Source organism: Ascaphus truei, chromosome 5 (genome assembly GCF_040206685.1).
Source record: "Ascaphus truei isolate aAscTru1 chromosome 5, aAscTru1.hap1, whole genome shotgun sequence".
NCBI lineage: Eukaryota > Metazoa > Chordata > Amphibia > Anura > Ascaphidae > Ascaphus > Ascaphus truei.
The window spans coordinates 131,077,178-131,149,266 of record NC_134487.1 but is presented as its reverse complement, the minus strand read 5'-3'; the positions used below and the strand labels follow the sequence as shown (position 1 = coordinate 131,149,266).

General features: G+C 46.0%; 1 protein-coding gene across 2 annotated transcripts; it reads right to left on the bottom strand.

Annotated features, from left to right (window-relative positions):
• Positions 1–37,939: 37,939 nt before the first annotated feature.
• ZNF346 (zinc finger protein 346) lies at positions 37,940–64,692 on the bottom strand. 2 transcript variants are annotated; one of them, XM_075600810.1, is made up of 7 exons: positions 64,534–64,692; positions 60,990–61,093; positions 60,590–60,685; positions 46,406–46,553; positions 45,525–45,812; positions 42,667–42,760; positions 37,940–41,239 (listed from the first exon to the last, which is right to left on the bottom strand). In XM_075600810.1, exons 1-7 carry the CDS (start codon positions 64,589–64,591, stop codon positions 40,732–40,734), a joined length of 1,296 nt encoding a protein of 431 aa, XP_075456925.1. In that variant the 5' UTR covers positions 64,592–64,692; the 3' UTR covers positions 37,940–40,731. The 2 variants fall into 2 exon arrangements, with proteins under 2 accessions (XP_075456925.1, XP_075456927.1); XM_075600812.1 differs by lacking the exons at positions 60,590–60,685; positions 60,990–61,093; positions 64,534–64,692 and adding an exon at positions 47,990–48,088.
• Positions 64,693–72,089: the final 7,397 nt, after the last annotated feature.

Below are 72,089 nucleotides of genomic sequence, written 5' to 3'. Positions count from 1 at the left end.
GTTCTCCATCCTAAAATAATGAAAAAATATTCAGTCCCATAGATAAGGACTCTTGGATTTTTCTCGTTTTTCTTGATTCCGATCATCCATCATCCAATAGTATCCATCAAACATCATCCAATTACATTTGATTTGTAAAATAAAGCAGTATCATTATATTGGTACATTTAATTTACCTTGCTTTATGTGGACCCAACAACTTTGCTGTCTACGTTTAGTATGTACAGAATCAGGTTACCTTTGTACGATTCTTGCACTCCACAATTCTAGATGATTGTGGACAATAAGGTACATCAAATCTTTGTTCAATCCCCCAAAATGTACTTGTATTAACTGTCATCACCTGACCTTTGAAATGAGTACCTGTAGAGGGAGAGAGGGGTGGCCCGGTATTAAAGGGGTTGCACCTCATATGGCCACCCCCTGACCTCCCCAGGGAGGCAAGGGTTTAACTGGACTGCGGTCCAGTAATGTGGTTTTAACCTTGCCATTACATGTAAATGTGTGTTCCCCTGTTCCAATGTAATATCATCATGTCAGTGTCTGCACCACACAAACACTGGGATCCATCTGGGAGGGCAAGGGTTAATAGTTGATTAGTGATTATAGCCCTTTGTGTAATTTTCCCGCCTTTTCAGGCACCATTTTGCAGAGTCCCATAGGCCGCCATTAGAGCTCCATGCGTTTCAATGGCGGATCTAGCTGTTTTGGACCTGTTTCCCTCGAAGACCAGCAGGTGGCGTCCGAGAGGAGGAGCGGCGGTTTCCCATTGTAAGTCAATGAGCTCATTGACTTCAATGGAGATTCCTCGACGGCGCTTTCCAGGAACGAGTTGGCAGCCGTCCAAACCGCAAAACCGCAAAGCGGATACTTTTTCTAAAAAAGAGCTTTCATCACTGATTAGTCAAGTTCAACGACAAGTGGCATGGGAATCTTAGGTTCTAGGGCACCCAGAAATAAAATTATTATTTGCACCTAGCTCCTAGGCCTCCCCTCACTTGACCACCACCGGGTCCAAGAGTCCAGGACCCCCAGAAAGGGTCGTGCTGACGGAGCGGTGTCACGCCATAGGTTTCAATTGCGGCGGCAGAAGCAGCACGAGAAAACGGCTAAGTCCGAAACCCTGCAAATCATAAGTCCATATCTCCGGTTCTGGAGGGTCCAGAGGGCCGTGGTTTGGGATGCCTGTAGTCACTGTTCCGGCATGACCACAGAACCATTCCCGACCCTCTCTGACCAACCCGACGGAGTATGGACCACCATAAAGGTTTGTGAGTTTTTCCCATAGGCTTCAATGGCGGCCGTCCCCCCATTGACCGGCTATGGCGGAGAAGCCCCATAGACTCCAACGGCGGCGGATTCCCCGCTGTAAGTCTATGGCGGCAGACTCTCATAGCCGCCAATGGCGGAGATTCCCCGTTGAAAGCCTATGGCGGCGGAGCCCGTTGTTTTCAATGGGGATTTAGTGAAAAACTGAGATTTCTTTTTAGCAGAGATTTTTATAATAAAATATGAAACGGTTTATGTGATATTTCTATATCTCCGGTTCTGAAGGTCGCAGTGGACTGAAACTTGGACCCTGTAGTGTACCACTTCCGGCATTAAGGTCTCGAAAGTTTGGACCCACTGGACCTAACGGAACCGGTTCTTTTAATATGTGTGTATATTCAGAACCATACTATATTTCAAAGCGGGGGCAAATGCCCGCGAAGATTCCTGCCTACTAAGGAATGCAAATGGCCAGGGGAAAGACCAAATGTCTAAGAAACAGGCCCCTGATCAAAGACTCAGCCACTCCAACTGTTTACAGGAGGGCGGAAAGGCGTGAAGCTGGAGTGGTTTGTGAGTGTCATAACTCACACTTACAAACAAAGAAAATCCTGCCAGATATTCCATTTGGTAGACTGGGAAAAAGGAGACCAAAAAGCGCACCAGCACAAGCGGAGCAGGAAGAACCCAAGACAAAAAAATGATTAAAGATATACCTGCATTTGAGCGCTTCAGCTATTTTCCATTTGGTAGACTGGCCGGCGCCCCTGATTTAGATGTGGGGCTACAGAAATGAGACCCTCAGGGCCCCAGGACGCATGTGCCAACTAGCTGGAGGGCATGGGTTAAACTGTGTTCCCACGTTAGAGATTGGGTACAGTTAATTGATCTCCAATAGCCTGTACTCAATGTTAAGAATAGGGTTACAAAGATATATAAACTGTTGTCAACCCTACAGTACTTGTCTTCTATTACATCTTGATTGTTACCTGATCGCTGGAGAATTCCTATCTGATACTTCTTCATTTCCCAACCCCAAAGTAAGTGTTACATTCTTGTCTGTTAAATTGTACTATATTGCTGTGTTCACCTTTTTCAAGGAATAAACTACATTTTATTTATATCTAAGCCTTGTTCCGTTCAACCCAGTTATTTTTGGTGTATTATTATAGCCTGTCACAAAGTTACCGTCACAGGCTTATAATAAAACTGGTGGCAGCGGCGGGACTGAACTGAACCTATATTACAGTGTTCTGCGGGACTGTCATATAGTGGGAACTCGAGAGTAGTTGCGAGTTCCTGGGACTAAAGATATTGAACACACAGTAGTGCAACAGTTAATGCAAGTTGTAACACCACCTCACTGCTACGACTTAACCTGTACCAGCCGTGAACCATGAGCGAGGCTGAAGGTTCATCCGTTATCCGGACCCGAGCTCAGCTACGGGACAAGTGCCGGGAATATGGACTTGACTGGGAGGACCAAGAGGTCGCACAGATTAAAGAGGCGATCAGAGATCACGAAGCCCGGCTTGCAGAGCCTCAGGATACAGCTTAGCTTGCCCTTATACCGCCGCCCGGAGATCAGGGAAGGAACCCAGTGCCGAGGCGGCAGAATCCCGGGGAGGGGACAAGCGCACCTCCCGGGGGAAGTGCAGCAGGAGGGGTACTGGTTGCTGCGGCTACCAGTCCGTTCACCCCTGAAATGCTGGCACTGATTACTGCGTGGGGTGACAGAGGGACACCGGAAGAGCAGCTGCAGTTTATCACTATGGCAGTGAACAGACCCGCTTATTGACCCCCTGACCAGCGCAACAAGGATACTCTCAAACTGGACCATCACAGTCTCGCCAAGTACGTGGAAGGCACTGATCAGATTGACAGTTTCTTGAAGAACTTTGAAACACAGTGCCGGCGATACAAAGTACGGAGGAGGAGGAGGACGGCCGGAGCAGACATCTCACCCCAGTCACAGTCGGTGACCGGCAAGCAGTCGGCTTGCTGGATTCAGGGGCTGCAGTGACCCTGGTCCGACCTGATATGGTCCGGCCAGAAGAATTGCTCCCAGGACCTGGGATACAGATCACTGTGGCCGATGGAGAACCACGTTTCCTGCAAATTGCCAGGATCTTTTTGGATTGGGGGGAGGGACAGGGTGTGCGGGAGGTGGGGGTTTTACACGGTTTGGATGCTGAGGTCCTTCTTGGCAACGATCTGGGACCGATGACCTGCACCTACGACCGGGTGCCCAGACCCGCTGTGGTGGCGGCGGTCACCCAGAGCCAGACAGCGGCAATGGCGGCGGCGCCAGTCCCCCTGCCTTTGGGACCAACGATAGCGGAGGGCCCTGAGGAGCCCGGGGAGGTAAGCCAGGATCAGTTGCAAGCACAGACTGACTTACTGTTCCCCCTCACCCTTCCCCATTCTCCAGACAATGACATGACTGGGGGGTGGCCAGAATTAGGAGCCCAGTTTAGGGAGGCAGTGAAGGCAGACCCTACCCTGGCCGGTGTGAGACTTCGGGCGTCAGAGTCTCAGGCAGGGGAGGGCACTGAGCGCTGCCTATGGCATAAGGGACTCCTGTACAGCGAAGAAGGGAACCCCGGGATAGAGGAGAGATTGACCGGTAAGCGACAGCTAGTAGTGCCCCAGGGGTACCAACAGCAACTGTTACGGGTAGCTCACTCTATTCCGTTAGCGGGACATCAGGGGGTCAACAGAACGCGAGCCCGGTTATTACAGCGTTACTACTGGCCGGGGGCATCTCGAGATGTGGGCACTTTCTGCCGCTCTTGTGATGCCTGCCAGCGAGTGGGTAAGGCGGACGACCGTGTGAAGGCACCCCTGAAACCCCTACCGGTAGTAGGGGAACCCTTCCACAAAGTAGCGATGGACCTTGTAGGACCCCTTATGATTCCTAGCAGGTCAGGGAAGCGCTACATCCTCACGGTGGTGGATTTTGCCACCCGGTACCCTGAGGCGGTAGCGCTTGGCACCATAGAGGCGAAGACGGTGGCAGCCGCTTTGCTGAACATTTTTTCTAGGGTAGGTTTCCCTAGTGAGATCCTAACCGATCAGGGGTCGCAGTTCATGAGTGAACTGTTACATTGTCTCTGGGATGCATGCGGTGTACAGCACCGGCGCACTACCCCTTACTGTCATGGTAGAGGGGTTTTGGCCCGGGAATAAAGGGGTTACACCCCATTTGGCCACCCCCTACTCTCACCTGGGAAGCAAGGGGTTAACTGGACTGTGGTCCAGTAATGTGTTTTTACCTTGCTTCAGCATCCTTATGTATATTCCCCTGTAAAAATGTATTGTTTCTGTTTCAGTATTTGCCCCAACACATACACTGGGATTGATGCGGGAGGCTTAAGTGGTTAATGAGCTGCAGTTTAGGAAAATACCAATATGTGTGGTGTCTTTTCAGAAATATCTGGGCTTCAACAGGCTTAATTGAAGTTGGGTGTGAAAAGTACAGAGGGGGTTTAGTGTACAGTATGTTAATACCTAATTGGCAGGCCAAGGGTATATTGCTGGTAGAGACAGCTAGGACCCAGGTCCAGGGCATTGGGTGTGAAATATAGCACCTGTGACAAATGTTCGCTACACACAGGCCCAGCTTCAAAGGATTTCTTGACAAGGGGTTATGGGGGCCGGGGTGCGGTTACACCAGGGGATATCAGAATGAGTGACCTTATTAAATATAAGAATATTATGAGATGTCCTCGGCTGAATGTGCTAAAAATTACATATGTGTAACCGGGGGACCGAGCCGCAAATAACGATTACAGACACATGATGTCTAGCAGGTCCTAAGAGACAGATATTAATATCTCTCTTAATTTCAGTATTACACGGTAATATTTAGTCTTATGGGAGCGTCATGCGTGCCGGAATGTATTAATATGTCTCGCGTGCCAGTAAGTATTACTAAACTGAAGTTATGAAGTTATTTAGATAGGAAAAGCCGTTTTTAAACGTCCTTGGGTGGGAGGAGTTTTACTCTGGGGAAAACTGTCAACCTCACCACTGATTTATGAGAGGGGCTGGGTTTAGGTTGTGTTCAATGGGAAATAATTGTATAAGAACCAGGCTCAGCCTATGGCTATTGTCTTTCGTGTCTTTAGTGATTTTCAAGATTGCTGTATGAACTGCTAGTCATGATTTCTGACTATTTCATCATTCCATCTTAAGTAAGTGTATATATTTTGTCTGTTATTTGTATAATCTCGTGTGTTCACCTTTTTCAAGGAATAAATTATATTTTATCCTATCTAAGCCTCGTTCAGTTCAACCCAGGTATTTTTGGTGTATTATTATAGCCTGTCATAAAGTTACCGTCACACTTACCATCCTCAGACAAACGGATTATGTGAGAGGTTTAACGGTACCCTGAAGCAGATGCTTCGGACCTTTATAGAGGCGGAGGGGAAAGACTGGGAGATTCATTTACAGCACTTGCTGTTTGCCTACCGAGAGGTACCGCAGGAATCTACCGGCTTCTCCCCCTTCGAACTACTATATGGCCGCAGGGTACGTGTAACTCTGGACCTATTCCGTGAAGGATGGGAAGGGGAGGCTACTGCTACTGATGCTTCAGTGATCCAGTATGTAGTAGATCTCCGAGACCGGTTAGAGATGCTCATGGGGGTGGCCCAAGACCACCTCAGGGCCGCTCAGACCAAGCAAAAGCGATGGTATGACCGGAATGCCCGTAGCAGAGAATTCATCCCAGGACAGCAGGTGCTTGTTCTCAAACCCACTCGGGAGAACAAGCTATGGCTGCCTGGTCGGGACCATACCTGGTCATCCGAAAGGTGAATGAGTACAACTACGTTGTACAGGTAGAGCCTGAGAGGCATAAGACATATCACGTTAATATGCTGAAGGAATACAGAGCACCGAGTATGGGAGCAGTAATGGCCATTTGTAGCCCACTGCTGGAGGATCCGGCGAGCAATACTCTGCCTGATCTTCTAGGGGAGGCTAGGCAGGGAAACACTGTGGAACAGGTGGAGATAGGGGCACAGTTAAGTGCTAGGCAGAAGGAAGAAGCCAGGGACCTGCTAGCTAAGTTTAGGGCCTCTTCACTGACATGCCAGGGACCACACATCTCACAAAACAGCCAGTGCACACAGGGGGCCTGCAGCCTCTGCATAAGCACGCTTATAGAGTGTCAGCAGAGGTCAAGACCAGTATGGAGAGGGAGATAGAGGAGATGCTGACCCTAGGGGTAATTACTCCGTCCCAAAGTCCTTGGGCAAGCCCGGTAGTTCTAGTCCCTAAGAAGGACAAGACCACCCGGTTTTGTGTGGACTACCGCTTGCTCAACGCTGGGACGGTGTCAGATGCCTATCCCATGCCCCGCATGGATGAATTACTAGATGAACTCGCGGGGGCAAAGTATCTGACAACCATGGATTTGAGCAAAGGCTATTGGCAAATCCCATTGACCCTGGAGGCTAGGGAGAAGTCAGCATTCATCACTCCAAGTGGCCTCTATGAGTTTTTAGTGATGCCATTTGGGATGAAGAATGCCCTGGCTACCTTCCAACGCCTGGTCAATAGGTTACTGGAAGGGATGCAGAGCTATGCCAGGGCTTACTTAGATGACATTGCTGTCTTTAGTAATTCCTGGGAATCCCACTTAGGACACGTAGCTGCGGTGCTGGATAGGATTAGGGAGGCTGGGCTGACCTTGAAACCCACAAAGTGTATGGTAGGGATGGCAGAGGTCCTGTACTTAGGGCACAGGGTGGGTGGAGGGCACCTCAAACCAGAGCCAGCCAAGATAGAAGCCATAGTTCAGTGGCCTGTCTCTAAAACTAAGAAACAGGTCATGGCATTTGTGGGCACCGCAGGGTACTATAGGAAATTTGTCCCACAGTACAGCGCCGTGGCCAAACCCCTGACTGACTTGACCAGAAAGCAACTGCCTGTGCTTATTACCTGGACTCCTGCCTGCAAGACTGAATTCAAGGCACTGAAAATTGCGCTTGCTGGGGCCCCCATACTGGCTGCCCCAGACTATACCAAGCATTTTCTCATTCAGAATGATGCCTCAGAGTTTGGTATTGGGGCTGTGTTGAGCCAGGTGGGGGAAGACGGCAGGGAGCACCCCGTGGTGTACCTCAGTCGCAAACTACTCCCCAGGGAGGTGGCATTGAGAAGGAATGCTTGGCCATTGTGTGGGCACTCAAAAAGCTCCAGCCCGGCAAGCCCACATTCCCCCTTCCCTCCCTCTCCCCCCCCCCCATGTTTATCTCCCCCTTCCCCTCCTCTTCCCCTTACTCTTTTTCCCACTGAAAATGGAAAACTGTTATTGGTCCTTCTCTGAAAGTAACGAGCAGAAATGTTGTGGGCCCACGACACTATTGTATGTAAAATTATCCTTGACTGTGACCAATAAAAAAATTGTTACAAAAAAAAAAGCTCCAGCCCTATGTGTATGGAAGGGCTTTCACGGTCCTCACAGACCACAACCCCCTGAGCTGGCTGCAAAGGGCATCAGGGGAGAATGCCAAGTTGCTAAGGTGGAGCTTGGCCCTGCAAGAATTTGAGTTCACCATTCAGCATAAAAAGGGCAGTGAAAACAGCAATGCTGATGGACTTTCACGTCAGGACTATCCCTCTGAGACTGAATTCGTTAATGGTGCCAGCAGTGTCCCACTCCCCCTTAGGGCCAGTGGGCCACAGGTCACCCATTAAGAAGGGGAGGTGTAGAGGGAGAGAAGGGTGGCCCGGTATTAAAGGGGTTGCACCCCATATGGCCACCCCCTGATCTCCCCAGGGAGGCAATGGGTTAACTGGACTGCGGTCCAGGAATGTGGTTTTAACCTTGCCATTACATGTAAATGTGTGTTCCCCTGTTCCAATGTAATATCATCATGTCAGTGTCTACACCACACAAACACTGGGATCCATCCGGGAGGGCAAGGGTTAATAGTTGATTAGTGATTATAACCATTTCTGTAATTTTCCCGCCTTTTCAGGCACCATTTTGCAGAGTCCCATAGGCCGCCATTAGAGCTCCATGCGTTTCAATGGCGGATCTAGCTGTTTTGGACCTGTTTCCCTCGAAGACCAGCCGGTGGCGTCTGAGAGAAGGAGCGGCGGTTTCCCATTGTAAGTCAATGGGCTCATTGACTTAAATGGAGATTCCTCGACGGCGCTTTCCAGGAACGAGTTGGTAGCCGTCCAAACCGCAAAACCGCAAAGCGGATACTTTTTCTAAAAAAGAGCTTTCATCACTGATTAGTCAAGTTCAATGACAAGTGGCGTGGGAATCTTAGGTTCTAGGGCACCCAGAAATAAAATTCTTTTTGCCCCTAGCTCCTAGGCCTCCCCTCACTTGACCACCACCGGGTCCAAGAGTCCAGGACCCCAGAAAGGGTCGTGCTGACGGAGCGGGGTTTAAATGGCGGCGGCAGAAGCAGCACGAGAAAACGGCGAAGTCCGAAACCCTGCAAATCATAAGTCCATATCTCCGATTCTGGAGGGTCCAGAGGGCCGTGGTTTGGGATGCCTGTAGTCACTGTTCCGGCATGACCACAGAACCATTCCCGACCCTCTCTGACCAACCCGACGGAGTATGGACCACCATAAAGGTTCGTGAGTTTTTCCCATAGGCTTCAATGGCGGCTGTCCCCCCATTGACCGGCTATGGCGGAGAAGCCCCATAGACTCCAACGGCGGTGGGTTCCCCGTTGAAAGCCTATGGCGACGGAGCCCGTTGTTTTCAATGGGGATTTAATGAAAAACTGAGATTTCTTTTTAGCGGAGATTTTTATAATAAAATATGAAACGGTTTATGTGATATTTCTATATCTCCGGTTCCGAAGGTCGCAGCGGGCTGAAACTTGGACCCTGTAGTGTACCACTTCCGGCATTAAGGTCTGGAAAGTTTGGACCCACTGGACCTAAAGGAACCGGTTCTTTTAATATGTGTGTATATTCAGAACCATACTATATTTCAAAGCGGGGGCAAATGCCCGCGAAGATTCCTGCCTACTAAGGAATGCAAATGGTCAGGAGAAAGACCAAATGTCTAAGAAACAGGCCCCTGATCAAAGACTCAGCCACTCCAACTGTTTACAGGAGGGCGGAAAGGCGTGAAGCTGGAGTGGTTTGTGAGTGGCATAACTCACACTTACAAACAAAGCAAATCCTGCCAGATATTCCATTTGGTAGACTGGCCGGTGCCCCTGATTTAGATGTGGGGCTACAGAAATGAGACCCTCAGGGCCCCAGGGGCATGGGTTAAACTGTGTTCCCAAGTTAGAGATTGGGTACAGATAATTGATCTCCAATAGCCTGTACTCAATGTTAAGAATAGGGTTACAAAGATATATAAACTGTTGTCAACCCTACAGTACTTGTCTTCTATTACATCTTGATTGTTACCTGATCGCTGGAGAATTCCTATCTGATACTTCTTCATTTCCCAACCCCAAAGTAAGTGTTACATTCTTGTCTGTTAAATTGTACTATATTGCTGTGTTCACCTTTTTCAAGGAATAAACTACATTTTTTTATATCTAAGCCTCGTTCAGTTCAACCCAGTTATTTTTGGTGTATTATTATAGCCTGTCACAAAGTTACCGTCACAGTACCCCTATCTGACTCAAGAATACATGGGAAACCCCATCTATAAAAAAAAGCTTAGTCCCATAAAACCTTTGTATGTTAATTGCATCATCTTTCCTAACTGGAATTTCTTTTCACTTCTAAAAGTCTCTGTTGTCTTATGTGTCCACCAGTATATTCTCGTCGGCTATAAATTAAAAAGTGGGAGTCGCTATACTAATTAAAACCTTCCAGTAGAGGTCATTTCTTCCAGAAGGGATAAGGAGGGGGTCTAGTAACAGCTGAAATAAAATTGCTAGACTAGATACTGGCAAACATATATGGACCCAACGACCATAACCCACAAAACTTCAAGGAATTAACAACAAATACTAGGTTACAAAAGCAACAACTTAATTCTGGGAGAGGATTGGAACACCATCCAGGACACATATGGATAGATTGGGTAAAAAAAATAGATATCCCCTAAATCAATATTCAAACTAAAAACAGGAAGTTTATAAAAGAAACACTGGGCGTAGTGGACTCCTGGAGGACATTCAACCCGACGGAAAGGAATTACACTTTTTATTCCTATGTTCACTGCACCTTCCATGAGAATTGATAGCATTTTAGTAAATTAATATATGCTTAATAACATTTCAGACAAAAATAGGGGAAATCAACATATCATATCATGCTCAAGTATACATGGATATAGAACCGGGGTTATTCAGACAGGGACCAAACACATGGAGATTCCCAAATTACTTGGCCCAAAATAAAGAAAATTATAAAGTATTTGACATACGCCTGGAAATACTTTGAAATAAACAAGAAGAAACATAAAATAAATCCAATCTTATTCTAGGAAACCTCGAAGGTAGTGATGAGGGGTATATCATAGCTTATGTAAGTAGATACAAGAAGCAGGCAAATGAGGGATTCATTATAGCCAGCAAAGAACTAAACCAGGCATATAAAAAATTCAAAATACATAGTTCGAAAACCATTAAAGAAAGATACTGGAACTGAAAAAAGAATCAATAAAGGAGGCCCAATTATTTACGTATGGTAACAAGACGGGGAAATTACTAGGAAATCTAATGAAGAATTTCAACAATCTACTGTAAATGCCATTAGCCAAACTGGAGACAGAGAGGGTAAAATTAAATCAGATCCAGAACAAATAACCTCAATATTCAGGGAGTATGATAAAAAAAAAACTGTACAGTATAAAAAAGGAGATATCAACATAAAAGCCAGAGATCGTTTCTTTAAAAACTTGAAATTCCTAAAGATAAAAGAAGAAGAAATAGAGGCTATAAACTCCCCAATAACATTAAAGGAAATATTGAGCACTAGACAGAATTAAAAAAAAAAGATGTAAAGCCCCGGGCCCAGACAGAATGTCAGGAGATTATTACAAGATACTTAAAGGAGAATTGAATGTCCCACTACAAAAAGTTTTTCAGCAAGCATTAGAAGGAAATACATTTATGGAAACAAGTGAACTAGCCCATATCAAAATAATTCCCAAACCAAGTAAAGATACACTATGACAGGTGGGGGATTTGAAGGAATTAAAATGGGGAACACAAAGCTAAAATTACCAATGTTTGCAGACAACATCCTTTTCTTTATATCTAAACCTGACATATCCATAGTGAGAATACTAGATACTATAGTGACATTTGGTTAATTCACTGGTTTTAAAAATCAATGGATCAAAAACAGAACATTTATACATCTCAAAACCAGAAATAGCAATTGCTGAGAACAGGATCTCACACAGAATAGCAAAAGCACTGATAAGATACCTGGGAATAAAGTTAGAAGTGGACCTGACCAGGTTGTACGATAAAAATATTGAACCAATAGTAAAAAAATAAATATTGGAAGCACTGAGATCTTGGACGGCGTTCCCTTTAACATTTTTTGTAAGAGGGTGTGTAATCAAAATGATCTCATTCGCAAGATTACTGTACCCAATGCAAATATTACCACTACTTATAAAACACGAGGATATAAACGAGTTACGAAAGGGAATGCTTACATTTTTCTGGTTTAACAAAAAAAATAGGATTGCATTAAAAAAATTGCAAATTACCAAAAAATGAGGGCACTATATATACCCGATAGAAGAAACTATAATTGAGCTTGTTATAATTAAGACATGCAGGAGACTGGATAATAGGAAAGGACCATTACTCATCACTAGACCTATAGAGACATATCTCCAATGTTATCATTAAGAGAAATATTGCACATGTCCTGGGGGGAATTACTGCTCGATTTGAGATCCAATATCCTATTGTGAGATACCATAATATCGTGGAGGATAGGGAGAAAAAGTTAAAATGATCATATTCCATATCCAGATATTTACCAATCCAGGATAACTCGAAATCTCTTCCAGGCTCCCGTCAACTGTCCTTCTGCGCCTGGAAAAAGAAGGGATTAACTTGTCATGATCATATTATAAAAAAAGACACAGAAAAAGTTCATGACAATCCAGGAAATAGCCAGAGAATATAATTTGCCCAATATCCGAGCATTCTCCTATATCCAAATTTTAGATTACTGTCAAAAATTAAAAGACTACAAGATACACGTTCTGCCAAACAATAAACTAGACGACTACTTTAGCCTAAAAAAAGATAACAGATATTCTCTTTCTGAACTGTCTAATGTGGTCAGGGACTATGAGAGAGAGGACTATAAGAGGGAAAAAATAACATGAAAGACTTCCTGGCGATTTAGACCATGGAAGAGTTGATACAGGGATACATGAGAGTACGTAGGATTATTTCATCAGAGACATGGGGGGAAATGCAATTCAGGATAACACATAGAGCACACATAGCATTCACTAGACAGCAGAAACACATAGAGACAGATAGGATACTTTGTGCTAAGTGCGGGGCTCACAGGGCCGACTTAAAACATTGTTTATGAACATGCAGCTACATCTCTATATTTTGGGACGAAATATTGGAGTACATAAAATTAGGAGTCATGTGAGAAAAACACCCACTACCTATGTGTAGCCAGGTCCCCCAGGCTTACCCTTATTTCCGCTGCAATGGGAGAATAAGGGAAGGTTGCAGAGCGTGCAGGGAGCGTGCAGGGAGCGTTTCGGTACACCGGAGGCTCCGCAGCGGCCCGAGCGTCCAGGGCGCCGCCATTGGTACTTGCGCATGCGCAGAGAGTCTCGGAGGCAACGGCGTCAGATAAGAGGTCGCATATGAGCAGAAAGTGGGTGCGGCAGCAAGCGAAGCACGGGCCAATCGGAAGGGGCCTAGGCCCGGAGACTACAAGTCCCATGAGCCCCAGCCAGACCAGGTGACGCCAGGGAGCCAATATGGCGATAGGAGACTCTGCAGGAAGAGTTAGGAGGTTGTGCAGGGGAGCATGCAGGCAGAGAAGATCGGGAGGGGGACGAGGAAGGAGCTCAGCATGTAGAGAGGCAAGTTGCCTCTACACTAGGCCCGTATACCCCCAGGCCCAGATAGGCCCTGAGTCACAGTCAGTCAAAGTTAATGTAGGGACAGGCCCTAGAATAGGAACCTGTCACATTAGTGAGTGAAGCTGCGAAAGACACAGAGACTATCACAGCACCATCCCAGAGGTTTGGGACCAGACCTCTTCAGGCATATCATCAGCCATCCGGATGGGATCGCCCCGGAAGGTATCACAAGCAGCTCTGCGTCGTCGGATCCTTTGTGAAGTCTGTTTGCAGGCCCGAGCGCTGCAGGTAACATCCATTAAGTGCACCAACTATAATATTATTCATACTAGTGGCTGCGCAGTCACACACATACACTCACTTTGGGGTATTGGACACGGTGGGGGAACACGGTGAAGGGTTGCGTCCTGTGAGACGCAGTAGTATAGTGTCTCATTGAAGATTAACACCAATAGGGATATACAATGCGTGGTTATGGTTACTGCTAGTAAAGCTACAGTTTCATTTACATGCTGTGTGTGTAGTATTGCATTATTGTCCTGCGAGGAACATCTCCGCTCTGCTGGGAGCCATCGCAGGTGGAGGCGCTGCATCTGATAAGAGGTACTCTATATAAATATATTGCCCCAGGCTCTCCGTGGCAGAGGCTTAGGCCCTGTGAGCCAGCAGGTTATACAGCATTGGTAGTTGTACTGTATTCAGAAGGAAACAGGGCTACATATGATATTAGCTAACACAGAAACATGGTCTTTGAAAAACAGATATAACAAGAAATCTGTCGGACCAACAGAAACAATCCTACTGGCAGCAAGGAAAGCGATAATGATTCATTGGATCCCAACTGAATCCCCCTTGATAGAAATTGTACAGTCCTTAATCTACAAACCCCTTTCTCTAGAATTAGAACAAAAGCTAGTTTACATCCGGAAGCCATGGGGGGCAAATATCTGTCCAAATCGAGTTGGCTCCTGGAATCCTTGTCTACACAATAGCAGGAAGAGATGAGAAATGTACTAGCCAATCCCATTTGTAGCTAAGAGGCTAGTCCAAATCCCAACCAAAAGACTTGGACAAAATAGGCACCTAAAGATCACAAGCATAAACCCCAATGTTGTTATTGTTACTGTTATTTTCAGTATTCTGGAAGCCAGAGGGTCACGTGTAGGATGACTTAGCTCAGATAGTGTCAACTCGGCCCTCTTTTCCAAGCACGACAAGGTCTGTTTCTTTTCTTACTTTATTTTGGAGAAAGCAGGGAAAAACAGTATCTTGTGTAGAGGTGTAGGTCTAAATATCTCTGTGTGTGCTTAGTAGTAAAGGGAGGTGAAAAGATAATCCTGCAGCACCATTACAGGGGTTACAGCAAGGTACTCACTCGTCCAGTGGTGTGGTGGAAAGGAAATGGCAATGTATGCTGGGTAGTAAGATAGTCTGGGGACAGACCATCTGTGGGCAGAGCAGAGGGGGGGAAAGCAGACTAGCCCATTTGAGAGAAAGGCTGGGGCTGCTATGGCAACTCACAGGAGTGTCTGGGGGAGCTACAACATGTAGCAATAATGTTGCATCTCTAATACAGCAAGCTGCTGGGAGAGGGGAAATGGCACTGTATTTATCACACAAGCACTGTGTTTGTGTGCAGAACCAAACACATACAGCTGGCACTAATAAGCTGGCAAGCAGGGCTGCGAGGAAAGGGGGGGGGTGAAACAGAAGTGCAGACAGGAGTATTCCTGTTCCATGACACTCCCCGTCTAGTATCTGTAGATACCACTATATAACAGGCTATGTGGAACATATGTGCAATGCAAACATAACATAACAATGCAAAGGTCCATATTCCCATAGCAAGTTGATACCGGCCGCGACCACTGGCGTCAAAGTCCTTTGGCCAACCTTCCAGTAAGGGAAGTCAGGTGGATGCACAGCTCTTGGTTAGCTTGATGCACCACAATGTCTTTTGTAAGAGTCTCTGGCACTGTTTCCTTTTAGCCTTGTGAGAAAACAGTCCTTTTGTCTCTGTAGTTTTATCCACAGAGTACATCCCCTTGTAAGTGTGCCAGTCGTGGTAGCTTGTCGCCCTATCACCTGGCGTTCGGCAGAAGGAGATGGCTTTTGGTTCCTTGCGGAAGCGGATTAATGTCCCTGGAAGACTGATCGTCAAGTCTGGTCCAGTGAGGAGGGCGTCGTTCAGGGAGACTCCCTGGAGCTTCGCGCTAGGGTTGAACACTACCCAGATTTGATCGGGTTCCTGAGGGTGGTAGGCCCCCGATGATTGGAGGTACCGGCATTCTTCACCTTCCTTCATTAGAGGTGCTGGCTTTGCGTGGCTGGTAAGGAGTCTCTTCTGGATGGAGGCCACAAAGTTGCTTTTGGTCTCCGGCTCCCTTTGTGAGTTGCGGCGGAGAGAAGTGAGTCTAGAGATGGCAGGTTCTCTATTGTTCAGGAGGCGTCTTTTTGGTGAACGGAATGGTGGCGGGTTCACCCAGCTGCCCGGTCCGTCTTTAACGAGCTCCTTGACTGTTAACCTCGGGAATCCTCTATCTTCCCTCAATGGTGTTTGTTTGTCGTCCCTTGTTGTCTGGAACGCTGTGCACTGTAGGTCATCGGTGCGTTTCTCTTGCACGAGAACATCTCCACGTAGTTTGGTGAAACGCTTTTGTGTCTCTTTGTTGACTGCCATCGGGAGGTTATTGTCTCCCTGGACGTAACGAAAAACAGTCTCTTTTGCCCTAGTAAAACCCTTTATGAAATGTCTCTGTGGCTGTCTCTTTTTAGATGTGTGAGAGGACAGTCCTTTTGACACTGTGGCTTCACCTGTGGGGCGCAATCTTTTGCGGCTATGCCAGCCGTGGCAGTTGGTTGCTTTGTCGCTTGATACTCTGTGGAGAGGAACAACTGTACACATTAGTCGTGCCACTGCTCGCGAGAGGACTGTTTGATCGTTCATTGCCTTTTTGACGATCCCTTTGTCGGTCACCTTTGGGAGGTTACTTTCTTCCTTCGGTGGAATCGACTCACCATCCTTAGCTGTCTGTACTGCTGAGCATCCAGGCCATTGTCACATCCCCCTGATGTGAGGATGTTTTTGTTGGTCTCAAGGGTATGACCTTGTCTCTTCTCTTCACTTGGCCCTTCGGTCACTTGGAGATGGCCAAGACATGGTTCAGAGAGAGATGTGTGTCCACATTCTGTCACCACCATTCTGCGGGCATCAACGTAGTCTTGACCGTGCTTTTTGTTGGTGCACGAGTTGCCCACTATCACCCATCCTAGGTCAAGTCTTTGGGCGTATGGCGCGTTGTGGGGTCCGTTATGCTGTTTACGGACTTTATGTACCCTCATGATGTCCCTACCGAGCAGCAGCAGGATCTTGGCGCCTTGTTCTACCGGCCGGATGTGGTTGGCTATTCCTTTGAGGTGGGGGTAATGGAGTGCCACGTCTGGTGTGGGAATCTCATCCCTGTTTGTGGCCATATGGTTGCACTCAATGAGTGTGGGAAGGGGCATGTTCACTTTGCCGTCTATTGAGCATATGGTGTAGCCATTCACTCTTCTCCTTGTGGTCTCCATTCGCCCTGCGCACGTTCTGAGAGTGTAAGGAGAAGCACAGTCTTGTATGTTAAACATGTCGAAGAACTCTGACCTGACCAGCGATCGGTTGCTCTGGTCGTCGAGGATTGCGTACATCCGAATAGCCTTCTCAGGTTGTCCCTGGGGGTGCACTGCGACAAGGCATATTTTGGAGCAGGACATTTTGTCACCTTCTTTTCCACAAACCTCAGTTCGCTGAGATGTGACGGATGTTGACTCTCCTTCTTCTTTCTCCCCGCCATGCTCCGCTACGGAGGATGGGTTCTTGAGTTGGTGAAGTGTCAGCGCCTCTGGGTGTAACGCTGTCACATGCTTGTCACTTTCGCACACTGTGCATTTGATCTCTTCTTTACAGTCCCTGGCTAGGTGAGTCGTGGAACCGCAGCACTTGAAGCAAACTCCGAATTCTCCAAGTAACCTCTTGCGCTCCTCTAGGGACTTCATCCTGAACCCAAAGCACTTGTTGAGTGGGTGTGGCTTCTTGTGTATGGGACATTGCCTGTTTGGGTCCCTTGGTTCCTTGTCTCCGGCGACCGACTGATCGGGAGTAGTTTGGGTCGTGGGAGGCACGTGGGTGTTTGGGGGGTTACCATATCTCGTCGCTGGTCTCTCGTTCCTCAGGCTGCTTGCACTGTATGTGGTTTGCGCACCTAAGAAGAAGCTGGGGTCGTTCCTCGTCCTTGCTGCTTCGCGAATGAAGCTCAAGAAAACTGAGAATGGGGGGTAGACGACTTGCTTCTCCCTTTTGTATTTGGAGCCTTGTGAGATCCATTTTTCTTGGAGGTTGAAGGGTAGCTTCTCCAGGATGTGTCTCACTCCACGAGCTGAGTCTAGGACGTTGAGACCTATAAAGGAATGGTCTTTCCTTGCGAACTCCAGTTCTTGCAGCAGGTCCCCAAGCTCTCGTAACTTCGAGTAGTCTTTAGTTGTGATCTTGGGGAAGCTGTCGACTCTTTTGAAGAGCGAATCCTCGACTGCTTCGGGGCTGCCGTAGGACTCTTCTAGCCTTTCCCACACTAGGTCAAGACCTACTTGGGGTTTGTGCGCGTTTGCCGCCCGCAGTCTATTCGCGTACTCTCTGGATTCGTTCCCCAGAAACTTGAATAGCAGGTTGAGCTCTTCCCTCGCTGAGAAGTCCAAGCTGTTGATTGCGTCTTTGAACGTGAACTTCCACGTCCGGTAGTTCTCAGGGCGGTCGTCGAAGCAGATGAGCCCTGCTTGCACCAGGTCGCGCCGGACCATATACTTGGCTATGTCTGTCAGGCCTGAGGCGTCGGCGTGTTTGTCCCGTTCTGAGGTAGTTGCTGGGAGGGTCCGTGCGGTCGCCTCTTCCTTGGCGTGGACGCGTGATGGCTGCTGGCTAGTGTGAGGGCCTGTTTTCTCCCGCGTGGGTGTACCTGGATTGCGAGCCTGTTGTGGTGCATCCGTGTGCGCGCTGGCGTGTGGATCACTATTGTGGCTGTGGCTATCCCAGGCAGCATGTACCATTGCAGGAACAGCATCTTCTCCTCGTGGGCCTAGCAAGTCTTCTGTGTCTATGGAGTCACTCCATCCGTATTGAGATGGTGCGCTGGTGTTTACACTGGAGAGGCTCCTGACGTAGTCTTCAGTGCGTTGGATTGGATCCTCTGAGGCTATCCGTTTGTACGGTAGCTCCCCGCCGTCCTGTCTCGCAGCTGCTTCTAAGACTTCGGCAAGGCTATGGCGGCGGCGGCTTCCTTCTCTTGATTTAGGGCCTCTAGGTTGACGTCCACCTCTGCCTTTTTCCGTGCAGCGGTGGCAGCGGCTGCAGCTGCGGTGGCAGTGGCGGTGGCAGTGGCTGCAGCGGCGGTGGCCGCGGCTGTGGCAATGGCTGTCTGCTCCTCCTCTTCTAAGCGGGCCCTTTCTAGTTTCATGGTTGCCTCTTTCTGAGCGTATGCGGCCCTGGCACGTGCGGCCTCTGCGGTGGCTCGCGCCTTGGTTGCGTTTGCGCTGGCGCTAGACACGTGAGATTGTGCTGATCTTGCTGACCTTGATGAGTGTCTGGATGCGCTGGAGCGCTGTGATGCTGTTTCCAGCTAAATGTCTTTTCTCTGGTCTTCGGCCTCAGTGATAGTGGTCTGCACGAAGCCGTCACGCTCCAGGTCAGTTGCTTCCTGCTGGTCACGTTCGCTGAGGTTTTCCTCCGTGTTAATTCTTTTTAGGTAGGCGAGATATGTTTGTGACAGCATTTGGTAACGTTTGTGACTTGACCTCAATTGGGCTATAGCTTGCCTAATTTGTTTCTCCTGATCACTAGTACTTGCAACGTTACATATTTCATGACCAGTGTCCTCCCAGGCCTTCTCTAACTTTTCGTGGTGTGCTTCAATGTCAGTCTCATATTTTTCGCGGGCCTTTTGTGTCAGTGTGACTGTCCGTTTGGGCCTTGCGCCTGCCCGCGCCTGTTGCACTTGCGCAGCGGTCTCTGTGTCTGAGTGATCGCTTTCCTGCGTGATGTCTGGTGAGGCTCTGAGTTCTGCCATGCTGTAGGTGTGTGTAGGCCTTTTGCCAGTGCGTGTGGCGTGCGGTCTTTTACCTTGTCAGCGATGGGCGTCTGTCTCAGATGATGCCGAGCGGTGTCCTGCAGCGTGCAGCGTAGGGGTAGCTGTACTCACAGGTGTCCGGTGGCTCTGACCCGTGTCCTGGCGGGTGTCCGGCAGCGTGGCCCTTGATGGCGCTAGCCGTGGGGACGTGCGCAGGGGTAGGTGAGATGGTGGCTCCTCACTATGGGGCTGTGCAGACTGTGAACTCAGACAGAGAAAAGGCAGTTAGGTTTTGTGTGAGAAGCACTGTTTGTTGCAAAGCTGCTGTGCAGTGTAGGCTGCTGCTTGTCTGTTAAGGCTGCAGGCTGTATGCAGTTTGAGCTACTTGGTGCTTCCTTTGTCTGCAGAGACTGCCCTATTTTATCATGGAGTCTGGAGTAGCAGCTCCTGTAAGTGTCTGTAAGGCACACAATATCTTTTCACTATTCTGGAAGCCAGAGGGTCACGTGTAAAATGACTTAGCTCAGATAGTGCCAACTCGCCCTCTTTTCCAAGCACGACAAGGTCTGTTTCTTTTCTTACTTTATTTTGGAGAAAGCAGGGAAAAACAGTATCTTGTGTAGAGGTGTAGGTCTAAATATCTCTGTGTGTGCTTAGTAGTAAAGGGAGGTGAAAAGATAATCCTGCAGCACCATTACAGGGGTTACAGCAAGGTACTCACTCGTCCAGTAATGTGGTGGAAAGGAAATGGCAATGTATGCTGGGTAGTAAGATAGTCTGGGGACAGACCATCTGTGGGCAGAGCAGAGGGGGGGAAAGCAGACTAGCCCATTTGAGAGAAAGGCTGGGGCTGCTATGGCAACTCACAGGAGTGTCTGGGGGAGCTACAACATGTAGCAATAATGTTGCATCTCTAATACAGCAAGCTGCTGGGAGAGGGGAAATGGCACTGTATTTATCACACAAGCACTGTGTTTGTGTGCAGAACCAAACACATACAGCTGGCACTAATAAGCTGGCAAGCAGGGCTGCGAGGAAAGGGGGGGGGGGTGAAACAGAAGTGCAGACAGGAGTATTCCTGTTCCATGACATTCAGTTGAAAAGTTCATTGGATCAGTAGGTTACTAATTGTACGAAGATAGATAAAACTTCACAATAAACACAAAATACAAAGGATATCAGCTAAGGTTAAATTAAAAAAAAGAAATAGGACAAGTTCTAAAAAGAAATAAAGAAAGGAGGGGAAAATAAGGAAAAACTGCGAACCACCAGCCTAAGACTAGGAATTATTCAATGAAAAGAGAGAATAATACAGGATGTAAAAGACCACTTTTTATTACATTTATATAAAAATATGATAACAATGTATAAGTGAATGTCTGAATAACTCTTCCTTTCTGTAACACCAAGGTGATTTCCCCCAAATAAAAATATTTTGGAGGGGGAAGAAAAGATGCAGGAACAATTTCTGATAGGAATCCCAGCTCCAATGTTTACCAGATCAAACAAAGATTGTATTCCATCTTCAATGGAGGGACTGTCAACATGCATGTGTGCAGTGCCATGGGAACACCAAAGATGCTCTATTTTCACATATCACCCCATTTCCTCGTATTAAAGTACATTATGAATGTTTGAGGTTTCATTTTTGATCTCTTTTATAATCACACTGGTTAAAAATGACATAGTAAACGTGAAACACAAGGACAAAAAGGCCTTTTGCTCAGCATTCAAAAAAAAAGTTACCAAAGAACCTCTAGGAAGGCTCACCTAGCCATAAAATGAAAAAGTATAGCTTGTGCACGGGAAAATGGAGGGAGTCCTGCACTAAATAGTCCACCTCCCCAAAATGATACAACAAAAAAGATACCAGCACACAAAAAAGATATAAAGTATACATTTATTTAGCAAAATGTAAAAAATAATGTGTCCCTCGATGTAGTAGATCAAAAACAGAAAAAGAGGCACTCCACTGGTATTCCAAAGATTATAAAATGTGTTGCACAAGCATGCACGTTTCGGCCCGCCTGTGAGCCTTTGTCAAGATAAAGTGTAAGTGACAGTGCATGTCTTAAATACCTTCTATGGGCGCTGCATAAGCAAAACGGCACCAAAAACCTCCAATGAGACCTATGCTGCAAAACACCGCAAAAAGGATCATAAAGTGCACAAGTTGCCATAAAGGGAGTAGTGGTAGTAAAAAACGGTAGCCATTGCTACTAGACACAAACAAGACATACATAGAATGCATTGCAGCAACAAGATCTAACGGCATACCAGGTATAAGATACCAATATAGCAAGATAAACAAATGTGTATACTGTACTATACAAAAAGTGACCTTAAATGCCAGTAAATATGTTGCTGAATATGATTCTGCCGGAGTGTACATATATAAAATAGGATTAAAAAAAACATAAGATACAAATCGTACTAAACATTATATGAGATAAACAGACAACAAATAAATATAAATGTACAAAAGCAGAGTACAGTGCCAACATTGATCTTATAATTCAGACCCGCACAAGTCCAAAAGGTATAATCCATCTGAAACTCAATCAAATATTCAAATGGGGAAAGAAATAGCATGGTACCTTGTCACACGCTGTAAAGCACACACAGTACAAGCAGCAGAGACACATATAGATGAACTGTGACAGATGATCATAATTAGATATCCCCTAGGCACTATGGCACAAAAAAGATGTTGCAGGGCCAATAAAAGTGTATAAACTTAAATAGCAAGAGAAACATACTTATAAACAGGCCATATATACATGCCTGATGATACAAATGAAACGGTGTCTTACGCCTCATTCAGGGTGCTGGCTTCGGAGGGAGGGCGTGCTGCCGTGCGTGCTGCCGTGAGAAACAAAGTATTCAATTTGAATACTGGTTGTCAGGGTAACAACCGCCCTGTCTCCGAAGCCAGGAGTTGAAGCTGACTACAGTTTCAATAAACGAAAATTTCGTTTTTTGGAGCTGCAGCAGCGTCACAGGGACCTAGGCAGCCAATGAAATCATTCTTCAGAATGATTTCATGACTGCAACTTGGATACTTACCCTGCCGTGTGTAACCCCGCCCCCTCCTCAACGCTGAAAAGTCTGCTGGGGGATAAACACAGATCGCTCAGCAAAATGCAGCACTGCCTCCCTCACGCCCTCCCTCCGAGTCCTGCAGCTGGTACCCTGAACGAAGCCTTAAGTCTCATGTCATAATAGCTACGGACAGTATCTCTAGAATAGTGGAGCACATTGTTGTGCCATACGGCTCATAAATCACATAACACATAGATTCATGTATAAGAGCATCATTCATACAGAAGCAGCATAAGGGTAAAATTAACATAACCCAATATGCATGTATCATAATTGATGGTCCCAAGGTAGAAAGACATTCTCTGATGAGACTTGCAGGCAATATAATATATAACGGACTACTAGACGTCAGAGACTTTAGTAGAGTTGTCAGTCCGCTGTATGTCTCATCTTGATCCACCAGAAGGGTCTGCAAATCCATAGATCCAAACTGGTATGTAGCACTGACATCAAGGCCAAATGTGTCCTTATCAGAGGAAACAGCCTAGATTAAGTTCCACATTGAGGCCTCTTGGTGTGACAGTGTCCAGTTGGAAAATCCATTGAGCGCCTCTTCTCATTAATAATTTGCTCGTATCACCTACCCGTACACGTTGGGGTACTTGGTCAATGACCATGTAGCGCAATGAAGACAATTGATGCCCATAATCCTGGAAAAGTCTGGCAACAGGTTTAGTAGTTTCAACCTTCCTAGATGTAGTAGTCCAGAACATATGGTCACATCCATAGACCTAAAAGTACATACAAAATCATGGGTAAAAATACACACAAAAAAGATTTAAAAGATAAATACAAGCGGAGACTTCCGGTGACGTCACAGCCGATGGTCTGCTAGTGGAGGAGCTCCCGGCGCCCTCACCAAGATATATAACAGAATAAGCCCATTCCCCACCCCAAACCCCCCGAAAATCGATCCCACCCCGAGAACTCACTCTGAAGAGATGGCAGGGAAGCCGCAGAGGAAGAGTCAATGCCCCGTCACCAAGTTCTTCGCTCCGGCGCAACGCCTAGCTGAGATCAGCTCCGAGGAGCAAGATGGCGCCGGAGAAGAACCGGAGCACGAGGTGCGCAGCGGCCGACAGAGCCCGACAGACTCAGATCCCCCCGTCCTAAATAAAGACTTTTTTGATGCCCTAATTATTAAAATGAGGAGGGGAGTCCAGGAGGACACGGAAAAGGCCCTCCAAACCATCCGAGCAGAAGTAGAAGCACTGACGGAGCGAACGGAAGACCTGGAGGTCAAGATGGAGGTAGCCTCAAATGAACAGGCTGAGACACGCGAGGAAGTGCTGAGATGTGGAGAGGCGATTCAGCATATACAGGACAAATTAGAGGACATGGAGAACAGGGAGCGAAGGCAAAACATCCGTCTCAAAAACATCCCAGAAACTATCTCCCACGAAGAACTCCAACCATTCCTCCGCAGACTCTTTCTGCAGCTCGTCCCTGATCTATCAGATCATGACCTGCACACAGACCGTGCCCACAGAGCCCTGGCCCCGAAATCATCGGACCCAAATAGACACAGAGATGTGGTGCTGAGAATGCACGCATACTCTGCTAAAGACCGCATCATGGCGGCGGCCAGAGAAATGAGGACTGTGTCCATGGACGGGGCACAAATCCAACTCTACAACGACCTCTCCCAGATAACAATGATTAAAAGAAACGCGCTGCGCCCACTTACCTCCTACCTCAGAGACCAGGGGGTAAAGTATCGCTGGGGGTTCCCCTTCAAATTAGTGGTGCTCCGTAATGGCCGCCACCACACAGTGACAACCCCTGAAGGCGCTAAAAACTTCTTGAAAGCGCTAGGGATCCCTCTCCCACCACAGAAGAGCAGCCGCCCCAATACCGAGGAGACGTCAGAGACGCCCCTACAAGAAGCCCCCCGAACATCGGAGAGACTGGCGAGCCAGCGCCAACGATGAAACCGGATGATCCAGACAACTACTAGGCCCAAGAAAAACGCAAGAGGCCCCCACAGTCACCCCACGCGAACCCAGAGGCCTTGAAGATATCAGCTGACACCCAACGCAAGAACCCTCAATGCACAAAGCACCCCTCAGACCCCGAGAGGCCCCCCAACTCCCACCCCATGAACTATCTCCCCCCCCCGCCCCCTCCCCCCCCCTCCACTCCTCACCACTCTCCCCCCCCCCACTCCTCACCACTCTCCCCCCCCCCACTCCTCACCACTCTCCCCCTCCACTCCTCACCACTCTCCCCCTCCTCTCTAAAGCCACTATCTAACCAAAGCCCCCTCCTACCTCCCACCCTTCCACGAGTAAAACGTCCACTCACCTTTTCTGTCTCTCCCCGAGACCGAGGGAAAATGAGGCCCCACCCGTGGTGTCTCGGACTGCAACGGGAGGAAACGGCATCCGCACTGCTCCTCCCCGGGCGCAGACCTCTCGTGATACTTACGTGCTCCAGAACTGCACCAACGAAGATCCGGGCCCTGGAGACGCGGGTCGGCTGCTGCATACCTACACAGGCACACCTGGTCGGTGCTCCTGACGAGCATGAAGTGCCCTGGACTCATGATTCAATGTGCACGCACGCCAAGACATTAGAGCCAGAGACCCCTGCTATGGACACTGCAACCCAGGATCCGTTCCCGGAGCCACCCTTTTCCCCCCCCCCCCTCTCCCACAGGGGGCAGGTTGTATAAACAGAAACTCCCCCCCCCCCCCCTCTCTCCCTCCCCTTACGATGTACCCCGATATTCCCCAAAGGTATATAAGATATTCTACCTCTCTGGTTTTCCACGACCCCCCGAGTTCCCCCCCCCCCTCTCCCCTCTTACCGTCAAAACGAGGATATAGGTGTATAAGATCCAGACCCAATTGAACACCCCTACTGAAACTCCCCCCCCAGAATTATAAGGCTCCCAACTGAACCCGCAATTGTATGGTCCCCCCCCTGAAACCCCTTGTCTCACCTTGCCCCCCCCTTCACCCCACTCCGCCCCGTATACTTCCCCCCCCCCCTCCCCCCCCCTGAACAGAACCGGAGTAGCACCAGACACAACAGCTTACATCACAGCAATTGACATATCACATAAGCCTCAAGATTCAACCATACACCTCCAAACAACATCCCGGCACGAAACTAACCCCACCTCAGTGATAATTCCCAAATGCTAGAAAAGGCTATATACTATATGCCCCCCCCCCCACCCCCCCCTCGCTAAACAGACAAATTACTATGTTAGATAACCCCCCAAGTGTTCCTCCCGTCCCCCCCCCCCCACGGATAGCTTTCAGCCCCCCCCCCCACCTACCCCCCCTCCCCCCCCACCTACCCCCCCCTCCCCCCCCACCTACCCCCCCCTCCCCCCAAGAGAAGACCTGTACTATGCTCAAACATCGGTACTATGTTTATCCAGCCTGTATGGTTATATCCCAATGTATAAACAACCACTGTCTGACTAGATGGAAAAGACATAATGCAAGGGACCCCTAGGCCTAGGAATGAGATTCCCCCCGAGAACAATGTTTAAATAAAATGTCAAGATCACGAATAATGTATGCCCCCTCCCCCCCCTCTCCCCCCCACCTGCCCCCCTCCCTCCCTCCCCCCCCCCCCACCTAGAGGTGAAATGTCTTATGTCAAACCAACCGGTAATGCTACATATCAATGTATAAATGCATAACCAAACAGCAAGGTATAAGAGGGACCTCGGCCTGGGAATAGAACTCCCCCCGAGAGTAATGTTTAAACCAGCTGCCAACTATGTGTATCCTATATGCTCCCACCTCCCCACCCCCCCTCCCATCCCCCCCTCCTCCCTCCTTCCCCTCTCACCACTCCTCCCCCCCCTACCCCCCCTCTCTCTCCCCTCTCCCCCCCTCTATCTCCCCTCCCCCCCCCCCTCTCCCCCCCCCCCTCAAAACCGAAACATTGCTTGTATATCCACCTTTGCTCTCTGTATATCAATGTACAATCACAAGGTTAAGGTGGGAATCAACCTGAGGACATACCCCCACCAAAGAATAACGCTGCACTACCAGTTCAAACTATAAACACCAGACCCCCCCCCTTCCTCCCCCCCCTCTCCCCCTCCCCCCCCTCTCCCCCTCCCCCCCCCCTCTCCCCCCCCCCTCTCCCCCTCCCCCCCCCTCTCCCCCTCCTCCCCCCTCCCTCTCCTCCTCCCCCCTCCTCTCCCCCTCCCCCCCCCTCCTCTCCCCCTCCCCCCCCCTCCCCCTCTCCCCCCCCCTCCCCCCCCCTCCCCCTCTCCCCCTCCCCTCCCCCTCTCCCCCTCCCTCCCCCCCCCTAGAGGAGAAATGTCTTATGTCAAACCAACCAGTAATGCTACATATCAATGTATAAATGCATAACCAAACAGCAATGTATAAGAGTGACCTCGGCCTAGGAATGGGTCTCCCCCCGAGAGCAATGTTTAAACCAACTGTAAACCATGTGTACCCTATATGCTCCCACCTCCCTGCCCCCCCCCCTCCCACCTCCCCCCTCTCTCCCCCACCCCCCCCCCCCATTCCCCCTCAAAACCGAAATATTGCATATATATCCACCTTTGCTTACTGCATATCATTGTACAATCACAAGGTTAATGTGGGAATCAACCTGAGGACATACCCCCACTAAAGAATATCGCTGCCCTACCAGCGCAAACCATAAACACCAGACCCCCCCCTTCCCCCCCCCTCCTCCTCCTCCCCCCCCCCTCCTCCTCCCCCCCCCCCTCCTCCTCCCCCCCTCCCTCCTCCCCTCCCCCCCTCCCCCCCCTCCCCCCCCCTCCCTCCCTCTCCCCCCTCCCCCCTCCCTCCTCCTCCCCCCCCCCCTCCCCCCCCTCCCCCCCCTCCCCCCCCCCCCTCCAGTTATAGAACTAACCATAGGAGAGTAAAGCCTCCGTAAACCAGAGTTCTCCCTCCTTACTTAGGACCCTTCCCCCCCCCCCCTACTAGCAATAGGATGGGGGCGCCGGACCCTTCTTACTGGCTACGGTCCGTGAGTGACGCCCCGAAAGTTCTCCTAGGGGTCTTTTTGCACCCCAGCCCCTTGACACTAGAATGTCAAGAGGAACCTGTTTCGGGCTCCAGGATAGCCCACTCTCTTTCTTGTCCTCTTGTGTCTTCCCCCCCCTCCCTCTCTCCCCCCCCACCCCATCCTCCCCCCGCCGGCCCTCCCCTAGCACCCCCCGCGGGAAAACCAGAAACTTCCCCCCGCACATACACCCCGACGCTCAAACCAACCCTGACATGGGAATAACTCAGGGACAGGGGCTTATCCCCGAGATCCCCCCCCCCACTAATGGCGTCGATCAAAATTATTTCCTTGAACGTCAAAGGCCTTAACTCGGTCCGCAAACGCAAATTAGCCCTCCAAGAATTTAAAAAGACTAAAGGTGATATAATTTGCATTCAAGAAACCCATTATAACAATTCAGACCCACCAAACACATTTAACCACACGTACCCCCAAGCGTTTTTTGCTTCCTCCCCTAGCAAGAAAAGAGGGGTGGCCATCTTGATTAAAAACAATATACCATTTGCCCCGACGCTGATAACCAAAGATCCCGAGGGACGATATATATTACTCCAAGGCACGCTCTCAGGCTCCCCCATAGCTATCCTTAATATTTATGCCCCAAACGCCAACCAAACTCAATTCCTACAGAACCTCCTTAGCACTCTCGACCAACCGACACTCTCCTCCCTTCTCCTTGTCGGAGACGTAAATATGGTACTTAGTCCAGACCATGACAGATCAGGCCAAACTACTGCCCCATACTCCACCCAACTACAGACAAAAGCCCAAAAATTTCAAGATATTCTCAGAGAGTACTCTCTGACAGACATTTGGCGGGCCCAGCACGCGGGCCAGCGGGACTACTCTTTCTACTCAACCCCCCATCAGTCTTACTCGAGGATCGACTATTTTCTAGGCACCAATAATGTTCTCCAGGCATCCTCCCACTCCGAAATAGGCCCAATAACGTGGTCCGACCATGCCCCTATCGCACTCACCCTCTCTCTGCCCTTCGTCAAGTCATTAACATATAATTGGAAACTTAACGACTCGCTTATGGGAGGCCCACAAAGCCACCATCAGAGGGGAACTCATATCAATAGCCTCCTACAAGAAAAAACTTAAACAGAAAGCCCAGAAAGAACTTACTGATAAAATCCTAGCGCTAGAACGCTCACACAAACTATCCTTATCAAAAAAGGTGTTCAGAGCACTCGAGAAAGCGAGATCCGACCTAAAATTGCTTCAACTTGACGAGGTAGAGAGAGCCCTGAAATGGACCAAACAGCGGTTTTACGCCAATACCTACAGTTTCGACACTTCCTTAGAACCCAGTCCCCTACCCTAAAGTTCCCGCCGCGCTCCAGATTCGAGACCCTCTGCCTCAAAGGCGAATACCAAAAGGGCCTCATATCAGAGATATATAAAACGCTTCAGGCATCCCAGCCCCCCCCCCAATCATCTGTATATGCAGAAATGGAACGAAGCTCTAAATACCAACTTGGACCTTGAGGACTGGGAGGATATCTGGGAGGCAGCCACCAAAACATCAATTTGTTCCGTCACAAAAGAAAACATCTATAAAATATTATTTCACTGGTACCTGACCCCGAGTAGACTGAGCCAAATCTACCCAGGCACTTCAGATGAATGCTGGAGAGGTTGTGGTCAAAGGGGGGACATGTCCCATATTTGGTGGACATGCCCGGAGATCCAAAGATTCTGGTCCCGGATCCAGGGCCTCCTGACCGAGACCCTGGATATAGAAATACCCCTGGACCCGCTGACCTACGTGCTGGGAAAACCAATCGACAACCTCCCTGCCCCTGCTGCCAGACTCACAGCGGCAATATTGACGGCTGCGAGATGCTGTGTTGCGGCGGCGTGGAAGAAAATTAAAGCCCCCTCTAGAAGGACAGTGATCTCCAGGATAGACGGAATTATGAACATGGAAAAATTGACGGCAATGTTGAAACAAAAAACCCCACAATTTTATGCAGTCTGGGAACCTTGGCCAGGACTACCAACCCCCACATAAACCTTATAGTAACACCCATCCCCCCCCTCCCCCCCCCCGACCAACGAATATCTAAATCCTTCCCCCCCCCGTCCTCCCCCTCTCTTTTCCCAAAGTCGTTCCCATCTATCCACCCTTCCTTTGTCTCCCCCTCTTCTTTTCATCTCTGAAAAAGGAAAAGGGATTATTGTGTGTCGCTTACCTCCCCTATGTAATGTACATGTACTGCGCCGTATACACAAGTTGACTTACTACCCAGTTTCTGTACCATGTACCTACTCGCTGTATGACACCAATAAAGGAAAGATATTTAAAAAAAAAAAAGATAAATACAAGCCTGTGTATACCTACATAAGTGTCCCATATGGTGTAACCAACGGTACAGGCCAAAGCAGGAAGTTTCAGGCTTTTTCCACTTCAAATAAAATTAACTTTATGCAAGTCAGTAGAATCAAATATATGCCTCTATTATAGTAGTATTGAGTCAGCTCCAAACCCCGGGTCATTTGTTAATTCGAACCACGTTCCCAGACCTGTGTAAATTTGTGATGCTTTTACTTAAAAAAATAAAATCCTTCTGTGTGTGGTCCTCCCATACCAAATTCCATTAGGATTTAAACCACTCAATTTCCTTATAGTTGGCAATGACTAAACACAGTTATTGGATTCCACGTATTGGCAAACATTTATATATCCTTGTTTAGCCATATAGGTTTGAGAGTCAAGATACAGTCGTCTATTTTATGTAACCTCTGTCCCTTTTGTAGTGTTCTTCCTCTAACAACAGTGCAAGGAACGTAAAATCTCTACATCACATTATTTTAGCCACTCATCTGTTTGCTTAATTTGTAGATGCATGTCTAACCCTTTATGTAATGGCTGTAATATCATACAAGGAATCAACCTACATCTGCGTCGCCCCAAAGGCGGACGTCTGAAAGGGTTCCCCAAAAGCTGCACCCCTCTGCACCGAACCAGCGTGCTAAGGGTTAACATCGGGGCTTGCTTGCTATGGATTTCATCAGCCCCATCCTCTGCAATGTTTATGGCCCTGGACAAAGGAATTCCATAGCACTGCTTCATTCATTCAGAACCCCTTCAGCTTACATCCGCGTCGCCCCAATGCCAAGGACAACCTATGGTGGCATCCAAAGGGTGTCAGCAGCTTACTGATGTTTGTTAATATTACAGCCTTCTCAACCCCTGTACCCTATATTTCCCCTTCCTTAGATTGTAAGCTCCTTGGAAAAACACAATACATTGCCTATCCTACCTCTTCCAAGAATTTGAATCTTGTCTGTAACTGTTACATACGCCCATAATCATATATTATCTCTAACTGTCCATGAAATGTCTGTAAATTGAATGTGTAACCTCTGTATGCCCAGGACATACGAGAGGTAACTTTCAATGTACTATTTCCTGCTAAAACATTTTATAAATGCTCTTTCACCATTTACTTAACTATCTCAAATTGTTCTATAAAATACAGGTATGGTTCCTCTAAGTTGGCTTTGGAGATATGTCATGATTTCACATTATTACAAAAAATTATAATACTCTCTAATTCAGACCAATAAAACTCATAATAAATTGGGAGACAATTCTTAAATCTGACTGCAATACATCCTGGCTGCATGACCAGAGTGGCAGAAGGCGAAAAAGTAAGTAGCCTACGGACTAAGTGACATTTTTACACGGACTAAATCTAACCATCAGTAAAATATTTACCTTTGCCACGATAACGGTATTAAGTAATTTATCACGAGAAATATCCAATAGAAAAAATATTACATAAATCTAGTCATCAAAGTCTGTTCCAGGTCATTTGTGAAATATGTCTTATAAAAATGCATTTCATTCTTAATAAATGAAAAAGAACGCTGTGACGTTCGAAAAACGCGTTGGATGGGTCTCTTGTCACATTAAAGTGCCCTTTTAATCATTTTTTCGCTTTGGGTCCTTCCTGCTCCGTTTTTGCTGGTGCGCTTTTTGGTCTCTCTTTTCCTGTTAATAAATATGAAAAAAGCAACTGCATTTTAGTATATTTTCATTTTACGAATTAAACCATTTAAATGAAAATGAGTTTACAATAAATGAAGTAAAACCCAACTACAGCCCTTTTTTTTCACCACGCACAACTTTAGTCCCCCTCTCCTGCACACATTTAAGGGGCATGGGGCAGGTGGGGTTTAAGTTCCTTGAAGACGGAGGGGGTTAATGAACATGTGTCAAGTGCGGATTAATGGATGTGGGGATTTAGGGGCATAGTTGAGGAAGGGGTTAAGAGGCGTGGGGTAGGGGGCGAGATTACCAGCAGGTAGGTTTGCCAGGTGTCTGGTATTGAACCGGACTGGACGGTATTTGGACACTGTCCAGTAAAACATTAGAGGTAATGCTGGACATGTATCCGGTATTACTTCTCTGACAGGCTGTGACCTTACTGGCGCGGGACGGGCAGATGGTGGAGGCGAGCGGCAGCGCCTTGCAGGCGGCCGCCAGCCGGGAGCAGCAGACTCAGCAGTCTAATAGAGCAGAGAAGGACGATGTGATGTCTGCGGCAGAGGACGGCGGGGGCAGAGCCGGAAACCTGATTTTACAGCTTCCGGTGTCACTGCCAGGAGGATCTCCACAGGCTAATCTAAACAAACTGGTGTTCGTGGCGCAAAATAAATGTGTATATAACAGTGCAATAAACCCAGTGAATATAAATAGACACTGATATCACTTATACTGCAACCCCATGGAACATGATCCTCCGGAGTGGTTCCTCCTTGAATAACCTCATGTAGAAAAGAAAGCACAGATGCATGCAATATGGTGCATTAACATTTTACTTTCATTGACAAACAACACAGGGGAGAAAAGGACAACTCACACTTTCGCCGCTGGTCAAAAGCAGAGTGTGACTTTGGGCGCACTCCAACCCTACTCCAAGCTCAGCTCCTTGCTGTGTGCGTGTCCGTGTGCGCGGGTTCCTGTTCTGCGTCTCTCACTCGCGGCCCGGGTTGCCTTGCATCGGTCTAACATCAGCCGCTCTGATTTCAGGTGGAGTGGGTACAGTGGCCTCTGCAGTCCAAAATGCCCAACTAGTTCCGTCTGTGTATTGACTTCTTCTGGGGTTATGGACCCCCACAGGCTGCAGGTAAATAATTTTAATGGGGGTGAGTGAGGATGATGGGGGCTGAGTGAGGTTTTTTTTGGGGGGGGTGGGGGGTGATTGAGGATGAGGAGGGAGAGAATGAGGGGGGAGAAAGAATTGGGGGGAGAGAGAGAGGATGAGGAGAGGAGAGAGGATGAGGGGGTGAGGGAGGGAGGCAGAGAGGGAGAGAGAGAGAGGATGAGATGGGAAGAGAGAGAGGATGAGGGGGTGAGGGAGGGAGGCAGAGAGGAAGGATGAAGGGCAAGTGAGAGAGGATGAGGGGGGAGAGAGGATGACGGAGGATATACATATGTCAGTAATTTAAAACAATAATTGTAATTAGTATTTTAAGAGACAGGGCATGTATATGTATGTACAGTTTTGGGTACCAGTAATCCATGGAAAATTCTGTCCTATCTCAGTGATCTGACTGTTATATACTTTTTTCTAAATTTCACTCCCAGTATGCACCAATTTGCATAATTTCATTAAAAAAGAAATATGGGGAGGGCGCTGGAGAAGTATTTGTCATTCTTTAACCAGCTAATCAGAGAGCCAATATAGATAAGGGAGGGGTAGAGATGCGCACTCACAGAAAGAAGGCGCCAGAGGAAACCAATCACCTTTCATGTCTTAGTTCAGTTTATAAACCAACTTATTATTTAAAAATACTTATTCAAGTCATATTTGGTTAAAAACAGCACCAATCACCCAGATGTGACCTCTTAGGTCACTGGCATTACTTGAGTTTGGTCCTAGGAGAGATTGGCATTTTAACCTTTACAGTGCCATAAATGGTGTAGCTGGTAGGGTGTGGTGTCTGCCAAAGGCAATATTGACATATCATGGATCATCAGGAATTTGCTAGTTTTGTAGTGGAAGATTGGGCTCACTGCTCCATCACAGCGGTGAATCCAGTTGAAAAGGATGTGGAGGCCACCGAACAATCACATGGCAGCAAATTCCAGAAGTCCTGTGCTTCTGGACTTCCGGCAGTGAAAAGGTTAAGATGGAGACAGGAAGCTTTCGTTTTTAGTATAGGTCAAAGTGTTGCGTAGAAAACATACATTTACATCCTACATTTGCCACGAATCAAAACCATTTCTATGACCCTAGTTTATGCAATTACATCAAGGTGTCTAATCTACTAGCATTAATCCTTCACATTTGATCAAAGTGCACAAACAATTGATGTATCTCCCCAGTGACAGTATTAATCCTCTAATGCAGTGGTAGGCAACATGATATACATGTGGCCATTAAGCCCTCAAGTCCCACCCCCTCAAGTCATATTTTTAATGCCAGCACACTGATTAATACGGTCCTACTCCTCTCCTTACACTGGGACGTAGTGATTACCACTGTCATTAGATAGCTCAGGGAATGGGAAGTAGTAACGATCTACACCAGAAACATCTCCACTCCCTCCGCATAGGCGATGATGGGAACGGGCTGCAGGAGTGGCCAGCGGTTGGGGTTTCATGGTGGTGTGTTGGGGCAATGGGTTAGCTTACTAGACATTTGTGGTGGCATGCGTAACAAGCACAAATTTGGTAACATAACTGCCCTCTTGTGGATGGGGTTGGCAATCATGGAACAAGCTAATTTTGTAGATATTGCCAATATACCTAAACAAGAGACCTTCATATATGTAATTCATACAAACTCACACTGGAAGAAATGTATGAAATCAGTGTTGGTCAACTAACGCAGAAAAATGCACTTATTGATTGATTTTTTATGTTATTGCAAACCTGTTTCCCATGCATAACTTTTTTTTAAGCAATTCCTAAATAGCATATGTGACAGTAAGGGTAGATTTGGCTCCTTTTAAATAAAAGTTAAGCCTGTCCTTACCCCTACCTGTCAATGATATGATGTATTTATATATGTACAATTTATTATAGCAGTCCTATATATGTTCCTCTTAAAGGATGTCAAACAGTGATGTACAGTCCTTTTCAAGAGTGGGCACCTGTAGGGGTTAGCTCTCTTGCAAAATGGGCTATAATAACATCAAGAGTTGGTACCGTAGGTCTGTACACTGATGGGATTAGGCCCATTGTTCAGGAACAAGGGAGAGGTCGGCCACCTGCTCAGTGGACTTTATGAAAGCTGTAAGCCCCGGGGCTTTATCTGTATGGTTTGTCTGTGGAAGGGCATTGTATCAGCATTGTCCTGGCCCACCTTCAACCCCAGTAATCACATGAACCGGGCCTAGGACCATGTGCAGAGACCAGGAATATTGTTTCTAACCACACTAGCTGGCATCTCCCCGATTGGGACAGGGGTATAAATACGCCTTCTCCCCAGACTGTGTGTCCAGTGTTAGCCAAAACTGTTTGGGTGAAGCAACGGCAGGGAATTTAAAACTGCTAGCCACCGGAGAGCACGGCAGTGCTGCCAATACTACACAAGACAGTGGCACAAGTTGTGAACGCGTATCGGGGTAAGCCTCCAGATGGTGGTCCTCACACCTAAAACTTTAGGTGGTTCCCCCAGTTTGTGTGCTATGTACTGGAAGTTTGTGGCAACTTTTTCCAATAAATTCACTTTTGTTCAACTCTGCAGTTGTCTATAAAGTATTGATCCCTGGGGTAAATTGTCCTAGTCTCCCGTGACAACATAGTTTTCCTCTGGAATCACCAGGTCTTTCATACTTAAAGATATGTAAACTGCAGTATGTTATGTAGGGCTAGAGTTATTTTCTGTAGTTTAAAATCTGCTTGCTCTGTGTTTGCCTTCGAAAAAAATTCCCCCTAGATGGGAAGCAAGGGGTCTCTAGAGATGAACCACATTAATTCCAATTCCAGGGACCGCAAGCTCCCCGAGATACTTGTATCTGAAGGTGATGTCGGTGTCTCAATCCTGTATAACTCCCACATTACACGGGTCAATAGGACTCCACGAGGGATGACCTTGCTGCTTCCTATTGGCCCATGGACCTTTAAATAGACACTGGCCAGCCAGAGCTGCTAACTGCATCCCCTTCCAGTGTAAGGCTCAACGCAGTTCAGCTAATGCTCTCTATTGGTTTTGCCAGGGTGATAACTGGCTCTAATAGAATTGTTATGACCAGGCTCTCTTTAACTGTGTTTTGGACTATAGACCAGTATCTCTGTACTTTAGGACAGGACCACCATAAATGTTTTAGGTCACTGATCTGTCCACATTTCCTCCAGCAAAGATTGGCGGTGCCTGGATAGATACGCAGCCGCTTAGGAGTTAATTTTGTACAGATTTTCTTTGGTGGTGGTAGAAATTGACGATTTAGAGGCCTCCATCCCAAAGGATTTCTACGTCTAAGTCAGCCTCCCATCTCCTTATGGTACTTTGTTTTAATGTGACAAATGTAATTAAAAAAATAAATAAAAATGCTTACCCATATTCCTGGAGATAAGGAAAGAAATTAGAAGGTGGAGTGAACGCAGGGCAAAGGTATTGTCAAGTTAAGGGAAGAGGCAAAGGACAAAGTAGTCCCAGGAGGAAGGATTAGTTATCACTTTTACATTAGAAACTCCTTAAGCTGCAGCATCCTAAATTGCAAGGCACCAGCTGTGCCTAAAACGTAAATTACTCCCATGGTTCATAGCAATATAGCAGTAAAAAATGTAGAGCCTGAAAATTATCGTATTGGTATATTGCCCTACTCTAGGCACAACAATGCTTTGTGGGCATAAAAAATAAATAGCATTAGAAATAAAGTTAGGATAAACGTAATCTTCAATATCAAAGCATTTAGGAAGATTCAGAATTCTAAACAGGAAACAGGGTGTACCAAGGCTGAACCTGAGACATGCAGATCATAAAGAAATTGTAAACAATCTACACTTTTCAACTAGGTAAAGATTTGAAAAATGGCCTTCACAGGTCTATTTGAACGGTGGATTATGAAATGTACAAAGTGAAGCTCTTGCTTTCTACAGCACTGCAAATTTAAATGGTGTCATAAAATGAAATTTCACAATATGGAAATTAAGTTTGCGTCTCTGGAGAAGCAATGAGCAGTAAATGCAAGAGGTGGATGCAGGTTACCCGATTATGATGAGTGGAATACCACCCATCAGCGCTCTATTTTTCTATTTTTACTATGGCAGAGGGGTCAGACAAGTGATTAAAACAAATAAATATGTATACAATAAAGACTTTCTTGAAACCAATCAAAACAACGGTGGACAAGAATCCATGTAATTAAAAAAAAAAAAAACATTAGAGCCCGAAATTTCTTGAACAGAGGGTGGGTGTTTGGGGGCGGTGAGCACATTTGTGATATTTGTTGAGCAGTGCAGGTCTTATTTGGGGGCGGGGTGAATGTTGATCCTTGGGGAGTTTCCCAGGGGTAACAGACACACAGTGACAGACAAAGGGGTTGAGGTAGTCCCAGGAGGTAGAAATTGAGGTGCAGGGGTCATGATCCCCTGGTCCTTGTCTGTCCAGGGAGAAGTCTGTAGGCTTGTTGCACGCAGTCTCAGAATTGCCAGGTAGTCCCCTCGTTCCTAACTCTCTGATGCAGACGAGCATGGCCAGAAGACAGGGAGGAAAGTCAGAGGAAGGGAGCATGCCTGACAGCACCGTGAGACTCTCCTCAGCACAGTACAGCGTTAATTTCAGCAATGGCAGTAAGGAGTGAGTGTCAGCCGGCATATACAGCACAGCTTTATGCTTCGTTTATAGTGCTGGCGTTGCCGCGGCAAAAACAAATGTATTGCCACCGGCGCTTGCGTTTATAGAAGTGACGCGACGGCATGGTCGCGATCGTTTGAAGCCAAGTCAATTTTTCCAGCGTCCACAGCGTGACGTCACCGTCTCTGGCGACGGCACTATAAGAGCAGCCGTATGTGCCAAGATTTCTCCATGCCTTTTGTCGATTTGGCTTTAAAAGCAGCTGGATCACCTGCTAATGCATGATTATCTGAAGCCCTAGTAAGTAGCCAGACTGAAGACACCTGCAGGATACCAACAAATGAGGGAGAGAACGTCGACATCGTGATCGTACAGAACACTGTTCCAACGATAATTGGTGAGATGTTGGTACAATGTGGGGGAGGAAATGAGTGTGGGTTTCCCCAAGGTTCCCTTTTAGGTCTTAAAAAAGGGGGCAACCTTTAATCTACAAAGCAAATGAATGCAGAGTAAGGAGGAACTTTTGTAACTTGAATCTCTTTGGTCAGGAAAAACATTGAAGACAATCTTCCTCATGCTTCACCATGTGAGGCGTTTAAAGTCTGACGCAACCACCCACCAAAATTTCAAAGAAAAAAAATAACGCAAACACAGCCCCATGAAAAGAAAACATCTGTTTAATTTGCTAAAACAAGGCAGATTTATTTTTTGTACAGGCGGAATGCACATGGAAACTACACAAAACGATACATCTCATAAAGCATCTGCTGTCTCCCCCCCACAGACGTGTTCACTTCACAGCTCCTATGTCCTCACAATGTGATACAATAACGCGTTGACTTGCAAGTCTGCACTGCATGTCTAACAAGGTCTGTGCCATGGCAAGTCTTCCAAAGGGCTTCAATATAGTATGCAGCACAAGAAAACCGTACAGAAGTCACAGTATGAATTTGGTGAGGATTGTCACACCTATGAACAGATTGTACTGCCATGGAACAAGCCTTGCATGCAGCTCAGACTAGCATCAACTCCCTTCCCAGCCCACAAAATTCATCAACCCCCCCACACAAGCTTTGCAGCTGCTAGTACTGAACAGGTGGGTGCAGTTTAGCAAGCGAGCGGGCACCAAGCAGCTTCCTGGGTAACAGGACCAGGATTCCTTTCTGATGCAGTCACTACTATACCTCAGGGACACAAGCAACAGGCTGCTCTCCAAGGAGGCGGGAATGTGCACAAGTTGTTCACAGAAAGGGAGGGAGAAAGGGCTCTTTCAAGAATCATGAGAATTGTAACGTCCATCTATTAAGTCCTGTTCAAGCCATTTGATCTCTACACTAAACCTTCATGACTATAAAAAAAACCCAAATATAACTTGATAACTAAGGAAACTGTTGAGAATGGTACAATTTCACAAGGAGTTCTTTTTTTAGTCTGCTCACTCTGAAATTATTATAAACCTTTGAGGTGTTTGAACAAAATGACATTACAATGAGGTGCAATACCATAGAGGTCTCACCCAAAAAGCCACTTTGATTCGGTAATGGTGTTCTATCAGGGTATTGGTAAAATTATAAATAAAAAAACCCCGCCTAGATGGAGTTAATGATGAGACCTACAAAAGACAATGACTGTTCTTTCACTGCTTTAGAGAGCACATGTCAAACAAAACAGGACCCTAATAAAAGCACACAGAATTCACACCAAACACTTAAAGCAGTCATTGTAAACTATGGATAAAAAGTTAAATAAAAACAATGTCCACTGCAAAAAAAAAAAAAAAAAATCTAAAAGAAAACAAAATAGGAAAGTAATTTATTACAACTTCACTGCTCAGCTGGGGGAGAAAATAAATTGCTAGACAACAAGACATGTCAATCAAGGTAACTAACCTCTATCAAGATAGTTTACAGAATAAAATGTAGTTGAATACTGAAAAAAAAAAAAAAAAAAAAAAGGTAGAGAGCGGAATAACCACCTGGTTACAGACAATCCAGAGGGGGAGAGACGCCTGCACAATTCACTTTTACTGCGGGCAGTCTGCTCTGGTCAGTTTCTTTATAGTGCCACTTGCAAAGCAATTTGCTGGAAAGATTCAGTGCAGTTGGTACTTTTGCTTTAACCATTTAAATCATGATCCATTAGTGATTAGTTCAAAGGACAGCACTAACTTTGCAATAGGGGTTGAGAAGGGAGAGGCTTCACTGTGGGTATATGATCATATAACTTAGTTGTCATCTATTAGTAGAAATATGGGTGCTATCCAAGAAAGGTGATCTAATAGCCACATTATCCAGGTAAACACACTACCTCTCTGACACGTTAATCTGCCATGATACTCCAAAGAAAAACGGTATACTGCTCTATGTAATTTAACTATAGGCACTCTTTAAAAACGACCAAGTGGGGGGAAAAAGGAAACAAGCTAGCACGACTAATGGCCAGGAAATGTATTCTCCCAAACAGCCGAAGCCTAATGTAGTATGTGACCTTAAAGAAAAATCATAGGCTCCACCAAGAACAGAGAAAGGTCCAACACTAAGAAATTCAGGCAAGTAAATTAACAGAAGTATTACACTCAGGTGCCAAATACATCTTCCTATATGCACAAAGCACAAGCTGTCTACAAAAGATATCCAGATTATCGATTGTTGGCCCAAATAGTAATGATTGTATGTAGTTTATACATTTTCTGCATGGCTTATGGTGCCACCTAGTGGTCAGTATCACAGGGAAGGCCAATCTTTGTGATGTGTACTATGCTTCTGTAAAACTGTTCTAAACATTGTAGAAAGTACATTCCAAGAACTTGGAACCAATACAGTGCTAGGGTATAACATTGAACATGTGAAAGTTAACATGGCAAGCCAATTAATCTCAAAATTGTGCTTTTGCATGCTCAAACTGATATATAGAATATATTTGAGCTATACTCAGAGAAGGTAGAGTGGATGCTTCTGGGTTTGCAATAAACAAAAGCAACCAGAGATCAAACTGGGCCACGAGGGGTGCATGAGACAATGGTGTGCTTTGCAGATGGATTCATTGCCACATGACCATGACGCCAGGAAGCTGTGAGGTGGTATTGATGCTGGGTGAGGAGGCATATATGGACCATTTTAACTGTTTCAGCTGTATATATAGACATGCACACCGCATGTACAGAGCCCACAGTCCACACTCAATCTGAGGCAGGTTTAACATTCAAATGAAAATAAAAAATAAATTCAAAGTTAACAAACTACCATTACTAGAGGCCATATCTAATTGGGGTGTTAAAAAAAAATAATAATTCTGCTTTTAGTGAATTTATTTCCTGTTCTAGGTGTGTGTGTTGTAGCAGGACGGGAACAGGACAACAGAGTTGGGACAAAACTCTCACACTCATTCTCATCTTCGATTTATGACCAAGGCTGGGCCGAGAGCCGCCAGCAACTCGAACTGGGAGCTTGCTCTAGTAGTCTTGGCTGAAATAGTTGTAGTCATCGGATCCAATCAGCTCTTCTCGGTCATATGACTGGTGGAGCTGCTTCCGTGGAGGAGGATAAGGAGGTGGCAGTAAGCCACCCATTGGTGGAGGAATTCTCATTGATGAACTCCCCATGGGTGGAGGAATTCTCATTGATGAACCCCCCATGGGTGGAAGACCTCCCATTGATGAAGAACCCCCCTTGGGTGGAAGACCTCCCATTGATGAAGAACCCCCCTTGGGTGGAAGACCTCCCATTGATGAAGAACCCCCCATGGGTGGAAGACCTCCCATTGATGAAGAACCCCCCATGGGTGGAAGACCTCCCATTGATGAAGAACCCCCCATGGGTGGATGACCTCCCATTGATGAAGAACCCCCCATAGGTGGAAGACCTCCCATTGATGAAGAATCCCCAAAGGGTTCAAGATCTTCTTCTGTCGTTGAAGAATCCCTCACGGGTGAAGAGCTGACAGGAACCATGGACAATAATCTGGTGAAAGAAGGATCGTGTTACAAACAGAATTGCATAGTGTGCATATTAATGTAAGCAACAGTACAGCCCGCCAGTAAAAAGAAAAAAAAACGTTTGCAGGGGTATGAAATGGCAAAGAGAAAACAAATATTTACAATGCTTTTTATATCATTTTTTTAAAACATAACTCAACTCATCGAATTGGTTAAATGTTTATATTGCAGGCACACATTAGTGGTCTAAAATTCTATTTAACTGCAACGGTAGATGTGAAGTCAGCTCTAGAATTTCCCCATTTCTGGGGAAGCCGAATTGCAGGAAATATCTGAAGCAATTTGTTTTATTATCTGACTATACGTAAAATATATGTTGATGGAAATAAAGCTATTGGTGGAAATGATTAGTCAATAGCAGTTCTTTTGCATGTCCACTAAGGTGTTTAGGGAGCAAACAAGTTCTAGCACCAAATACTGAATACTACAATAGCATCACTATCAAACAAACATATAAAGTCTGTTCTCTATACAGAAAGCACAAACTTTCTATTTTTAAGTATATAGAAGGAAAGTACAGGTGGCTGCCTTTTCATTCAAAAATAAAAATGTGTATTTTGGCAATAGTTTTCTGCAGCCAACTGTGCTTAAAGGTGCAGTTTAACTTGGGACCAAAGTGAAGTAATGGCAGAGATTACTTAAATGGATGTTATTGAATGAAAAAAAAAATATATAATAATTTTGTTAATCGTCTTTGAAAGTCTGACAGTTTTCATTTACAGCAGGCATCCGCTATCTTATCATAAATGTAGATAAATAACCCTTTAGCTCAGATTTATTCCTCCCCAAACCTAAAAGAAATCTGAGAGGGAGAGTATCATGCAGTATGACAAAGTAAGGGTTGAAGATGGAGAATTGAGAAATGTTTAACTCTATTTGCAATGTTTACAAATACTCAAGAAAGCTTTGGAAAAAAAAATAAGTTAAGGAATGATGTGCTGTAGCATAGAAAACAAATTATAGTACAGTTTCAGAAATATCACAGGTCTCTTTCAAGGATCAATTTTTTTTAATAAATGTGTCTATTTTCTCTCTTTAAAGGCATATTGGTAACTTTAATACAATAAATATATCACGACCATAAGTTTATTTTTTTTAATCTATGTGGGATTGCACCTTTCCATCTGCTTTCATTAGAAAGCTTCAACATGAACACAGTAGGTTGCGTCACTATTCTCATAAGAAACTCAACACATACGCATATTAACTGAGAAAAAGTAACTATATGAGCGTAATAACCTAAATAGGGATTTCAGACGTTACAGTGCAGAACCTTCAAGTCCAAATACAAAAAAAAAGCACAGCGAGGTGATTAAATAGAGAAAATGTATGCGGCCCGGTTAAAGACCATAAATAGATGGGATATCTAGACACAGGATCACAAATACTCACTGTGCCTTGTGTTTGGCCCCACTGACGTGAGCTTGGTACTGCTCTATAGAATTCAGGACAATGTTGCAGGTATCACAGGAGTACCCTTTCACAGCTGAAACACATATAGCCATCATGAAAATGAGAATGTGTCAAAATCTATATTGCAGTCACGGTCTAAAAGCAATTGCATTATGCTTGACCCTGTCTAAAATGTACAATAGTTCCTCAAAATGCTAAACTGGTAGTAAAGATATGAAAAAGCAAAAGCAGTTTCAGTCCAGGAAGTGGCAGCAATACATTTTTACTGCAGCGATGTGCAAAGTGGGGGGGATTTTTTTTTTTGAGAGGCCCGGGCGCTTGCAGAGGCCCCACGCCCTTCTTTGAGGCATTAAAATTTAAAGCCTTGAGGCCTCTGCAACAAACTTACCGGGGTTCAGGGACTTTGGTGTGACGCGTCGCCCGGGTGTTATGTGGAGTGACGTCACATCACCCTGCAGCGTCATTTGACGCCGCCGAGCGAGGTGAGCACAAACGAGAGCGGGAGCCGGCAGGGGGGCGCAGCTCCAAAAGTTTTCGCTACCCTGCTTTACTGCATTGCACAGGGATAAGCAGTCCTCCGCAGAAAACTCTCCAGATAGATTTTCATTAGTGCAGAAGGAACCTCTTAAATTTTCCAAATATTAGATGTGCTGGACTAATGCACATGGCATGCTGGGAGGAAAATGTCACAATCATACCAGTGTACATCTTTTAGCCGAAGAAGCAGAAGATTCGACAAAGAATAGTGCTGTGTCAACTGTGGCAAATAATCAAAGCCAGAACCTTAATTGTGCTTGTAGTGGTTAAACTGTGCACAGTGCTGCATCCCCACTACAGCAACATCACAGCTGGTAGGGCATTCACAACATTGCATCACTGTAACATGTTCCACCTATAGCCAGAGGTAGGATTGGTTAAACAAATCCATTCTAGGCTATAAAATGCAATAGCTTTCTATTCAACCCATGATATGTAATAAATACATCTTGCTGGAATGAGAAGTGGAGATGTTTGTACGGCGAATAAAAAATAAAATACAAGGGGAGATGGATTATGGGTTAATAGCTGCCATATAACATCATAAGACAGGGCTCAATAACTAGCTCTCCAAAGGGGCCAGAATAGAAAACATTTGAAAGTAAAAGGGCTACAAGCTTATTGTAAGGTCATATTACATACATTTAAAGAAAAATGTATTGTATTTCAACGTTTTGCAAACATTTGTAACATATATAAAGGTCACTTGATCTAAGGGCGCATGAATACAATTAGCCAAGTGATTTGTTTGAGTTGTTAGGCAACCATACGATGTAATCTTTCGGATTCAGACATTGGTCTTAGTGATCTTGTATTACGGGACCATTCTAGTCCGTACCCCTGAGGAAGTCACATGCATCATGACGAAGCGTGCTGGGAACATCTTATGCGTGACCAGTCATTACGTTATTGGGACAGAAGTCTAGCTGCAACCGTTGCCACAAATCCGTGCGGATTGAAGCGGATTTCAATATCAAAGGACATTCAAGCTATTTTGGGAACCTTCTAGCTGACTGATCCAACCTCTGAGCTCGTGAAAGTTTATCCAAACATTGGACAAGAACGCCGATGGTTGGTGACATGCTGCTCATGTACAGGTGCTCTCAAAATGCTTTTTATGCTCCTATCCTTGCGAGTGCAAACTACCTAAAAGCTTCATCCTTTATTATTAAAATTATCAAAACGTTTTTACGCTATATGGCATGTGCTTTTTCTATACCATATATACGGACATTAGCATAACTTACAAGCGTTTGAGTGAAAAGCTGCACTCAGCTGCTTAAGCAACTAGTATGAAATTAGCAGGAAGTCTGCCTTTACGGGCTTAATGTGGCCAAAGAGCCACCACTTGAAGATTCCTGTCATAGGACCACCGTATGCCACTGGGGATCCCTTCTGCTGTAAAGTAGCAGCAGACAGCAAACCGTGAAAATGTTGAAGACTGTTTGATATCACAACTGCATTATTTAGCCTGTCACTGTCATCCAGTGATAGATATAAATATCTATATCTCCATTATGACTTATTACATACTTTCTAGGCATTCTTACAAACAGAAGACTAAGAAAGAAACAATAATGGCTGTCAAACCAAGGCCTAGCTACACAAGGGGAGAATTTTTGCATCACGTTTTAGGTCGTCTTATTTACTGAAGTTCACAGTTGTCACTTGACAAACTTGAGTAATTGATGTTGAAAACAGAATTTTATCAATTTGTCAATACTAATGGTTCAGTAAATTAAAATATCACGTGTGGTGCATTTACATGTCCCAAACAGGTCTGCAACCTTGTCATTCCCAATTATCGCTCAACAAACAGTGCTTCCTCTGCAGCCAGGGATTCTGGGTAATGACATGAAAATGAGCACACCTTTTGCGTCAAATCCATTTCAACATAGAATCCTATAAACGTATGCTTGCCGTATTAAATAGATTTTCAGCACAGCCTGGGTTAAAGACGTAGATAGCCAGTAAACCTGGTCAGTGCAGGGTTGGTTGCGGGCTATACGAATGGTTCAAAGATCCAACACTTTTCTTGTTTGTATGAACTTTAAACGTGATAATATTTACAAATTTATATTTAAAGACCATGTGAAACCCTTGAGTACTGCCTGAAGTAGGCTCTCCTCATATTGGACCTGTAATGCATCAGTTTAGATTTGTGCCGTTTGTTAACAATAGATCCGGTTTTCAGTTAAGTTGCATCCAGAGAAATGTAACAACTGACCATTTCATGGAATAACAAACCTTTCATTGTAGCTTGTGTGTGACAAATCTCCATAAGAGAAAAAGGTACTCACTAGATCCAGAAGCTGGCGGGGGATTATAGACAGTTGTAGATCGTCCCAATGGGTTTGAGGGGCTGGTGTATATATTCATCAGCTGGTGTTTGGTCTCCTGCTTCTTGTGTTTCTTGCCCATGTAATGTTGCTGAGCCATCTGTGGGTTGTTAAAGGTGGCATGGCAAAGGTTGCAGAACTTGCCGGGATCAGCATCATCTAACTTCTCGACGATTTTCGGGGCCACTAAAGACATGGGTGGGGCAGGCCTCTTGATGGGTGGGGCAGACGTCTTGATCGGTGGCGCATCTTAATGGAATCAAAACATGGAGTTGTAACACTGATGAGTCAGATATTATTTAAGGAAAAGCTGCAAGTCTGGTCACACTTCAGATATATTTCACTATACGCAGCTTGGCTCATACATAGATTTATATGATGCAGAGTGATGGAAAACCCTTAGTCAAGAAAAAAAACAAAATGTTTGTATCGTCACAGTAACCATCACTCTGTATCAAATCAATCTATGCAAGATAGAGCAGAGCTGCGTATGGTGGAATTTATCTAAAGTGCAACAGGCTTTTCTTGGAGTATCTTGATGAGGCCGCAGACCGTCATCACACCTGTACCCGCTCCTTTATCCCTGAATCAAAAAACCTCTGAGTGACCACTGTCGCCATTTTCTACTGCCGTCAAATACACACACACACACACACACACACACACACACACACACACACACACACACACACACACACACACACACACACACACACACACACACACACACACACACACACACACACACACACACGGCATTCTAGGTCCATTACATTTCAGTGACTACATACGGCTCCAGCACACTGTGCAAACATGCACGGACACCAGTTTATTAGCTTTACCTAAAGGCACACCGCCTTGCTGCTTGATCTTCAAATTCTTGCTGTGGGGTTTCCCTTCATAGTGGGATTGAGCGACAACTGGAGAAGAAAACGCCATGTTGCAGATTGGGCACCACTTGTTTCGGTCATCTTCTCCATTGCTGCTCTCCTGCAGAATATAAAAAAGGTGAGACACCAATTTTATAATCGTTTGTTCTATGATGCCAGCCTGAGATGGATGTCTGTTAATACTTGTGTAACGTGATCTCAACTTTGTCGTGTTTGACCATGGCCATTTCTACAGATGACAGCAAATTCTTTGGTTACTTTCCACATTACCGTAATTTCCGGTCTATAAGCCGCTACTTTTTCCCCACGCATTGAACCCCGCGGCTTATATTCAGGTGCGGCTTATATGTGAATTTTTCCCGCTTTCTGCTCTCCCCCTCCCTCCCTAGAAGCAGCACGGCTCTAGCATTGAGGCACTTCCTGCCTGCTGCTTGCTAGAGCGAGCGCGTGCACTCCTGCTTGCACGGCAGGTATTTACTGTGTAATGTGAGGTGCTGGGGGGTTAATGTTAGGTGCTGGGGGCTTGATGTGTGGTGCAGGGGGGGTTGATGTGTGGTGCAGGGGGGGGTTTATGTGTGGTGCAGGGGGGGGTTTATGTGTGGTGCAGGGGGGGGTTTATGTGTGGTGCAGGGGGGGGTTTATGTGTGGTGCAGGGGGGGGTTTATGTGTGGTGCAGGGGGGGGTTTATGTGTGGTGCAGGGGGGGGTTTATGTGTGGTGCAGGGGGGGGTTTATGTGTGGTGCAGGGGGGGGGTTTATGTGTGGTGCAGGGGGGGGTTGATGTGTGGTGCAGGGGGGGGTTGATGTGTGGTGCAGGGGGGGTTGATGTGTGGTGCAGGGGGGGTTGATGTGTGGTGCAGGGGGGGTTGATGTGTGGTGCAGGGGGGGTTGATGTGTGGTGCAGGGGGGGGTTGATGTGTGGTGCAGGGGGGGTTGATGTGTGGTGCAGGGGGGGTTGATGTGTGGTGCAGGGGGGGTTGATGTGTGGTGCAGGGGGGGTTGATGTGTGGTGCAGGGGGGGTTGATGTGTGGTGCAGGGGGGGTTGATGTGTGGTGCAGGGGGGGTTGATGTGTGGTGCAGGGGGGGTTGATGTGTGGTGCAGGGGGGGTTGATGTGTGGTGCAGGGGGGGTTGATGTGTGGTGCAGGGGGGGTTGATGTGAGGTGCTGGGGGCTTGATGTGAGGTGCAGGGGGGGTTAATGTTAGGTGCTGGGGGCTTGATGTGAGGTGCAGGGGGGGTTAATGTGAGGTGCGGCTTATAATCAGGTGCGGCTTATATATGGTCAAAATAAAAAAAAATCTAAAATTCAATGGGTGCGGCTTTATACAGGTGCGGCTTATAGTCCGGAATTTACGGTAAGTCTTTTAGGGTTGCAGGAGCTACATCATTCCCTTCATAGCACACAAAACAGTAGTGGGCAAACTGTTCCCATACCTTCAAAGAGAGGTTCTCTCCAGGCACTGTGTTTAATTTCAAGTTAAAACTGGCTGTGATCGCTACTCCAAACGAGCTTCCCTGTAAGGTCCATATACTCACCAGGTAGAAGGGGAGGGCACCAAAGACTTTTCTGAAGTGATTTTTATTAGCCAAAAAAAAAAAAAACATGTCAAACACGTACATATCATACGTGGTTATAAGCAGAAGCAGAAATTCTCTAAATTGGAACAGATATTAACCATGCCCATTCCTAAGCTGTAACTGTGTGATTGATAGATGGTCCCTATGGTCAGAAATACATAGACTTCAGTAGAAATAAAATAAGCGAACTGTATTCGTCAGATATCCCTGAAAAAACACAAAGTGAATACCAGATAAATATTAATCCAATGATTACAGTATTAGCACTGTATATTTGACTGACCTGTCCATAGATGTTAAAGGATAGCCACGAAGGGGAAAAATGAAGCCGTAAACCCTTAATTATAAACTGTTAAGAAAATGCATCTAACTTCAAGGAAACATCTTAAACTTTGTTGTTCACTTAAGCTGACCTCATGTATTCGGAATGCCTCTCTTCAAGAGTAATATGTCCTTATCAAATCCTTCACAAGACCAAAACCAAAAAAGATACCAGCACACCAAAATAGGGGAAGTGTGGTTGGTGCACTAGGGGAGGAGGTATATCAGGTAGAGCCCAACATGTGTTCATCTCAGGCTCTAACTCCAACCCCTTGGATATCACATGTGGTGTCCCGCAAGGCTCTGTTCTGGGGACCCTACTCTTCAGCAATGATCATCCTACAGCTTACAAGGGAGCTTCAATACACATGTATGCAGATGACAATCTTATATGCACACAGTCCTAGCCTCTCCAACCTTGAACACATACTTCAATCTGACTTTGAGACTTGAAAATTGGATTTCCCAAAACAAACTGTTTTTAAACACTGACAAGACTAACAATGGTATTTGGGACCAAGGCTATATTTTTTAAAGCTTCCATTGACTGAGCTCCAGATCAGAACCAATGCTAAAACCACCCTGTAACTAGTTTCAAATACTTGGGCATATGGTTTGACTCCCATTTAACATTTGGGATGCACATTGATACCCTGACATCCAAACTAGGTGTACTTTACATTAACAAATCATCTTTAAGTCTGCTAGTCAGAAAGCGTATTGCACAGCAGATGCCAATGCCAATTATCGACTATGGGGACATAGTATACGGCTCGGAACCCCAAACCCACCTTAGCAAACTTAATACCCTCTACAATTCAATATACCGTTTTGTTCTCCAATGCAACTACAACACACATCACTGCGAAATGCGCAAAGAACTAGATTGGTCATCACTTGAGTCTAGGCACAAAGTTCATCTTTCCTGTCTTATCTTCAAATACTTTCTGGGCAAGCTACCCGTCTATCTAACAAGCTCCTCACTCCCACCACATGCAACACTTATCTGAGATCTGACTCTCAAAGACTGTTAATGGTCCCATGGTTCAGCAAAGTATACGGCCACTCCTCTTACCATGCACCCCAAAACTGGAACAATCTAACGGAGACCCTCACAGCCTCCACCAGTCTAAGTTCTTTCAAAACTAAAGCCGTCTCACATTTTAACCTGGTCTGTAACTGCTACATACGTCTATAATATATTATCTCTAACTGTGCATGCTATGTCTTGTATATAATGTACACCCTGTTCACTTATGCAACTGTATTTGTAACCATGTATTTGTCATCTTAACTCTATGCCCATGACATACTTAAAAACGAGCGGTAACACTCAATGTATTACTTCCTGGTAAAACATTTTATAAATAAATAAATATGCAATTATAGTATAAGTATCACTGCTTATAGGTGTTAATATCACCTCATTTATTTGATGTATTATTTACTAATAAATTGTGTTTAGTCCCATCATCTCTCCACTGAGTTTGTCTGGGGTCTCGTCATAAGAATATTGATTACATTTTTGCCCTTACCCACCATACCGCCTGCTATTGTGCAGATATGGAGAGAATGTTCAGTCCGCGCTCTTGCTTCCTATAGATGTGGAAAAGTGATTCCTCTCTGTCAGACAGACTTCAAGTATGAGATCAACGAATTATATTGATTGTTTGACAACATATGTCATATATTTTACAATGTGGGTGCGGACTACAATATGTAGGCCGCACCAAACATCATCTTAAAATACGTGTAATGGAACACTTAAGAAATATTGTTAATATTCCCAAATTATTGGCCTTGGGTAAACCACTTACACATATTTTGTCCCATTTTAAAGATGTTCACCAATGCAGCACCACAGGAGTCAGATATATGGGCATCGAACATATAATGACCAATATTAGAGCTGGTGACAAAGATCTGCAAATTGCAAGGAGGGAGCAGTTCTGGATATTCACCCTTCAAACTAAATACCCTGGGGGGTTAAATGACTATGAAGGACTATGTTCACCTTTTTGAGGCGAACATCTACACATTACATCTTTGAAGTCTGCCATATATTTAATACGTCCATTCTGAGGGTCTGTGTTCTTCCCCCTTCGCCCCCCCTTTTTTTGGGTGTCATATGTTATTCTCTTTTTTGTTATTTTTTTCTTTTATTTTTATTATTTTTCTTTTGTCATCCCATAGCCTAAAGTTTTTTCAGTCATTCCCCCCTTTATTCCTCCCCCCCTTACCCCCCTCCTCACTTCCATTCTTTTCTTTACATTCCTTCATCATTGTTTTATGTTCAATGTGTATTGTATAATCTGTTTTTATGTATTTTACACAATGTTTTAGATGTTGTTCATATTATATATGAATATATTTTTAGTTTAATATTACACTTTATTACAAGGGCTACTTATCAATGTGACTTTATATGTCCAAATATGATTCATTTGGCATTTAAATGTTGCTAATAGTATATCATTTTTTCACTTAGAAAATAATATTGATTTATTCCACTATTAATGTTATTTTATTTATTACTACATACATTAGTATTGTAGATAAATTTAGGATAATAGAGAGGAGGGCTCGAGATTCATCCACCCCTCAGTTATCGTCATGATTGGCTGATTTGCTTTCAGGAAAAGCCAATGATGGAATGTGATTGACATATAAAGGACCCTCCATAGGTGCCCTAGTTATCGCCTGATGAAGTATACTTGGTATACGAAACGCGTCGCAAATTGTGTAACCAGCTTCTACTCACCTTGGTAGCTGGCATACACACAAGTGTATCTTTTCCGGTCGCGAGTACCTAAACAGACAGGTATTCACAAGACGGCTACGGAGGGCTTCTTTCCCATGCATGCGCACTTCGCCCCTTACCACGCTCATACCCGTGGAGGCTAGATTGCAGCTAGTGTCACAGAGCCAGCCCCAGCGCGCGGGACTGCTATCTGGAGGGAATCGAACATCACCCCTGCATACCCTCAAGTGGTGCCTGACTGAAATGGATATCGCCTAGATCGGGATTTATTAAAGTTTTATCATATGTAAGTGTTTACTTATCTACTTTTTGTATTACACTATACTACTCTTACCTTGGTGCGCTCCTGTGTTCTCTTTTTCTGTATTGTGCAGATATACTTAATACTAGTGTGTGACAACGAGTGCATGCAATCTGGGGACTTTCTGGCTCTCTGCCTCCACCTGGATGCAGTAGACACCAGTCCTCTGTTTTTACATACTTATCTAATCCTCCTCTAGTATCTGGTACATGTATGCCCATAACTAGTGGCATAGCTATAGCCCGGGGGCCCGTGCTCTTGGAGGGCCCGCACTCTAGGCAGACAATATTTTTCCCTCCGATCGCACATGTGCCGATCACGCATGCACAGGAGCAGTCGGTAAAATTTGGCCCAGGGACCGGCGCATGTCCAGCTACGCCACTGCCCATAACCCTAAGTGCAGCAATTGGATGGCAATACTCAATACAATGTTGTACAAACGTGGTTGGGCCAATGCCCCTTTTAAATGACTTGTATTCTCAATGAAATGTTGCTTGATCATTCTTTTTGTTTTCCCTGACATAAACCACAAGGGCATCTTATCATATATATCAGCGGTGCGCAAACTGTGGGGCGCGACCCCCAGGGGGGGCGCGACACTGCCGACGGGGGGCGCGGGGTTTACAGAGGCCCCGCGCGCTTCCCGAAGGCACTTAAATTAAGTGCCGGGGGAGCTGCAGGGCCTCTGTAAACCTAACTTACCGTGGCTCCGGCGGCTTCCTCCCTGCGGCGCCATGGCAACGCGGCGTCAAAATGACGCTGCGAGGTCATGTGACGTCACGTTGCTATGGCAACGTGACGTCATTACGCCGGAGCGCGGGTAAGTTGGGGTTGGGGCGGGGCGCGGGAGTGAGGGGACAGCCGTCAGGGGGGCGCAGGGAAAAAAGTTTGCGCCCCCCTGATATATATGACATGTATGGTTCTGCAGGCTATCCTCGTCTTAATCTGTATTTTTATACCACTGTGGGTGGATAACAAAAAAATTTACAATGCACATAATATTTGCATACTAAACAACTGAAACAGTGGTAATTGCTATGTTCGCCAATGCTGAGGAAGTGCTCCAGGGCATATTTATGATCAGATTTGATTACCAGAAATATTCCTTCCTCTTGTATGCCAAGATGTGAGGTTCTTACAATATCCAGGAGAAAACGCAGGAGTTAGGGAGTGATCACAGAGCCACACAAATTGAAAGGGTATAAATGGATAATAATGGTAATCAAATATGCGGGTGCAAAACTGTGAACTGAAAGTGAATCAGAAAGGGGGGGGGGAAGGAGAACACAAATTGGGTGTGTCTCCTAAAATAATTCACTATGCTGCACTCCTACATTACTTAAAATTTAACTTTTAATGGATTTACATAAAACATATATTACCAAAACGCCGTGTATGGTGAATTAAAAATAAATTAAATTGACAATACCACACATCCTTGTCAATGAATAAGCGTTGGAATAGTCTCAAACAACTGAATATAGTTGAGACTGCAAGACAAAGGACGCTAGTAGTCAGGGTATGAACCCCTCTGGGACACCTATGAGACCAAGTTAGTATATATATATATATGTATGGCCTACTCAATGTGTGATCATATACTGGAAGTTCAGCAGTCCTGCTTTAACATATAAACCACATAGCACTTAAGGATAATAGTATATTACCATCCAGTAAATGTAATAGTGCAAATGATATTGTGGTATTGAGGTAAGGGTGATTCACAGCATAGTGAAACAAATGTTCACAGCCTTTAAATCAGTGAATCATTATGCAGCACACTCCTCAATGCTGTATCATATAGAGAGCAGGAAAGCTGACACACAGAGTATTGATAAAATATATAGCCAGTAGTAGGTCTACATAGATAGAGCCAGGAGACTACAAAGCACTACATAAAAGCAGCTCCAAATAGGAGACTGACAACATTGTGCGTCCAACTGCTTTTAGGTAGTGCTTTGTAGTCTCCTGGCTATATATTTTATCAATACTCTGTGTGTCAGCTTTCCTGCTCTCTGCCGAACTTCCAGTATATGATCACACATTGAGTAGGCCATACATATATATATATACTAACTTGGTCTCATAGGTGTCCCAGAGGGGTTCATACCCTGACTACTAGCGTCCTTTGTCTTGCAGTCTCAACTATATTCAGTTGTTTGAGACTATTCCAACGCTTATTCATTGACAAGGATGCGTGGTATTGTCAATTTAATTTATTTTTAATTCACCATACACGGCGTTTTGGTAATATATGTTTTATGTAAATCCATTAAAAGTTAAATTTTAAGTAATGTAGGAGTGCAGCATAGTGATTTCTTTTAGGAGACACACCCAATTTGTGTTCTCCTTCCCCCCCCCCTTTCTGATTCTCTTACAATATCCAGCCATAACGTGGTCATGCTAAAGAATGCGCTAAAGTTTTAAGTTATTTTTCTTCAGGAAACCCACTAATAAATCTAGAAGGGAACAACTTTAATTGTAGGCACTGTGGTCGCTCTAGTTTTGTCTAGAGCGTGAGGAGCATATGTTCTTGCTTCAAGACATCCGCTCAGGTCTGCAATAGCTGCATCTAGTTTTTCTCGTCTACACGTACTCTTAATTCGTGATTGTCTTACTTTTTGAGAGTAAGGTAGGGCTTGACTTAATGTATTGGGATACCGATGTAGTCCTTGGGTCAGTCACATTGTCCTCACGAAATCCACTTCTGCCCAGTTCCTTTTCCCCATCTGTGCGCGCGAGCTCACGAGTCTCAGTACGGAGACTTAATGGTCCATCGGGATTAACACAGCGGGGGCCCCTGCGTCTGAATGGGACTCGCGCTGTGTGAATCCTACCGGGCTGCACCTGTCTGTAAGAGATGTGCACTAAGAGTGAGACTGAATCAGTCCCTCTCCCTGCACACCTCTAATAGGCGATCACATGGTTTGTATTTTATTAGCACAGTATTGAAGCCTTGGGTTTCAGGTACGGGGACCCCCTGCTTCCCGAGTTACAGGCCCCGGTATCCACCTGCCTTGTTTAAATTCTCCAGCGTCACAGCCCACGTGACCAGGACATTTAAATTATGTAGGGAGATACCGACACCCCATACAGGGGCATGTAACTCAGCAAGCAGGGGTCCCAGAGGTTGAAATTAATGCTCCAGAGACCCACGGCTTCAATACTGTGTTCTCAAAATAAAAGCAGCTTCATTACATTAGTGGCTAGTCGCTAAGGCAATGAGTACCTGGTTTATTGGGGGTAGAGGGAGTGAGTGAAGGGGGTAGTTGCCCATGGGTGGGTAGTTACGCCTACCGGGAAGGTTGCTGGAGAAGTTTAACCCCATTCATAACCTTGGCGGTAGTAACCGCTATGGTAATTAAAGGGTTAACCCCTCCCACTACCCACCCGAGAGGCCCAACCACCCCCTCTCCTCCAATAAACATTATGCTATAAACACCAATACATCGAACAACCGCCTCACATGGTACATCTCCCAACATCTAACATGCCTCACATGGCAATCTCCCAATCCAATTGGTCGAAGTACCATGTGATGGCATCAATATTTTTCTGGTGACGTCATCTTAGAGGGAGGGAAGCATATCCTTCCTGATTGGCTGGCTTCCCTCGTTTTAAGGTGACGTCACCAGAAAAAAAAATTATGCCCTCACATGGTATATCTCCCAATCCGATTGGATGGAGTCCTATGTGACGTTTCCATTTTTTTAAATAACGTGACATCTAAAAGGGAGGGAAGCATATCCTTCCTGATTCTTCTCTCCCTATAGGATGACGTCACATCCTTAAAAAAAATAAAAATAATAATCTGTCACATGATACACCAACCAATTGGATCGGGGTGTACCATTTGACAATCAAATGTGACGTCACAGGCCTTATATAAGGCCTGTCACGTCTCATTTGAGCCCAAGACAACGTCAAGGCAACATCTCCAGGACCCTTTGGATTATAAAGAAGAGAAGACAAACAAGAAAAAGAAAGAATGAAATTTACCGGAGACATCTCTTCAAATCAATAGCTGATCATGGACTTCGGTGCATCAGCTGATGAGGAGCATTGCGTCGTGGGTCAAGAGATGGTGCCGGAGTAGGATTCGGAGGGTGAATCGCAACAAAGATAAGAAACGCATTCATCATATTTTATTTCATTGTTTTTTTGTTTTTTTTTAAGGTTGCCCATTGACTGCCAATTTGTTCATCTAAACCCATTTCTGGGTATAAATAAGCACAGTGACAAGCAATGCATTTTTTGCCAATTTTTATTTAAATGTCATGTATTTGGCGTTTTTTTTTAGGTTGCCCATTGACTGCCACTGTGGTTAACCATGCCCATGCGTGCAAGGTTTACCACTGTGCCAATCAATTTGTTTATTTGGCAAATGTTTTTTTATTGAAAATGTATTTTATTTAGTGCTTGTTTTTTTATTTGTAGCTTGCCCATTCATTGCCATTATGGCAACCCATGTCCATATTATGGGCATGGTTTACCAGTGTGCCAATCAATGGGTAGAGGGGGTGGGTGTAGTTGCCCCGGGGAGGGTGTTAAGCCTCCCAGGTGGGGTTTCACACCTTAAATACTATAGCGGTTAATAAGCGCTAAGATGATTAAGGCGTTAGTGGCCAGTAGTTCGCTTTGTAATTATACTGTCGGTGCCCACTGAAAAATAAAAAGACGAGGGGGGCGAGGACAGCCTTCATCCTGGCAGGGATAAGTACAACTTTCATTTACTATATGCTGGCAGGGTAATGTTTGGTTATGTTTAATTTATAATGGGCAAATATGCTATTATCCAGATCTGGATAATAGAGATTTTGACCATTACGGCACTGTATTTGTTTGGGGGGGGAGGGGGAGACAGGTTGTTCAATATATTGGTGTTTGTATTTTAATGTTTATTTGGGGTAGAGGGCGTGTGTGAAGGGTTAACATTTTCATTACCGTAGCGGTCACTACGGTAATGAAGGGGTCAACCCCTCTCGCAACCTTCCCGTTGGGCCCAACAACCGACCCTGGGGCAACTACCTCCTTCAGCCACCCCCTCTGCCCCGAATAAACCAGGTACTCTGGCGTAACCCCTCCATTGCTTTAGCTGCTAGCCGCTAAGGTAATGAAGCGGTTTTTATTTTGATAACACCGTATTGAAGCAGGGGGTCTCCGGAGCTGAACCACATTAATTTCAGCCTGGGGATCCGTACAGGCTCCGTCATGGGGTGCCGGTATCTCCCTGCATTGTTTAAATGTTCCCGTCATGTGGGCCGCAAAGCAGGGGGGATACTGGCACCCCATAACGGGGCCGGTAACTCAGGAAGCAGGGGGTCCCCGAGGCTGAAATTACTGCAATTCAGCTCTGGAGACCCCCTGCTTCTATTAGAGGCGCGCAAGGAGAGTGACTGATTCAGTCTCACTCAGTGTACGTCTCTTAGGCTTGTTTTATAGCTGGCGCGCTCGTGTGCTAATGCTCGTGAATCACACACTGTGTGTACAGGTCTGTGCTGTGAACGACAGACGGGCGTGGCTATGACCTCACACACACACAACCACAACAAGCTCAATCTGCATCCAAAATGGCTGAAGCTGAAAATATGGAGTATGAAGAAAAAGTATGGTCATTATAGTTGCATATATTTATATTAGTAATAAGGAAATCCTTATGCAGATGAAGAACAACATTGCTGACATTACAAATTACTCTTTTCCTCTCTAGCATATAAACCATATTACTTCTCCACCAGTTATAATCAAAGACCCAACAGCGTTCTCTCTTTGGTCATATTGTTTTAATCATCTTTAACATTGTCCTCATTTGCTGCATACAACATTCTGACCCTTTCATCTTCTGCGCCAAATACAAAGTTATTGCATCCTCACTGTGATTGGCTAATAGAGCGTGACTTGACAAGTTACACGTCTTTCCTCCGATCTGCCGGGTCAACGCTCACTGCCGTATAGAACGTCAGGTTTAAACACAGTCTATTATAATTGGGACGTGCGCACTATATTACACGCCTTAGGCTTCGGCCGAAGAACACGCAGCGCAATCACATTGCTAAGGCATTGATCGGGCCCATAGACCGCGCAGGCGACAGCAGGAGGGGCACGCGGAATCAATTGAAACTGATTTCTTGGCGCGACTGGCAGGTCAGGAGAGCGGTTCGCCCAATGAGTGCGAACAAGCTCCGTGACGTCACAGACACACCCCTAGACACGTCCCCACGGGTGACGTCACGGACGCGCACACCTCTGAGCAGTCTAAGGCTGTATGGACGCAGCCTTACAGACAGGCGCAGCCCGGTAGGATTCCCATAGCGTGAGTCCCATTTAGACACAGGGACCCCCGCTGTTAATCCCGATGGGCCATTACAGCCTATTATGAACTATCCTCGCTTTTGCGCAGTGTGTTTTGTCCCATGCCTGCGCGAGCTGCTAGATAGGAAAGACTGCATCTGTTGGCATGCTTTATCGATTTTCTATCTGCATGCTAAAAGTTATCACAATACATTAATTGAGGCCTTACCTTACTCTGAAAACATAAGTGCATCACAAATTACTAATAGACCAGGAAAACTAGATTAAGCCATTGCAGAGCTGAGAGAACATTTTCGAAGAAAGGATAGTGTCTAAAGTGTCTAAACAGAGCATTAACTAGGATACAACACCTAAAATAAAAAAAGAAACAGAAAGGAGTGTGTCCACTTCTATATTCACTAGAGCGAGTGTTTTTCTTAAAAACCAAAAAAAACAATGCTAAAACATTAGCACATTCTTCAAAATGACCACATTTTGTCTGGATATTGTAAAGAACCTCACATCTTAGCCTATAAAAGAGAAAGGAATGTTTTTGCTACACATCAAATCTGATGATCAGAAACATTATACCCTGGGGCACTTCCCGAGCATTGGCGAACATGGCAATTACTGCTGCTTAAGCTGTTCAGTATGCAAATACTGTGCGCATTTGTAATTTTTTTACCCACAGTGTAATAATAAGACGAGGATAGCCTGGAGAACCATGCATGTCATCCATATGATAAGATGCCCTTGTGAGTTATGTCGGGAAAACAACAAGAATGATCAACCAATGTTTCATTGAGAATACAAGAGTCATTAAAAGGGGCATGGGTCCAACCAGTGGACAGATTTAGGGTTATGGGCATGGGCACGTACCACACGACAGGAGTGTTGGATAGGAACTTATTACTCTTAAGTAGAGGGATTCTGGCTACATGAGGTCTGCATAAGTAGCCCAGGGGACTTAAGTGAACACAATTTAACATAGATACATTCTCTGTACAGTTTACAATTTTGAGTCTATGGCTGCCACATTTCACCTTCGCTGGTACCCTCCCACAACTATGGGAAGGTCAGTCAAATATACAATGCTAATACTCCACTGAATGGATTAAATTGTATTTATTTTTTCAGGGATATCAGTGACAGGGATGCGGTCTGCTTACTTATATAAAATGTTATTTCTATTGAAGACTGTGCTACGTATTTGTGACCAAAGAGACCGTCCATCATACGGTCTTCCGCTTATGAATGGACATGGATATGCGTTCCAATTCAGGGAACCCCCCTCCTTAGAACAGTGTATGATATGTGCATATTTAACAAGCTTTGATTAGCTTATTATGCATCCATACAAATATTAGAATAAAACATGGCTTGTTGATACTTCAACCAGACTAAGAAGGGGGAAAACAAATTGTGTTTATATGCTTTTACTAGTCACCATTTTAAAATGAGCACATGTATGTTATCTCACTGTATTGTAGACTCTTGCCCCTCCCTGTGCTACCTAAATACAGTGCTCAACAATTCTCAGTGTAAGGAGAGGAATGGGACAGTTCACCAGCTCGCCTCCATTCAGAAGCTGGACTCGCGTGGCAGGGAGAAAGCAATAGAAATAAAATGTGGGTAAGTGCCACACATGCAGCCTACCACTGGTCTACAAGATGCTTTGTTATACAGGTATATAGCCCTCACCTTGATATAAGCTTCTTTGTCCCACCGAAACATTGGACATTTTAGGCTAATAAAAATCTCAAGTCTGTGGTGCCCTCTCCCTACCATCCTTTCAAAGCCACATTTGTGAACCTGCACAAAGTTTTACTTACTGTGGGAAAACATGGCTTCTGTGTCACCATATTTAACAATGATACACATTGTTGTTTTGCAGTAGAAAGACAATTGCACATACAAGCATTAAGAACAGACAGGACTGTTGTGAAGTAATAAGTAGGGCAGGAGGGGCGCGGTGTTTACAGAGGCCCCGCGCTGAGAGCAGCGCAGGGAGTTTGAATGTACATGTATAGTATCCCTAGTCTGGTAAAACATTTTGAATAGATAGGGTAAAAGCTGTGAATAAGGGATGTCATTTAGGAGAACGTTACAATGATCACTTTTTGTTGCAAAGTGACAACATTTGTTAGGTTCTAGCAATGTTGCTGAGGAACAAATGGTAAGACTTGGAAAGAACGTGAATGAAAGCGTAGAGTATGAGTTTAAAGGCAACACTTAGGCCTCGTTCAGGGTGCCGGAGGCAGGAGTTGGAGGGCGGGCGTTCGCGTGGGCGGGCAGCAGTCTGCTGGGCGATGTGTGTTCACCCTCCCCAGCAGAACTTTTCAGGAGTTCAGGAGGCGGGGAAGGGGCGGGGCTAAGGACAGGAGCTTAGGGATTTAAGTTGCAGTCTTGAAATCATTCTCAAGAATGATTTCATTGGCTGCCGAGGTCCCAGTGACGCTGCTGCAGCTTCAAAAAACGAATTTTTTGTTTATTGAAACTGTAGCCAACGTCAACTCCGGGCTTCGGAGACAGGGCAGCTGCTACCCTGACAACCAGTATTCAATTTGAATACTTTGTGTCCCACGGCAGCACGCCCTCCCTCCGAAGCCTGCACCCTGAACGAGGCCTTAGGCAATTGTAGCTGGAAAGTACAGCGTTTTACTTTAATAGCAAATAGAGCAATGAAAGCTGCCTTAAGCAATGGTATGAAGCACTGCCTTGGCCATACCAAGTTTATAGTGAAGGGCATCTATGGCTTCTTTTTGTATTTATGTGTGCAAAGGGACTTTTGCTGCCCTTAATGATTTCTTAGGGTGCCATCTCTGGCTTTCTGAATAGCTTGCTACACACTATATGGCAACAGACTTCGTCAGCTGAAAGTTACCGAAGCTTCAGGTTTCATCTTTTTCACCGGAGTGAAGTCTTCCCCCCCTTGTTTAATGGACATGTACCGGCGCACTTTGTTTGCATGTTTCTTGCTCTAGAAAACAAAGAATTGACAAAACAATGTTATGTTTGTCAACAAAGTCTGCACAATGTGCAAAAACAGGTGTGAACTATGACAGCTTCAAGCAGGGGAATACAAAAAAGGCCTTTTGCAAAGCTCTTGGACAGCAGTAAAAACAGAGTCATGCATTTAAACAGAACACTGCGTGGAAATCTTAATATCAAGTCAGTATGTTCAACCACGACATTCATCAACACAACAGATCTCCAATTACCAAAGAATCTATCTTCCATTGCCTCATCTGTAGGAAGGTGCACTGGAGAAAAAAAATAGATACCTGGTAATGTGCAAGCTTCTGAGACTCGGAAATCAGCGCAGCACTGCAAACTTTACATTGGCTGTCGGAGAAAATGTCCCTATTCTCCCGGATCAGGCGATCAACTAAAAGAAGAAGGGTCCAGTTAAATAAGACATAATCAGCTAACATTTCTAGATGCACATTATCCATTACATTTTTTAGATGACACTTGCAATGTAAACAGTCGTTAAACAAAGACAAATGTTTCAAATGAAAATAGCAATGAGAACATTACAAATTAGGACACAAATATAAGAAGAGTTTGTATACGTGAGGTGTGTTAGGAGGCTGTTCAGAGTAAAAGATTTAAGCATGGCGAGTAGTCAAAAGCCTCTGCTGTGTCCTCTGCCCCTTGAACAAATATGAGAGAACTAGTGGGACACAATGCTGTAAACAAGAGATTTCTAGGTTACAATGTGAGAAATAGATAAAAAGGGACAGCAAGAAATGTGTCCTGAAAAAAGGACACTAGACCAGCAGAAGAGACGGTAACTTCTGAACAAAAGAGTTAGAAAAAAACCCCATCACAAAAAGTGATTTTTCTATCTTAGAGGAACCAGGAGCTGATCCATGGTCCCCAAGCAACAAGCGTTTTAAGATTTGGAAGTTTAAGAAAACTACAAAAATGGCCACGATGTAACCAACAGAAAACCACAAGGTCAACTCTTGATCTGGTGGCTTTTTACTGGCTGCCACCAAGGTTATTCTTGTGGGGGGGAGAGGAATAAGAGGAATAATGCTCAGGAATAAGAGGGTGCCTGGACTTCGGGGGACCACGAATCTGCAACAGGTCAGCACAAGACGTGCAGATTGCTGCTTTTAAATAAGCTATAGATGCACTAAAGTGGCAATCCAAGCCAGCAATTTTTTTTTGCAAAGTTTTTCCTTTTACAGAAGAATGAAACAGGGGATCTCCATAGCTGAAGCCTTTTAATTTCAGCTCCAGTGACCCTCTGCTTCCAGAGATACTTACCTCCATAGGGGGTGTTGTTGGTAGTTGCTGAGCTTAGCTAGCAGGATCCCAGAATGGCCGCTTTTTAAAGCTCACACACCCTGCGGGCCAATTGGAAGCTGTGACTTCCTATTGGCCCACGTGACAGAAGCAATACCGACACCCTCTACAAAGAGAAGTATTGCTGGAAGCAGGGGGTCCCCGGAGCTGAAATTAATGGGGTTCAGCTCCAAGGCCTGCATGCTTCAATCCTCTTAAAAAATAAATACAAAAATCACTGGCTTGTATTCAAGTAATGCACTAATTCAGAAAACACCTGCTGACATTTTCAAATCTAGTACTAAAATAAACATAATAATATGGCATTTACCAATTAAAACATACTTAAGCGGAAAACAGACCATCTAAGGCCCACACATTCCACAACAATCTAAAGATGAAATTTGCATTAATGAAGAAATGTATTTAATCCATTGTTGTGCAATGCTTTGCTGGCCCCTCTGGCAGTGCAAGTGTTAAGAATGGTGTTAACAGAGGTGCATCAGCCTCTACTTGTAAAGTAAATGTAAAATCCAGACCAGCACGGCACAGAAGTAGAATAAAGGATTTATTAAATCCAACATTTAGTCAGACGTTTCGGTTCCCAGTTGTCCCCCAGTATTTCTACTTCTGTGCCGTGTTGGTAATTTTAATCAGTACTGCGATGCGTATAGATTTACAGTTATCCCCCTTTATAGTGCACCACATTTGCCTGTACAACCACTCTACCAAGTGTGTGCGGCAATCCGGTCTTGATATAGATATCTATCCTTAAGGCTGCGCTTATAGTGCCGGCGACAGCGACCTCGCGTCAAAACAAATGCATTGCCGCTGTCGCGTGCACTTATAGTAAGCGGAACGCGACGGTTTGGTTGCGATTGCTGGAAGTCATCTCAAATTTGATTTTTCCAGCGACCACAGCCTGACGTCACCGACACTATAAGCTAGCCTTAGAAAGATAAAAGGTATACAGAGATATACCAAATAAGTAAGCATGGGAAGGATGTTGATACAGGGAATAATATATAGATATATATTCTTCAGTATTAGGGGCTACCTTTATTATTTGGACTAACAATTTATGTCACAGGACAAGCTTTCGAGAGTTCTTTCTTCCTCAGGTCGGCAATATTGATTAAGGGCTGTTCTATAGTGCGCGCGTGCAGCATTTATAGTGGGCTGAGGTTAGTCAGCCATTCTATAATAGGACCGGTGCGTGCACGACAGTGTGCGTGCACGACAGTGTGCGTGGAACCGGCCGACGGGGGGGGAGGGGAGACACGGATGAGGAAAATAATTAATTTGCACTGCTACCGTCGCTGAAATGTAGGTATGTGTGTGTGTGTGTTTATGTATGTACATTTAATAAATAATTTATTAACGTATTTTTTAAATTTTTTATTTCAAACGTGATATAACACACACAGTACCTCACTCGCTCACAGCATACACACAGGCACGCGTGCGCACACTATAGAACGGCCCTGTGACAGGGGTTATTCTATACTGTAGGATCCTGCACAGGTGGAGGCGCTGTTTATGCAAGTACGTTCCAGGATACACCCCAGGCTCTCACTGGCGGAGGCTCAGCCCTCCTGTGAACCAGACAGGTAACGCACCACACCTGGTGTGTGTGTGTGTATGTATATACACACACACACACACACACACACACACACACACACACACGGCAGAGCTGCTCCTTGGATTTCGATTAAATATAGATTTTCGCATGCTTTAAAATCACTGACTTTGGAATCACAATCTTCTCAATTACTGTTGATATTTTGTTAACTCACTAGAAAAGATTCAAGTTTTTACTTTCCAGCAATTCATGGATAGGTGCCAGGTCCGGGGCTTTTCTCGTTTGCAAAAATTAACGAGTCGAGATCTGTAGGTACCATACGTACCAGCTCCCTAGTACATTTGCAAGGAAATGCATAATGTCCTTTACTGCCTCCCTGAAACAAATAGCTGCCATTGACTTGCATTGGGACGAGGGTTCTCGTGCATTTTCCTACCAAATGTCCCCAAATAAAAATCAAGAGTCGGATGTTGGGTCAGCACGGTAGATACATAACGAGAGATGTGGATAAACCCATTAAAGTCCGATACACATGTCTGGCTTACAGAGCCCATTCATGTGAATGACTGTGTAAGCACAGTGCATCTAGAGCTAGGAATTAGATGAGGCTACTCAATGAGTTAAAGTCAGCGCCAATCAAATGGATGCGCCATGCGGCAGTCACACAACCGGCTTTGAGCAGAAAATGGTGCAACCCATTGTTGTATCTCCTCTGCCTCAGTGACTGGGACGTAACCCTGAACATGCAAAAGCAATGTGTTACACATGCACACGGCGCGAGCACCGATTCCTTGCCTTGCAGCCGCCCCCCACACACTGGATCTCAATGCCTCGGCCTCCCCCCTCTTGACAGAAAGCGGATTACTCACACTCCCCCCCTCGGGCTGCGTCATGATCTCCCCCTCTTCACTGTGACTCCCAACCCTTTCTCCTCCCCGCCCACTCACCTGCCGCCTTCCCCACCGGCAGGGCCACCGCGTCCCCATTATCGATTTCGCCCGCCATTTTCTCTCAACAACCGCGGACCAGCGCACACGCGCAAGACTTGCCCCGTAATCGTCGCGAGAGTTCGCGCAAACGCACGAGCCCTGCTGCACAGCCCAATAGGATCACTGCAGTCAGGTCTCGCGAGACTTGCAATGGGAGGCGGAGGGTACGCGCGTGAATGTGGTGTTGCAGCAAGTATCGTGTGATGGGAGATCGCGCGAGATTCCCATACCACTTTGAAACAAATAATGTTATATTCAGAAAGAAAAAGAAGCGTATATTAGTATTTCTCTATAGGCATAGCGTGTAAACTAAACGGAATGGTGTTCAAACACTTTATTTTAGTTTTTCCACCTTTTTATAAAGGAAGAATAAAAAATCCTTCATTTAACGTTTATTTTCAGGAGATCACCAAAATAATCATAATAAAACAAAAAAAAAGATATTGCATTCATGTTATACTATAATACAATTATCAATTATATTTACTAATATTATATGCTCATTGGTTTTTGTTCCTAAGTGTTCCTTGCTGCAGTGGAAGCACTGTAAGCTAGCTGATAATGGTGAACGGCAGGGCTGCAAACCTGTCTAAGGTAGTGTTCAGGGTGGCTGCTACGCGAGTGTGCGTGCACGTCCGTCGCAATTTCATGTTACATTTTGCCGCTTATGATATTTGGGGCTGCAGTCGCGTCACGTGAGCTGGTTCAGCGAACTAGCTCCGTGACATGTTCGCCCCGCCCCCCAAACACCGCAACCTGACTCCTGCAGCCTGAACACAGATCGCTGGGCTGCAGGAGCACGCGGGGGAGGTGCGTACAGACGCTCACGTCTGTAGCAGCCATCCTGAACTGGGCCTAAGAAATGCAAATGAGCACACAGTAATATTTCCATTTGCTATATGCTTTACTGTGGAGGGTTTCTGTCACTTTTTTTTTACCCACCATAACTTAACTAAGTGTGGTGAAACCTATCCAAAGCTTCATTTGTATATAATGTATACCTTGTTCATTTATGTAACTGTATTTGTAACCATGTATTTGTAACCATGTATTATTTTGTTTTACTCTGTGCCCAGGACATACTTGAAAACGAGAGGTAACTCTCAATGTATTACTTCCTGGTAAAATATTTTATAAATAAATAAATAAATACATTTTCCAAAGCCAGTATAACCAACCTCACACAAACAGCTGTCTGTTTACTGGCTATGCATCTTAACCCAGGCTGTGCTCAAAAGCTGTGAAATGCAGCAAGCATAAGCTTTAGGGGACCATGTTATATGGTTTTGAAGCTAAAGGTGGCACTGTGTTCATTTGCATGTCATTTCCCAGAATCCCTTGCTGCAGTGGAAGTACTGTAAGCTGGGTGATAATGGTGAAAGGCAGGGCTGCAAACCTGTCGAAGACATGCAAATGAGCATAAAGTAATATTTCCATTTGCTATATGCTTTACTGTGGAGGATTTTTGTCACTTTTTTTTACCCACCATAACTTAACTAACTAAATATATACTTAGTTTTTCACACATGGCTTCTCCATTTTGGCTTTATTTTTGTTTGGCATTCAGGTGTTGGATAACGCATTAAGGCGTCGGTAGGAAAGGTCTGTGGCAAGCATTTGGCCCTCTAGCTCGTTGAGAGGTGGTGTCCAGGCCCCGGACCACAGAACCCCTGAGCCTTCGGGCTAAGGGGGGATGGCATTCGAACAACCAGCCCTTCGGGGCTGGGGTGCACCCGCACAACCCTCGAAAGAGGGGAGATGACGCGAACTCCCTTGCGGGCCTCGGGCCAGAGGGAGGAAGAGACGGATGTCCTGAATCCTAACGGAGGAAGGCATCAATGTCCTTGGAGACCTAGGCTTTCGGGCTGAAATCTTCAGGGAACCCGTTCCGAGGGCGGCTCTGACTTCGGTTGGACAGTCCAAGGGCATGCACTCAAACCACTGAAGTGGATTGGGATCTGATGAACGAGAGGGGAGGGTATCCCCCAACCCTCTCGGGAGGGTGAAAAAAAAATTAAGGCGTCGGATAACGGCCCGTACGGTTGCATTGTAAAGCGTTGGATATGCCATCCGTTGTATAGTGAAATGTTGGAAAGCGAGGACTACCTGTATGTGAGGACAGCATTACCCTTGTGTATCATTGGAGCACGTCTACCTTCCTGGTACAGGCCTGTAACCAGGGGATGCTTCCAAGATAGGAGGTGGTCAGGTCCCACGTCACGGGGTCTCTGACACCAAGCCCCTCACGCCTCACATCCGGTCCGCCACACTGTGCTGCCTCGAGCCGGAGTATCTCACGCACACGTCTGAGGTATCTTGCTACAGGGTAATTCATAAGAAACAACAAAGAACAAATAGGTAGCGCTAATAAAATATATGGTAATATAATGAAGAGCTGGCAGCCTAGATATAACTCTGACCCCAGGTCAGATGCAGTGCAATGGAAAAGGTATTATATCTCTGGTGCTCGGCAAGGCTGGGTATGAATAAAAAGAATATATACAACCAGATGATGGTGCTGGCAGATCCAATGATGAACTCCACGTGGGGGTAGTCAGATATGAAATATAAAAAAATGAAAAAACAGTGTAATACTGTAAAGTTCCTAGTACACACACAGACTAAACAAGACTGACAACTGTTGCTGAAAACGGACAGGTGACTGATATAAAACACATTTAATAAATCACATAATATAAGCACAGTAAATAAAATGCAATGAATTGTCACAATGAATAAATATCAAGAAAGTGACATTGGTCCCACTGAAAAAATCCTGCTGGGGCTGAATTGCCCGCTTACCAGAGGATAGATGATAACTCGCAGTGGATAATCAGAGAGTATCCCCTCTCATAGATCGCCGGTCTGCTCCATGTGCTCGTCACTGGCGTCGACCGCGTGTTGGTGTTAGGCTTCGGCTTCCAGGTGGGGAAAGAGCCCTGCTCTCGCTGGGGCGAAAACTCCGACTCTCTGTGCCTCCTCTGTTCTCCGTCCGTCGCACATGCGCAGAGATGTGAGCTGTCGCAAGTTCCCAGCTGCAGATTCAACAAACCCCTCGCCTGCAGTGTATGGGGCTGGTGGCGGCAGATTCGAAAGTGCTCCAAATGGAAGGAGACAGCACGGCAGTGGCATGCGAGGAAAAATCAGCAGATGGAAAGGCAGTGAACCAGTGGGACCACCCAACGCGTTTCGGAAGACACAGCTTCCTTCCTCAGGGGTGGGAGGAAGGTGGTAGGAAGGTGGTGGTTGACAGTGACTTTCCTTGACCGGGTGGGTGCAGATTGCCGCCGGACTCTTTCCCCTCCTGCCCCCGATATCCCTGCGGCAGCTGCCCGGGAGGGGAGGTGGGCTCGGGGGTGGGCACGGGAGGTGGGCTGGGGGGGGGGGCCACGGGAGGTGGGCCCAGGGGGAGCGCGGGAATCTGGCCGCGGGGGGAAGCAGGCCGCAGGAGGAGCTGTTACTTCCGCCTCTGTCCCACGTGGGGAGCGGGGGAGGGGCCGCCGCAGGAGGTGCTGGTACTTCCCCATCCGTCCCACGGGGGGGGGGGAGCGGGCCCTGTGCATGCGCGCCGGGACCTGCTCATGCGCGCCGGGACCTGCTCATGCGCGCCGGGACCACGGGGGAATCGCCGCCATTTTTTTAAAACTTTTTTTGTTTTTTAAATTTATCTAATTAACTGGCGCCCGGCCGCGCAAGGGGCCCGGCCACCGGCCCCTCCTGATCCACGGGGCCCAGGACGGCAGTACCCTTTCTCCCCTGCTGTTGGCGGCCCTGGTCATTGTCACCCATTGGGGTGAATATTGGACTCTCAGGGTTTAGAGTCTGGGCAGCAGCACCAGACAGCGTAGACAGGGGGTCGCTAGGACCGGCGGTAGGCTCTTCTTCATCTTCCATTGGCATAATCAAGGATTTCTCAGAAGGACCTTGTCTCCCGGGTGAAGCTCCTGTTAGCGTACCTTGCAGTCGTACCTGTAAGGAATCGGGGAACACTTCCTTTGCGACATGTTCCCTCCTTACCTGTCTCTGCACAGACCTCCGCTCTGGTACCAACGCGTGCCCGCACCGCTCTGCTTACAGAGCGCATGCGCAGCTCTTCTAGCGCTGCCACGGAGCTTAGCTTCGACCCCTCGGATGCGCCGCGCTTCTCTCACCCGCGGCACAAACACGTGACATTGTGCACCGCTCCCCAGCTGCGAGGCAACTAATCTTGTGCCACAGAAAACAATTGGGGAGGATGAGCCCCCCCAAAACACAATATGTGCTGCAGAGTAATCCAACAATGTAAAGTCCATATACTTGATGCAAATCACTCCGGATAAGAAAGAGTTAATTAAGTGGTAATATCAACCTTGCTTCACCCCTATTTAAGGGATTAGCCTAGTGATGGGAGAAAGGGTTGACCGGAGCTGGACTCTCGACCAACAGCGGACCCCTAATATGAAAACCCCGCATTAATGGCTATTTCCCTGGGAGGTTGAAAAACTGAAAAATCACTTACTCAATGTAGTACTTCATCCGGATTGGCGTGCTCCAGACTGTGCAAGTGAATAACAAAAAGTTCCTCAGCAGGGAGAAAGAAACCGCGAGCACTGCATGCAAAAAGTATTAGCGACTGGACTGTGCTGTACAAAAAAGCCTTTATTTAATCCATGAGCACAAAAAGTGGAATAAAAGAGGGAAATAGGTCCCCTGTGCGCTCTAACGCGTTTCACCCATACAGGGCTTTGTCAAAGAGTGCTAATACCTGAACAAACTAACCTTAAGTAGAGACCCGGAACCGGACATGACGTCACGTCATTCTCAATGAAATTCCACCCCCAACAGAGTAAGTGCCGGGATCGGTTATGACGTCACATCCTTCTCAAAGGAATATCACCCTCCCCAAAACAGAGCAGGGGCGGTTCAGATGATCATGCTGTGACGCACGCCGGTAGGCGGGTACTCAACTTTACACACATGCGCATTTGAGTCCCAATAGAAAATAGAACACGGGACACAGACCGCGGGAAATGCAATGATAAGTGTTTAAAAACATATATATAAAAGAAACATATATGTACGTACACATACCAATTGGTGGACTAAAATACCATAAGGTTGATATCTATGATATAAACCTCCACAGCCCATTGGTTGTGTATGAAAACGTGCATAAAGAAACTAAACAATATTAAAATCAAGTAAATGCAAAAGGGAAACAATAATAAAAATCAAAAAGAATCGAAAACTAACTAATGAAAACAGTTGAAAAATACATACTAAATTGTATATTAATGTAAACTAAATAATGAATGTGTATTCAAACATGTGTAGCCAGGTCCCCTTTGGCTCCCTGGTTCCCCAGTGAGAAGGCAGTTGAGGGGGCGAGCGCGTCTCTCAGTGGCGTCAGAGGCACAGCGCCGCCATCTTTGTTATGTCCGCACGGGCGCGGAGGCTCACGCATGCGCAGACGCGATGCGGCGGCCAATATAGTGAGCGCGAAGGGGCAGAGATGGCGCTCCGTAGTGCAGGGACTCCCCAAGGTTGAGCAGTTAAGCATAGCGGCGGCCATTGCAGGGTTGCACAGGCGCGGCAGACATAGCGCACGCGGTCCCAATGCTAAAGAGGTCCTGAGTGGACTACAATTCCCGGCAGCCTCTGGGGACTGCCCTTTCACCCACATCACGTGCAGCCAGCCAGCAAATAGGGGTAGTATAATAAGTGCACCACCGGGCCCCAACACAGGGAAGCGCTATCCCTCACACTCACACTCTCTTTATTGTTGTGGACACTCAAGGGATAAGTGTCCAAGCACAGTATTATCGAAGGGACTGAGGGGAATGTGATGATGGACATGTGGGTGAAGGGATGGTATGAATTCAGAGTGATGCAATGTTCATATGATGTATTGATGTTATGCAAAGAGAGTTTCATTGAAGTTATCGTTCATGCTCAGTAAATACTGTTTATTCACATTGTGTATATTTACTGTATGGTTGTTCTGGTGAGGGCACACTCCCACCACGTTGGGATCCCTCATCAGTGGAGGCGCTGCACCGAGTGTAAGTATATACCCCAGGTTCCCCGTGGCGCAAGCGCAGCCCTCCTGGTTGCCAAACAGGTACAGCACCACACTGATGCGTAGTCAGATACACCTACCCACCTCAATCTCACTTAGGGTGGAGGAAAGAGGGCTACATTTGGAGGCGCTGCTGAGATCTGACCTGGGGTGCCTATATTTTTTTTTTTGTCAATTTGCTCATCTAAATTTCCACCATGTTTATGCCCTCAAGGCCGGAGAATCCTTTCCTTGTGAATATTAATTGGGGGGCACACTTAAAATGGCGTTCTCTGCCATGTCAGGAGAGCCCATGTGCTGACTACTAGCCTGCACAGGAAAATGTTGCAAACATCTGCCCAGGACTGGTGGGAAAACCAGAGCCCCGCCCCCACAACTTGAGTGGCACAGAGCCGAGCCAGGACCACTCCCTTGTAGACTGTGCCCCATTCCCGCTTTACCCCAAGTGGAGAGTGTATGAGGAACTGCAGTCAGCAGATTCTGTTCTTCATAATAGAAGTATAAGATGCAGTAAATCACACCCTCAATTGTATGGAGCCTGGCTAAAAAAGAATGGGAAGGTACTCTTTCTTTTGTGTCCATGTATACAAAATTTATTGAGTCAGCCTGGTAGTATGGCCTATGACCCCGACCTGCTGCTACTAGACTACAATGAGGTGTTCATAGAAGGGATAAGGTGTCTACGCTACTCTTGTGTCACTTGTGACTTCCCAGGTGGTGAAATGACTTGGGTACCCAGGTGTACCTGCTGCGGAGTACAGTTCCCAGAAACCGCCAAGAAAGAAGCGGTCGACTTAATAACTGGATCAGTCAATGCAGGTAATCAATCTACCTACCTCACAGACGTTTCAGAGGGCTCGTGCACTCTAACCGCGATTCCAGAGTCAGTTCTAGAGCCGGTACCAGCAGAGAAAGATGTGATTGGCCCCTCCACACAGAGGGGGGGGTACCAGCTGCTCTGACTTTCACCCCCGGCTGTATAGAGTCATACAGGCTCCAAAGTCAGGCTTGCCACTGGTAGTGTGCCCATGTGTATTAGAAGACTGGAATGTGACTGGTGGCTGGACTGACGGGTTATCTACTTTACCATTAGCGCTCACGGCAACAGTGGTAGATGGGGAAGGATTCTTGCACTGCCGCCTGAGCGGTTGTGATTGCCCCGTCGGTGAATTGACCCAAGGGCCCAAGTGTCCCAACTGTGAGGTGCAGTTCCTGGAACCCAGACTGCCCCAGCCTACAGAACCGCCAGAGAAAGAGGAGGAGGAGCCTGACCTCTCTACTAAAGTGATTTATGCTGGTAATCAGTCTGTCCTAATTTCAGAGGCCTCAGGGGACCCGTGCGTCCAAACCAATGTTGCAGACACTGTTCCAGACCCTCTCAAAGGGGACGTTCTAGAACAAGAACCTCTGATGGCGGAACCCGTAGGGAAAGAGGCGCTTGATGTCTCTACCCAGG

Excerpts from the sequence above, each read along its gene's own strand:
- ZNF346 (XM_075600810.1), bottom strand. The coding sequence starts at position 64,591 with ATGGCGGGCGAAATCGATAATGGGGACGCGGTGGCCCTGCCGGTGGGG. Across the intron at positions 60,686-60,989 it reads AGAAGCTTGCACATTACCAG|AGCAAGAAACATGCAAACAA; the intron begins GTATCTATTTTT and ends TTTGTTTTCTAG. Across the intron at positions 41,240-42,666 it reads GGGGCCAAACACAAGGCACA|ATTATTGTCCATGGTTCCTG; the intron begins GTGAGTATTTGT and ends TTCTTTCACCAG.